Consider the following 58,732-nt stretch of genomic DNA (forward strand, 5'->3'; position numbering starts at 1 on the left):
GAACTCACTTGAACTGAATCTGCTCGAGGATCCGCCCGTGTTGTCACCTGCCCTTTTGGTAATTTTTCTTGTAGGACCTATACCCCCATGTCCCCGGACACTATAATTGGACCTTTGAATCATATGGACCCTGACCTTTACTATTGATTGGCTAGGTGGGCCATGAAGTGGGTCCACAAGGCTTAACTTAAAGAATTATTGGGTTTTATGTAACCTAGCCTAAACCAAATAGGCTTTAGAGGACAATTAAGTCCTATGGACTTAGGGTGAACCCCAAACATGCCCTAATTGGCTAAATGGACCTAATGGTCTATGGCTTGGGCCAAACATGCCCTAACACCTAAACTAAAACCCATTTAGACCTAGAGACCACTAAGTGTTTTGGGGGTACCCAAACCAAATGTGGCCTAAGGCCCCTTCTACCCCTTAAAGATCAGGAAACCCCTCCTATTCACTTGTCTCTCCCCCTCCCAAGCAAACCGTGGAGGAGAAGAGACAAGAGAAGGAGGAGGAGGAAGGAAGAAGAAGAAGAAGTGGAAGTAGGAGAGGAATAGGAGGGGAGGGAAGAAGATGGGAGCTATGCCAAGATGGATGGCTGCCCCACATCTCAATATATACATAAGTAAGATTGTTCCATTCTCTAGTACAACCCACAAACTGAAAAGTGGAAGCTGACATAAACATAAGTGGAAATAAAAGTAAATATGTACAGGGCGAGATAACTCAACCCCAAAAAGAAAAGAAAAGAAGAAACTAAACTAGAAACAGGAACGGGGATAAACTCCTATAAAAAACAAAAAGGAGTCCCCAAAACAAAAGCATCAAGAGCGCCCCTCACTGGTCTTCATCAATAACAACTGAGAACGCTCGCATCATCGGCACGACCTCCGTCGGGGTCCATACCAATATCATCATAACCACGAGGGCTCTCCTCCTCGTAATGAGCCTCCATGCCACAGTGGCATCTATCTTCACAATCATCTAGAAAGAAAAACATATATCACAGAGTGTGAGCCTCACTGAACCCGTGAGTAAAACATATCATCATGCATGCATATGCAACCACAATCCACATGATTCTACATGATATGCAAGTCCAGATTATTTAATTATCCACTTAACAATACAGCTAAGGCAGGTTAGTGCTACTACAATCCCCAATACATGTATCCCTGGTGTGGGCTTGGTTACCCCTCCCTGCGATACACCCATTGAGTTGTCGAAGAGGACCAGTCAACTCCAGCGCACTAGTCCTTGGTCAGCCCGACCGGCCCTCTGTGATAAACTTGTGAGGTAACCGACTTAATATCAAATTCACCTTTTCGGTACTTCCCAAGCATGTTGCTCGAGGCTTCCTGACATATTTGCCCTGGGGCATCCCAGCATGTAGCAGAGGCTTCCCGGCGTATTCGCCCGTGGTTTTACGGTAGTCCTCACAGTTATCCAACACCTTAACCCTTGTTGGCAAGGGTGCGTAGCACGGGTGATGAATCTCTCACCCCAATGTCTATATGGCATCGTATGAGTCGGGCGCTGTCAACTGTATCCCATAATACGGGCTACCACATGCCTCATTTCTAAGCCGGCTACGGCATCTAGTCTAACATTCACAATCATCATGATATATTCATAGAGTTGATCAACAGTCACAAGATGTGTAATAATTATGAAAATTGTATTTGATTTAAGTAACACAACATTATAATTAAAGAATTTAATTGCCGGCATAATAATATTATTACACGTACATACACGATAATATTTCACTCACCTGGGTCTGGTTCTATGAACTCAGTGGTAGTTTCAGTTCCGGCTGCAGTCTAGCTGTAGGCCTCGAGCGTGGGATCAAACTCTAAGTATAAATCAGAAATATGTCATTTAATATTCCAAACTATTTTTGGATGTTCTAGGGTTGATCTAAGCTCACTCGGTTGACTCGGTGTACAGTTGGTCTTCACTTGGAATTCTCTGGGCCTTGCACTGGGCCTTAGGCCCAAGTTCTGGTGCATCATCCAGAGATTGTGGCTTAGGGGCAAAATGGTCATTTACCATTGTAGTACATGATTCTAGGTCATAATAGCCTCATAACACTGTCCCCAATTCAGCAGTGCTGCAGGACCAACACAGATAGCTTGTCCAAGCCCTGCGGGGCCCACTTGGGCACCCAAGGTATTCATACTTATGGATAGATGTGAGGAGGGGTATTTTGGTCATTTACCACCTCCTTACATTGTTTATGGTCCATAGGTGGAGATCCCCAGAGTAGATCAGCAAAGTTCAAACCCGCTCCACTTCTTGCTATACTACTCGATCTGTCTATAAATAATAACCACGAGCTCAGGTCATCTTTTTCTTCTTCTGCTTCCTCATCGCCACGAGTGCACTCAACAATGAAATCAGTCAGGCTCTGGCATTTGATCCCAGTACAAGGTTTGTACTCGATATAGTGTTCATTGGGCTCCACTGCCCAACCTACCAACCGACTAGACAGGTTGGGTTTGTGCAGAATTTTCTTCAGGGGCTGGTTTGTGAGTACAACGACTACATGGCTCTGAAAGTACGACCTAAGCTTCTGGGTCACGATCACCAAAGCAAATGCCATATTCTCAATCTGTGAATATCTGGTTTCCGCATCGAGTAGCACATAGCTGACATAGTAGATCGGTTGCTGAAGTCAAGAGTTCCTGTCTGTCCTGGTCAGGGCCACACTGACAACTACTTTTAAAGCGGCTAGGTACAACTATATTTCTTCTCTGTGCTCGGGCCGGACCAACAATTGGGCGTTCTTGAGGTATCACTTTAACTCTTCAAAGGCTCGTTGGCATTCAGCAGTCCATTGGAAGTCCTTAGGATTTCTCAAGTTCTTTAGAGTGGTAAAGAAAGGGAGGCATTTGTCCCCGGCTCAGGCGACGAATTTGTTTAGTGCAGCGACTCTCCTAGTCAATCTTTGAACTTCCCGTACAGTTCGAGGGGGCTCCATTTCTGAAATCGCATTGATCTTCTCTTGATTGGCTTCAATTCCAAGCTTCGAGACCATAAATCTAAAATTTTTTCCCAATGTCACACCGAAGACACATTTTGCAGGGTTTAGCTTCGTTCTGTTCTTCCTTAGACAGTTGAAAGTTTCTTCGAGATCGGTTAAACGATGCTCGGCTCGAGCACTCTTTACTAGCATATCGTCTACATAGACCTCCATTTCTTGCCGATCTGAGGCTTGAAGACATGATTGACCGTTCTCTGATATATTGGTCCTGCATTCTTTAGGCCGAACGACATGACGTTGAAAAAAAAAATTCCCCTCTTCGGTCCGGAAAGCTATGTATTCTTGATCTTTCTCGCTTAACAAGATCTGATTAAAGCCCGGATAGGAATCCATGAAGGTAAGCTTTCCATGCCCTTCCGTGGCATCTATGAGTTGATTGATCCGAGGCAACGGGTAGCAGTCCTTAGGGCAGGCCTTGTTCTGGTCAGTAAAATCGATGCACATGCGCCATTTGCCATTGGACTTTGGGACCATGACCATATTTGCTATCCAAATCGGGAATTAAAGTTCTTGAATAAAACCCAAATCTTTCAACTTCTGCACTTCAATCTCAATTGCTATGAGTCGCTCTGGAGCGGAATTTCCTCTTTTCAGCTTGACTGGCTTATGTGCCAAGTTGATGTTGAGCCTGTGTTCTACAATACTTCTAGGAATTCCTGGCATGTCAGCTGCCGACCAGGTAAAGACATCAGCATTAGCCCTTAAGAAGGCTACGATTTCCTCTTTTCATTTCTCCTTCATTTGACTCCCAATCTGCACAGTATGGTTCGGATGATCTTCACAGATCGGGACGACTACAATATTTTCAATCGTTAAGGCCATGCCTCCACTGTTATTCTTATTCTTCATGAATGTTGCATAACATTCCCTTGATTTCTTTTAGTCGGTTCGGCATTCTCCCACACCGTTAGGAGTCAGGAACTTTATCTTCAGATGTTTTGTTGATACGACTGCACCAAGTGCATTCAGGGTGGGTTGCCCTAGAATTGCATTGAATGTCAAGACCGTTCTCACGACCATGAAGTTTACCATGACAGTTACCTCGTTCAGGTACTCTCCTCTTGTCACAGGCATCTTTATACTTCCTTCAATCCTTGTTGCAGCTCCAAAAAAGCCATATAAGTTTTTTCCATCTGGGGTTGCACCAAGTTCATGCCAAAATCGATTTAGGCCAAGGTTTTTGGGTTTGAATCAAGCCCTATTGATCATTGACACTATAGGGGTGGCTTCTTACTTGTTCATTGCATCTTTTATAGATTTTAGAAGTCCTTGCAAGCATTTTAGAGATTGTTTACTATGTTCAGTTAATTTGCTTGGATTGGTTCTAGGCTTTAATTAGATAAACTCTTCAATTCCTTCATGCTTTGAGAAACCCTTCAAGTTCATGATTAATCCATTGTATGCATCTAAATTTCATAGATATTATTCCATTGTCTTATCCTCAAGTAAATTCTCTCTTCATGTGATTGTTAGCAAATTCTTTGTATTTATTCCCTTTTCTGCCCAATGAATGGTTCTTGTCTCTTGTTGGGGTACTTCATTCAGTTACTTGCTTGCTTGGCATCCAGCATTTGAGTTGTGCTGCATATATCTTGGCCCATGCCTAGGATGTATGCGGCACAGCCCAACGGCTGGCAGCACCTTAGGCGTGCTGGGCTCCCTGGAGACGAGCTAAATTCTTTTTCTTCCTGCTTAACAGTATCCATTAATTTAAAGGAAAAAAAAAATTCTCTATAGTGCCCTACTTTTGCTGTGCATTGTAATGTTTGAAACGTGGAAGATGCAACATCTAACGGTGCCACGTTCAAGAAGAAAGAAAAGATAACCAAAAAAAACAAACTGCCTTTGCATCATCGAACTCACGTTTTTGAATGAAAATACTTCCACGTGTCAAGCTATTAGGACGACACTGTAATGCACCAAACAGCTGGATGTGTAGGATATACTGCATGCATATAGGGCCGGCCAACCCTATATGCAGTATATCGTACATACACCCCCAGGTGATCATCCATCCATCCATCCATCAATAAGCCTTAATCCATTAATCTTCTCCTTGGACCTGCGGACCCTGTATATATAGGAGGCAGCAGCTATGAACCTATACAGAGTTGTAGTATATTGTACAAGAAACACCCTGATCGATTAAGCCTTATTCATCCCTTAATCTTCTCCCCTCAGCTAGCTAGCTCCTTGGACTACCTGCCGCGGAGACCGTAACGCACGTACATACGCAGGCAGCTATCCTTGATGATGGCTGCTGCTGCTGCTCATCCCATTGTTAATCTTAATTGTTTCTCCTTCTTGATCTTTGTGATCATTCGTATCCTCAATTCCATTAATATTACATCAGCAATTCCACGAGGTCGATGGGAACTCCTCCAACAAAGCATTGGCATATCAGCTATGCACATGCAGCTGCTCAATAACGATCATGTCATCGTCTTCAACTGCACCGATTTCGGCCCTTCTAGTCTCTCCTTACCCGATGGCATATGTCGGAATGACATCAATGACTTCTTCCTCCAACATCACTGCACCTCTCACTCCGCAGAGTATGATGTATTTAATAATTCCATACGCCCTCTTATGCTCCAAACCGATACCTGGTGCTCTTCTGGTGCCGTCTCCCCCGACGGCACCCTCATACAGACCGGCGGATTCAGTGACGTTGGCCGTACAGCCAGGATTTTCCAGCCCTGTGCTACTTGCGATTGGCAAGAGTTTCCAATTGAACTTAGTGCACCACGTTGGTATCCCACCAATCAAATACTACCTGATGGACGGGTCATCGTGATCGGCGGGCAAGAGAACAATTACGAGTTCTATCCCAAATCCCTATCCATATCCTCCACAATTACTAGTCTATTCCCCATAACTTTACTAGAACAAAACAGTAATCTCTACCCTTTTGTTCACCTCAACGTGGATGGCAACTTATTCATCTTCGCCTACAATCAAGCAATCTTATTCGAGCACACCACTTACTCTGTTGTCACAACTTTTCCGGCAATTCTAGATTATCAGCCTCGGACCTACCCATTTACGGGCTCCTCGGTTCTTCTCCCACTAAGGAACTTATTACAACAATCAGTGGAAGCTGAGGTCCTCATATGTGGTGGAGCTCCATGGGGGTCATACCAGGATGCCACCTCAGGGAACTTCACCCAAGCCCTAAACACATGTGGCAGGATCCGAATCACTGACCCGAATGCGACATGGACCATGGAGACAATGCCCCTCCCTAGAGTGATGGGAGACATGACCTTACTCCCCAACGGTCAAGTCTTGATCATCAACGATGCCGTAAGGGGTCTTGCCGGTTGGGGAGATCCAGTGTTCTACCTGGTGTTGCATCGACCGGGTAACAAGAACGGGTCTCGCTTCCAAGTACAAAACCCAACTACCATTCCACGTCTGTACTGAATATTATTTGAAAATAAGTTTAGGTTGGACATCGATATATTATCCAAAACAAGGTTGAAGTCTTACACATAGGCGGGGTGTTGGGCTGCGTGCCCAAGCACTGTGGGCCGTAGGATGTGCGCTAGACTCTGTGTCGCGCTACCTTGTCGAGTCACACCTCTTTGCTACTCCCAAATAGCGGCCACTATAACTATCAAGCCATTTTTTTAACAACCTGTTGAGATCTGACTATCATCTTTTTGAAAGCCTGTAAACAATCGTCGGGAAAGCTCGCTTCGCTGTGGACTTTTCGAATCGGCCCATTCGGTGGTTTGGTGAGGTAGGTTATCTTTCCCCCCTGGAAATCCTTCGACTTTACTCTCTCTTCCTCCTCTATCTCTTTCTGTTACACCCACACCCTAGATATCGCCTTATACCCGGGGTAGTTTGGACCTTACCCAATGGGTAATGCCTTATGACCATAGTCAACCCTGATGACCTCGAACTGGAAATACCATAGAAAGATTCCCCTTAAAGCCTTGGAAGTGTGGGCCAAAGCCCCGCAACTTTCCTTGAAGTTTGGGCCATGACAGCAGCAATAGAGTTACGATCAGACTCACTCTTGCAGAATTCGCTCGAGGATCCGCCCATGCTGTTATCAGCCTTTTTGGATTATTTTCCTATGGGACCCACATACCAGAGTTCCGGACACCCTAATTGAACCTTTGGACCATATGGACCCCTACCCTCACCATTGCTTGGTTGAGTGGGCCATGAAGTGGGGCCCACAAGGATTAACTTAGGTGAAAAATGGGTTTTATATACCCTAGCCTAAACCAAACAGACCCTAGTGGACAATTAAGTCCTGTGGACTTAGGGTGCACCCCAAACATGACCTAATGGACCTAATGGGTATGGCTAAAGCCAAACAAGCCCTAAAACCTAAACCAAAACCCATTTAAAGACCTAGGGCCACTAAGTGATTGGGGATACCTAAACCAAACACACCCTAAGGACCCTTCTACCCCCTTAAAGCTAAAAGAACCCCTCTCATTCACTTATCTCTCCCCCTCCCCCATAAACCGTGGAGGAGAAGAGACTAGAGAAAAGAGAAGGAGGAAGAGGAATAGGAGGGGAAGGGAAGAGGATGGAAGCCATGGCAAGATGGCTGGCATCCCCACACCTCCTCCCCAGCTGGCCGGACCTAAGGGAGAAGAGAAAGAGGAGGAGAAGAGATGGAGAGAGTGGCTGGAAGAAGGAAGCTCACCAAGGTAAGCTCCCTTAACCTAGCTCTCCCTCATTTCTCTTTGTTTTTGTTGGATTCTTGAGCTAGGGCTAACCTAGGGTTCCATTTGGGACTCAAGGTGAAGCTCGGCCCTAGTTGGGAGCTCTATTGGATGTTGACCTAGGCCTCTAAGTGCTGCAATTGCAGCCATGGCCAATGAACCCTTGGTTTGAAGCTTAATCCCAACCCTTGGACCAATGTGAGACCCAAACCTTGTAGGATCATGGATCCTTGAGGTGAACCTAGGACCTAGTGACCCTAGGAGGGCTCAGACACCTCTCCCTTGTTCTTGAGGTGCTATGGAGCTCCAAGCTCCAAGCTTCAAGCTGGAGCAAAAGCCCTCTGCAATCTCGGAAGAGACTGCCGGTGGACGAACGACCGAATTCATCTATCGTCGTATCGCCCGTCAGTCCGCCCAATATAAACCTTGTGTGTTGGCCTGAGCGGACGAAGGCACGGATTCACCCTGTTTGCCTCCGCCCGAAGCCTATTGCTCTCGGGTCTGTCTCAGGAAATTGAACGTATCCGGGGCCGGACCCAAGAAGCACATCCACCCGTGGATCCGCTCCCTTTTATGATTGTCTCAGGTGTCGAACGGATCAACCACCGGACTCAACTAAGAAGTTCCGCTCGTGGGTTCGCTCGCTCTGGTTTTACGTTTTGGCCTGAACAGAGTCAGGGGCGGATTCAGCTCTGTTGAGACCTCACGTGAGTCCGCTCGTGATGTCTTGGTTGAAATCTGATTTTAACCTTATGGGCCCAATGTGGGACCCTTCTATGCATGCTTTAATGATTGTTTTTGTATTCCTAGGCTACCTAACTCGATGGTTGGCGGGGAGCCCAGGTCAGATTCATGTCAACCACACACGGAGGCGTCTGTGTTAGGTGAGTGGGTTCTGGGTGATTTGTTGGGTTTGAATATATATTAATATGAAATCTTAAGCATGCTAGTATATATTTATAAACATGGTGCGCATTGCATTTTATTCAATTGTGAACTGTTGTGAATGTGATAGCATGCTCACCATTGTATCGGGCTACGGTGCTGGGAGTGCCGGTACTAGAACCCCAATTTATTTAATTATGAAAACTGCTGTATGTCATCCTGATCTGTATGTGCCGTGCCGTGCTGGTACCCGGGTACTAGATGGAATGGGACGTTGATGCACCCAGAATACCTCTCGGGACGATAGGACCCTGCATAGAGTATATCTGCGGCTAGGATGCTTGCTCCCTTATGCTACGACCCTTGCCAACAGGGGTTTATGTGTTGGATAGTCTGAGCACCTGCGGTCTGTGGAGGTGGGAGAGGCCAGGGCAGGGGTAGTGATGGCTATCGGGGTTTGCCACTGGGTGGTCATGATGGCTTCTACCGGCGCAGGTTCCTTCGTGATAAGTGACCCTCAGTGTTTCCCGAGTTATCACAGTAGCATATACTTGACCGATAGAATTGTGTGTTAGGTGGAAAATGAATCTAACATTAGCATGCATCATCTTGATTGATATTGATTGTATGGTGTATGTGCATTCCCCTTTGCTCCCTTACTAGCTAGTGTAGCTAACCCCGTTGCGCAACCTTTTTTAGTTGATTATGCAGGAGGTACTACTTGGATGAGCACCGTTGGATGCGAATCAAGTGGGGCCAGCGGCTGTGACTTGGATGTAGATGTACACCCAAGATTGGTGCCCTTGGGGCAATTAATTGTATTTTATTATTTCTGTCTTCATCCCCACATGTATGTATAAACTGTATGTCTATGTATAGGGAGAGTAATGAATGGTTACTTATGTTAGAACTATAATATGTGATATCATTAGAGAACCGATGCTCTATAATTTCACATGATTTAATTTAATTTCGCTTCCGCTAACTCTGTGTCTGGAACGGTTTATTCCTTCTTGTACGTTCCTTTCTGTTATCAAGATGTGATGATAGGGTGGACTGTGGCTCGGGACACTGTATCTGCGATCCAGGTTGGTGTTGGGATGATGTGTAATTGTCCCAGTCATATCCCTATGTGGCAAAATATCTTACATCGGGATAGGGGTGTGACACTTTCTCCCGCACAACCCCCTCTGTTTCTCTCTATCACACTACCCACAACTTTTGCTCAACCCCACCGATAGCGATGACATTGACCTAGGTTTGACGCTCTGGTTTTCTCTTTCCCTCCCCTGTCCGTACGCACCCCTCTTTGCATAGACATTCTTTCGCTAACCTATCAACCTTACAAACGCAGGAATTTTTATTTTTATTTTTGCATCTTTCAAACACAGCTAGGGTTAGGAGACGGAGAGATCAGACAGCCGACCGATCTTGTTATTTCTTCTTCATTTGTTCATCTTTCACGGTCTAAGTCTTCGTCTGGTCACAGATTTATCTTCTTTTTCTCTTTCTTTGTGTTAGGGTTTAGATTTTTTCCAGTCTTCATAGTTTCGTTGAGCTTAAGCTAGCCCTTATTCCCCTCCTCAGTTGTCTTCTAGGGTTAGGAGACGGAGAAACCAGAGAGTCGATCGATCTTCTTCTTCGTTCTTCATTTCTTTCTCCTTCACGGCTGTTTGTCTTGCTCCGAGTCTTCTACGGTCGAGGTCATAGTCTGATCAACGACTGTAGGATTCTTTTTTTTTTGGGGGGGGGGATAGTTAGTAATGTAGTATTCCCATAAATGATAAAGGTTAGTCCAAATTAAAATAGTGTGACGACAAGACTATAGCTATTCAAAGTCGCAAGTAATCAACGACGAATATGCTATCAAAGTAATCAGAGTTTAGCTTTATTTGCACAAAAAGCATCCTTCAGTGAAGAGCTTACATGCTGTCATGTATTATTTGTAATGACTGAACTATTTATGTATTGCACTATCATTTATGCTGTTTGGCTGCTGAACTAAATGCAATGTGGGAATACGTGCCAACTGCACCTTTTCTTTTGCAGTCCCATATTCAAATACTTGAAACAAATCCAGAAAATAGATCTGCTCTTCTATTGGGTCTTGAATATCTCATTGGCATCTCATTCGTTGATGACACTGAAGTTTTCAAGGTAATTACATTAACATATGTGTGCATTTGTTAATTGCTTGGACTATTGGAACTCCTTGGTCTTAGAACTTTTTGAGACCCAACATAGTCCAGGCAATCCTGTAGCAATTGTTGGCTTGATGGGGCTTCAGGTATGCATAGTTTCAAATAAATGGGGTTGATTAGTGGAATTCAATAGAACTGTAGAACTTTATTATGGTTGCCTAGAACTGTATCATTGTCTTGCGTACTCAAGAAGTTGAGGAAGGTTGTTCGTTGTCTTGGTGGCTTGTTTTCTATTTTCATAATCTGAATATAAACCAAAAATAACTCTGACATTTGGAGAGGTTTGGGTTTGCCATATGGTTACTAATTGGATATACATTTTAGATATTATATGGTACATACATCTTTGATATTATACTTTCTCTGAATCTTTGTGCTGATATGGTGCAAGTTCAAATTTTTTTGTAATGCTTTATTCTTGTTGGGAAGCCTGCAGTTTCTATTGCTTAGGCATTGGGAGATCATTTCTTACATACAAGATGCTATTTGTTTGGCATTTGTTGTCAGTTACATTCATGCTTCTATGGCTCATTTCTGTATTAATTGTGTTCATCAGTTTTTTGAAGGTTTAGTCTTTGTTTTCTGCGCGGTGCTTTATTTTTTATTTTGGAATATTGATTTCTGAAATTTTTTGTGCTTATTGTGTGTACTTTTTATGTACTGATTCTGCAGATGCCATTGCTTCCTGGTATGGTCGATGGCCTTGGCCAACAACTTCTCCAACGAAGATAGATGTATGCTCATCCAATGTCAAAGTTAAGAATGTTGATGATCTGTCGTACGGCAAAACCTGAAGAAGTTTTGATTGTTGAGGATGAAAATGGGAATATTGTCCGTGAAACCATGAAAGACGATGATGTGCTTGTTCAATATAAGGTGTGTGCAATCTCCAGATACTGAATTACATCCAGTCAGAAGATATATAGATTATATGGTTTGCACGTGATTTACATATTTATCAATTAAGTACTGTTGGTAATATTTGGTGTTCTGAAATTGTTTATATGAACTTATTATGAAATAAATGCAGAAATTATAGAATAATCTGGCAAACATGTCAAATTAATACTGCTGAGATATTATGTTTTTCTTTAGTATATGTTTGTGTGTGTGTGTATATATATGGGCTGATGTTCTCTGTGCCGCAGCGCAGCCTGCACCCAGACACATGGGCCTGCCATTCAGGGGGGTAGGGTGATCATTTTGCCCACCCCCATGTGTCTGGGCGCAGCCTGCACCCTGGCACAGAGAACATTTGGCCTATATATATATATATATAAATGGTTTGTGAATAATATGAAAGATTACTATGCTTGTCAACTTTTTTTTGGTTAAATACTTGTGCAATGTGAGATAAGGTTGGATTTAAATTTGGAAGTTCTCTTTTGGGGGCATGTACGTTGGGGTGCGTTTTGTAATGTAAATTATCTTTTCTACCAAGTGGAAGAATCAAATAGGTCCCGTTTGGTTAGAAGTGAGGTGATTCCAAAACTTTCTATTTTGTTCTTGTTCAAATATTTACATCACTTCTAACCAAATGGGCCCTTAATGATCTTATAAAATGAAAATTATATTCCCTCTAATTACTTATGCACCAATATCTTAATCATAGTATTTATGTGTGCATTTCTGGATATTCTGTAGTATGTTTCTGTTGTCTGTGTTTGATCAGTTTGAAACACTGATCTATTTGTCACATCTAGTTCATGAAGATACTAAACAGCAGGTATTTGAATAACAATACTTTTCTATTGTAAACTCTTCATTTATTCTATTTATTTTCAAAAGTGATTTTGATAAATTTTAATTAAAAGAACAAGATGAGATGTCCAGTAAGAGACACAAAATCACTTTTAGGGTTTATGGGTTTTGGGGTTTATGGGTTAATGGGGTTAATTGGGTTAATGGGTTAATGGGTTTGGGGTTATGGGTTTATGCGTTATGGGTTTATGGGTTTATGGGTTAATGAGTTAATGGGTTAATGAGTTAATGGGGTTTTGGAGTTAAGGGGTTATGTGTTATGGGTTTAGGGGTTAAGGGTTTTGGGGTTTTGGGTTTAGGGGTTTAGGGGTTTGGGGTTATGGGTTGATGGTTTGATGGGTTAATGGGTTAATGGATTAAAGTTCGAAATCAGGTAACGGCCCGAATCGACTCAAGTTATCATTCCACGTGGCAATCTTCGAAAACGCTAAAATGAAAAAAAAAGCATTTTTCATTACCATCCTGTTATTTATAGGAATATCGGAAATGACTCTCTTGTCCTCCATGTCCTTTACCGCTCTGTAGAAACAAACACAACCAACTAAAATCTCAGCTGTTCAATACCATCCACGTCATCAATCCGCGTCAAAAACATCCAACGGTGTAGAATAAAATATTTATGCTCTCTCGAATGCTCGCTCGGACTGTATTGAAAGGGGCTTAACCCTCAGAACCCCGAACCCTAACCATGGCTCTGGAGTCCCCGCCGGTTACGGTTAAACTCGCGTCAATAGAAAAGGAAGAGAGAGGAGAGAGAAAGAAGCAAAGGTCGTTCGTTTAGGTTTCGATTTCTCCTCTCGCAGTAGAGCAGCAGAGACGAGAGGTGAAGAAGAAGAAGAAGAAAAAGAAAGGTTATCTTCCTGCGAACTAGGGTTTAAACTCACTGTTAGGGTTATGGTTTCTACTTCAGTAATTGATAACTTATATTAACGAGTATAGGGATTTTTTTTTTTTAAATGTTTGTGCGATGGGTTTTGTTTCTTGAATGGTTCTATGAGTTACAGACTTGGTAATGTTGAAATAATAGACAAAGAATGAGGAAGAAGAAGATAGTGTATGAAGGCTTCCAACCAAAACCTTGGAAGAGATTCCAATATCTTATCCAAGATTTTTATTCAATTTCAAAAAACTTTAATTTCATTTATGGATTAATTAAATGTGCAGTTTTTCCCTAACAAAGATATAAGGAAAAGTTGACTTCCTAGAGCGTAATGTGGACCACAGAGAAATAAAGGACATCGCCTCACCTGTCTCTTCTTTCTCTCTTTTATGTTCCATTTGATTATCTCTTCAGAGATTGATATCCAATGATTGACTTCATAGTCAGAGTCCAACCATAGAAGGGTTCCAAGATATTCACAAGATAAATTTTGATGCTTGTTACTGGGCAAATCCAGTTTCATCTGGCATAGCAGGTTGAGAGCAGAGCTGTCATTTGTTGCCTAGTATTTTTCAGGTGACCAGGCTAGGATTGTAGCATATTACTGCAGTCGGTTGGGTTTGCAGTGGTTCACCTGACATCCACAATCAACCTATTGCTAATTGTTGCATGGATGATGTAGACAAGCAAGAAATTATGAGAGCAAGATTGTGTTTTGGGAATTGTGTCATTGTTAGATTGCTTGCATTCTGTCTTCTGTAGCCTTTGGCCATTTCTTCCACCTCTTTTGATTTCTTTTGTATGTATTTTTTTTTGGGGTGGGGGAAGGATTCTGGCAATCTCTCAAAGGGATTTGTTGTGCCAGTATTTTTCTTTGTTCCTAATAGTATTGTTACTTTTTAATTGGGGGTGGGGGGGAGATACTGCTCTGTGCTTCTCACCAAGGTTCTAAAACTCGGGTTTCGACCAGCCAGAAACCAAGATCTGGTTGAAACCTGTGATTTTTTCCCAGCCAACTCGAGCTGGTGGTTTCGAGGCCCAAAACTGCTTTTTTTTATCTTATTTTTTGTATACAACCTATTTTTGACATTCTAAACACAATGTATGAACTATTTTCACAAAAAAAAAAACTTGTGGTTTTTGACCCAAGTTTACTAGTGTACGCACATTGTATTGAGAATCATAGTTGTCAAGACAGATTATTTATGCCAAATATCATTTAAGTACCCCCTGTTTGAATCCAATAAAAATAGTTTAAAAAATCAAATACCAAAAGAATAAAAAATAACCCACCAGTTCAAGAACAAAAATTGGATTTTTCGGTGGCAGGTGAAAATTTCCACTTTCTAATGTTGGGATTTTTCTCAAATCTATAAATTCCATAAATCTTAATATAGTAAAAATTGTTAAAAACCAAAAGTGCAGTAAAATATTCATATGTTTTGATGTCAAAGAAATTATTTTCATTCAGAGCCATTCTGTTGCTCGAACCTCAAAGCAATCTTTCTTGGTCTTAATGGTTGCTCGAACCTCTCTAGGGGCCTGTCGACTACCCTTCGCTACCCCTAACACATCTTTCACAACCCTCTTAATACACGTTCCACATTGCATTGGTCTCTCTCTCAAAGTCACACTTTCCTTGTTTGACAGCATTGTCAGTAAATGTCCTTAGGGGCTCCCCGTTTAATCTCCAACACCTTATCTAGGGTTGTAGGTTCCCTTCTCTTACACTTCTATGCACCATAGTTATCAAGGCGGGAAGGCGACCATGGAGTTTTAGAGGGTCAAAATTCAAGGTGACACTGCCATGGCGGCAAGACGACCAAGGAGACTAGAAGCCATTGCGACGCCTTTATAACTATGGTGTGCACTGAGGCACATACCCAGGGCCACCAGTCTATGTTGGGTGGTTAGGCTCTCCCAAGGGATAACCTTGCAGTCCTTACACACCAATCTCTATGCCCTTGTTGTTAGGAAGAAGTCTATTTGGCTGGTATGGTTCCCATTTTTACATGTAACTAAGTGCTCCTCTCATTTTTCAAAGAAAGTGTTCACAATGGAAAGATCGTAAGGTACCACAAAGTCTAGGATTGAGGTCCCCTTCTCGTTCCTCACCCCAACTCCGTAACCTCCATGGACACTTTCATATCATTTACGAACACGCCCAACATGTCCGCTCTGGAGTTGGTTGATGTTATGAGGAGACCAAGGATAAATATCTGAAAACAAATAAAAGACTTAAATAAATAAATTACTTCCAAGTTGGACCGGTTCTTGGCTTGGGCCTCCAAAGCGGATCTTGTTTGTCTTGCCAGGCTAGAGCAATTGCATCGGTATCCTATACCTAATTTCTTATTTTTTCTTCTGTTCTCTTCTTCCTCTCTAGAGGATCGATCTCATCTCTTTTCCCCCCCTTCCGTCGATCTGATTTCTTCCCTTGACAATGCAATTGCTTCCTTTATTTTGGATCTGATCATAGATTTGATCATTAGGTCTGCTTGCATTTGAGATCCATAATCCGGTTTTTCAAATTACATTAAGGACACTATCAAAACACTGACAATCTGATTTTTAGAATAGAAAAGAAAAGTACTGACTGCTGAAATCAGATTTCAAATCTCAAATTCTGTTGATTAGAAAATTAGAATCCTACTGGCAGAAGGTTTCTTAATTAACAGTCCTGTTGACTGAAGATTTTGATATCAACAGCAACAATACTGTAGAAATTAAATATATAAAGATGTAATGTATCTTCAGGTTTCAAACAATCAAAATCAACTTAATTATCATGTACACGAGAATAGAATTGATAACTGACTTGATTGCAGGAATTGAGCAATGAAGAAAGAGATCGGAAGATTTCTCACCTAGTCTTATTGAAATCCTACCAGTAAAATTATCTTCATTCAATAATAAAATCGTAGTGGCCCTTAAAATGCTTTATAGAAGCAGGAAATGACAATCATATTTGCCCTAGGAAACTATCCTATAAAAAGAGGTAGACCTAAGTAGATTAGGATAATACCCTTCTTCTGTCTACTGGAGTAGAAGTCTCCTAATCATACTAGGAATTTAAAAAGTGAAAGAAAACCAACTAATAAGAGGACTGGAATTTATAAAGAATATTCCAGCCTATACTAATAAGTAAATAAATCCTAAATAAGGCCCCACGATTCTGGTTGAGTGAACCAGAAAACACCCTTCAAACTGAGTAAACTCAGTGTCTTCTTTCTCCTCCTTTGGTGTTTTTTAGAGTACCTGTCTTGTTGATCTGCGTCAAGTAGTTTTGAGTCTTTTGACCCTTGTTTTGTTTTTATTTTTTATTTTTTTATAATGATGTATAGAAAGTTTTAAATTGTGGTTCTGAGGTCTATTATAACAGTTAACATATAATTTTTTGCGTATAAAAATGAAAATAAGGAGCTATGTTTTGTTTATTATACCATTCAGAAAACTTATTGAACTATTATGCTGCCATTCTTGCAGATTGATGAAATTCTTCAGGAAGTAGTGAAGATGGGATTTGACAGGAACCAACTGGTTGAGTCTCTTCGCAACAGGAAAACAAATGATGTATGGAATTCTTGATATTTTGGCTGGATTTGTCTTTGTTAATTTGACGTGGTTGTCTAACTTGTTCCAAATTTTTCCAGGGTACTGTTGCATATTATCTGTTGTTGGACAACCGGTTCCGGGTTTCTAGTGGCTATCTTGGAGCTGAGTTTCAGGAGTCGATGGTTTGTTTATTGGCTAGAATTAGATGCTTTAATAGATTTGGCCTTTTTATAATGAACAAAGCTGAAAGGAGAATTGTGTGTGGTTATCAAATTCTGTACATCTCAATGTGCATAACATGCCATTGTGGCATTCATGAATGGATTTCACGTTACAGACCTGGATCAGAAATTTGACTGACTGGATTAGTTGGTCCAGTCCATAAGATTGATTTTTTCTGAACTCGACATCATTGGTGATTACTGGTGTACACGTTGTAGAACTTTTGTGGAGCTACCTGCTATATCTTTTTAGGTTGCTGAATTTTATATCCATCTATCCCATCCTTAAATGCAGGAGAATGGGGCATACTATTGAAGGGGATTGGTATGTCTCATAGTAGGGTGACAAATGGGAGGGTATCACCAATCCCATTATAGACCATTTTTCAAAGATTGTAAACTAATATTTTAAAACATGTCTAGTTTACCTGTTTAGTGAGTGTCTCTTAGTTATGGAAGCTGAGAGAAAGTAATGAGCTGGCTGATGGGTTGGCTAAGCAAGACGTAGTTTGGTCTAGGCGTAGTTTATGGAATATTACCCTTGAAGAGATTCTGTCCTCCGTTTTTTTTTTCTCATTTTTTCTTTTTGATTCCTTGTTTGTGGGTTTTGGTTTGGTGGTGGTGTGTTTATTTTAACCCATTGCCATCCCTACTCGGTGCCCCATATCATCCTACATGTGCAGCATCATAGTTGTCAAGTCATGCCTAGGCATCCAGACACCTTTTTTTGGTCCAAGGCTACATCATGCCTTGTTTGATGCAAAAAAGGCAACCACCGTGGATGCCTTGGCATCGCCCTGTGGGTGACAGCACACACTATACTATCAATTTTTTGACACTTAATGAGTTTACGTTAATTGCTTCTTTTTATATATGAAATATGCTTATATCCTATGCTTTGTTTCTTATATGTTGCTTTTTTCTCATATTAGTCATTACTCGCATGACTATTTTATATTTCAGGATATGGCTTTTATGTTGCACCTTAGCATAAGTATTTAAAATTACCAGTGCTATAGTACATATGTTGTGTGTGTAGGGTGGCCCTTCCAACTCCTTGGGTCACCTAGTCGCCTTGACAACTATGTGGAACTTTTATATTTGTTCGCTTTCTTAGACTATTGTTTCAATTTGTTTAGTGGATTATCTTTTGTTATCACTATTGAATATGTGGATTACATGTATTTCCTGGAATGCAATTTCACACGTATGCATCCAGGTGAAGCTGCATCTTCTGCCATTGGGCATCGACTGCCGGGATATATGGAGCATCAGGGAATTGGCTTAAGAACCCAATTCCCTGTTGAGAGGAAATGGGCTCTTGGACTTCAGGTTGAATTTATTCCATTCATTTGGATGTAATACAGGATATGTGGTTGCAGACTAGTTATCCCAGCCAAATACATTACATTTCTCTAAGGGGTTAGCCTGCCAATAGGTGGTGCTGGTAAATGAGTGAACAATCAACCCTATTATTCCAGAATTATAATAAATTGATGGAGAAAGTTTTCCTACATCCTTAGTGTAGGATTAAGACACTTCTCTAGGATTATTAAAACTCCCCCCTATTGCACGAAATCGATAATACCTCCACCCCTTCTGTGCACCCTCTCCCTTGACTGTGGCTGAAGGAAAACCACCCACTAAATCAATTACCAAACTGGTGTATAGCACAATTCTTCAAATCTATGGAAGTATCTGATCTGAAACATTGCTGGCCTGGGGTATCTGACTCTTGACTGGTTTGGTGATTTCAATCCTACTATATTTAATTGTAGTGGAGGGTGATTGCCTCATTTAGTCCTTAAAAACATGTATGGTAAGCCTTGTTTCTTATTTTCGTTAACACCTGGTGATTGGTTCATTCTTGACAGTCTCGAGCTCATCCTCGTGAGATAATGACTGAGGTTCTAAAAGCTCTTCAAGCACTGGAGGTGTGTTGGAAAAAAATTGGTCACTACAACATGAAGTGCCGATATCCTCGCTTTCCAGGCGGTTCTGAAGGCATGGTCAACAGTGCAGTGCATGGTAACCATTACTTTGCGGATGAATCTGCAATTGTTGAGAATGATGGGGTTAGTAGGCAAACAAATGTAGTCAAGTTTGAGTTGCAGGTATGCCTGGTTCTCTGTATCCCTTGTGTTTAATTTTGACATGATTTGTTGGCTTTTGACTTTTATTTTCTGGAAGATCTTATATCTTTATATTTAAGGCCCTGTCAACTGGAGTCACTGGTGTGGTCTACACTCTACCCAAAACATATTTAGTAATAGACACTAGATTGATGGATCATATCTGGTAGGCCCTTGGTCAGACATCAAGATTATTGGATGATCCTAGCTACATTTATTGGCACGGTTTTAATGACAGATTTGGTTAACGAATATGAAAAAGTTAATAGGATTGTTAGGATCTTCCAATTAAGTCCTTTTTGCACTGAGGAAATTTACTTGAACCACTTACCAATGATTTTGCAAAATCTTGACTTTTTAAGCATTTATTGAATTGTTTTTCTGTGACATGGCAAACATAGTTTAGGCTGAATTTGCTTCATTAGAGTTTGATTTGGATCATATATGGACCTTCTAAGTGGCAACTGAACTGTTGTGCGCCCAAAAAAAGGACCACATGGGGTAGCATGGCCAGGTGGATCAACCATAAAACCAGTGTACATGTGTGTGCTTATGTGCATCTCTTTTTTTTTTAGGTTTTATCGGGGGAGGGGAAGGAGAGAAGTGAAGCCAGGGTTCGATCTCAAAGCTTGGTTACAATTAGCCAAATTCCTTATCAGCTGTGCTGCTGGCACCTTAAGATGCTGCTTAGTTGTAATTCAAAGGTCTTATTATGTATGTAAACTCTCGACCTCTGATTAGTTGGGATTAATTAAGGGAAGAAAAATAAAAATAAAATAAAATGTAGGAACTTCCCAGGTTATTATGAACAATGATTATGTAACTAACATGAAAACTTACTAACTAGATAGATTAATTAAAGTTTAGGTCACTTTTCAACTAAATTACTTGGATTTGATTGGGAAGATATGAGGACCAAGGGAGAAAGCTTGATTACCATATTTGGCAGACATTCCTGAATGTCAGTCTTTTCACCCAAATAAAAAGAAATGGTAAGATTTTGTCTTGATTACCTAAGTTTCTATTTTCTTTTGTTAAATTAATTCACTTCCTCCTTTTCCCATGTGACCAGGCGGAGTCTAAGTTTTTAGCTCTGTGAGAGTGTTTTTTCTCCCTTGGGTAGGGCTAAGGCGGGTTTTGTCCCCCGTTGTATTTTGGATTCATTTTGTTTTATTTCAGTAAAGTTTAAGGGCTGCCCTGGGTACCAGATAATATTTGGGATACAAAAATGGGGATGTGGGTTTAAAACTGAAATTACATTCAACTTTTCCCATCTTAGAATGTGTTTGGTGTCGGAGAGTAGGTAAGTGAAGGTGGAAGAATTTGTTCGGTTGTGCTAAGAAATTGCAAAAAAATGAGTTAGATCCATCATTTTTTTAAGGTTTCACGCAGTATCTCACAAATTCTCAACATTTGGTTGAGGGCGAGATAAGTGGATTAGAAAAGCACTATATTGTCTATTCCCGTTGCTACCACTTCTTCAAATTACCAAACTACCTGAAAATGGTAAAAAAAAAATGAACTTTTGACAAACTATCTAGACAAGACATTGAAGATTTATCCTCGAATCCATGAAGACCTAGTCTTTTGAAAATTATAGAGTAGGTCAATCACTTGTTTTTTGAGGGCTCAAGTTACAATCTCCAAATTGTTAAGACGTTTTCTGGTAAATCAATTGTGATTTGGATGTAGTTACTTGCTTTAGCTTTAGTGCACTAACACCTACTTATTCTGCATTTTAATCATATAAAATTGTTTATATGAATGATAAAAGAAATAAGTGGTGTCATGACTCAAGTTGAGTTATGCGACTTCTGAGTCTACTTCGCTATTGGACTGGCATTTTAGAAAGAAAAAAAAACTATGCTTTTGCAAATGACTAATGCATGCTTCTCTTTATGTTTTGATGATTTGAAATCTGTGTGGCATCTGAAAAGCTTCATTAACTGTCATTGGAGTTATAGGATTCTCATCAGCAGTTTCTCAATAATTCTTATGAGTTTGTTAATGTGCTTCTATAGCTCTATAAGACTCGTGAGGAGAAGTATTTGCTTGATCTGCAAAGGGTGAACGGACCTCAGTTTCTGTTCTTGGATCTCTGTGCTGCTTTCCTTGCTCAACTTCGGGTCCTATGATGTTGGGTTCATTCAGGCTGGAGATTTACCCAGGAAGGTCATATGATGCTTGTGAATAATTACGGACATTGTATATTCCGACTGGTGTGATTTATATTTTCAGCTCTTTTCTAAGTTGCAGGCATGCTTTGATTCCCTATAACAAGTTTGTGAACTATGGTTTACTCAATTGTATGAGCTCTGAACATCTTTGAATCAATATGGAACTTTGTTAATTAATAGCTACGAATGTGACCATGGAGATTAGCAAGGGAAGGATGGATAATTGTATATCAGCCATCTGACATTGTTTCGATTATTTGTCGCTAATTGATAGAGTCAGTAGACAGCGTGCCCTTGAAGGCTTTACTCTGTATTTTATTTGTCATTATTACCCTATACAACTTCCACCCCTCCTCTTTGTGTGTGTGTGTGCAAACTCCTCATGCTCTGTAGTACGAATCTCTCTTCATCTTTCTTCATCTCTATGGTAAATGGTACCATTATAGTCATCCACTATTAAAAACATCTGATATAATTAAATTGTACCATGCTAGTCATCCATCATTAAAAACCATGGTAGTCATCCATCATTAAAAACATCTAACAATTAAATTGTACCATTACAGCCATCTACCATTAAATTGGTTGGTTAGATCATTTTTTTTCCGGGAACACTTTTTTGTGCTGTGATTATACTGAAGGTGGTTTAAGAATACAGATATCAGCACCAGCAGGCTTAGGCTTGTTTGATTTTCATTTCATGTTGTCTAAGACTCTTATTGCCAAGTTTTAGCTTTTGTCCTCGCCTCTCTCATTGCCCAAGAAGAAAGTTTCCTTAGTCAAAAAGCCCGTGAGAAATGGTTGAACCTTGGAGATTCCAACACTGCATATTTCCACAAATCCTTAAAACCTTGACACAATGCCAATGCTATTATGCAGCTCAGCTCCCCCGATGGTAGTTTCGTTACCTCAGCTGAAGGCATTAAATTCAAGGTAAACAGGTTCTTCAAGGAGTAATTTCGGCCCCAATCCCTAACTCCCGTTGCTTTCCATCCCTAATGGGCTTTTCAACAAATTTATTGACTCCTATGTAGATGCTCTTCAAAAGATTCCATTAGAGGAAGAGATTGTGGATGCTGTCTGTTCTCCCAAGGAAAATAAAGTTCAGAGTCCATATGGGTTTAATATGGGATTCCTCTCCTCTTGCTGGAACATTATCAAAGACGATCTTGTCAAAGCTGTTCAAAGCTTCTTTTTCAACTTTTCTCAAGTGAAAAGAATCAATCAGACTTTCCTCTATCTAATCCTCGAAAAAGAAGGGGCCTCCACCATGTTTGATTTTAGATCCATTACGTTATGCGTCTTGCTCCACAAGTTTCTTGCCAAGGTTCTTGCTAATAGAATTATTCACCATTGATTCTCTTGTCAGCTCCAACCAATCAACTTTTATTATCGGTAGAAACATCTCAGACAACATTCTTCTCTATAATGAGTTTGTTTGTGGATTTGATCGAAAGAATCACCCTTTGCTGCCCTTGTGAAGATTGACTTGCATAAAGCTTTCGACTCTCTTAAATGGGATTTTATTCTCAAAGTCATGAATATGATGGGGTTCCCTTCAATATTTGTTAATTGGGTTTAGCATTGTATCTCTACTCCTTATTTCTCAGTGTTGGTCAATAGTAGTCCGATTGGGTTCTTCTCTTCCAATATTGGAATCAGGCAAGGCTGCCCCTTGTCCTCTTTCATTTTTACCCTTGCTTTGGAAGTGATTTCAAGAGAGATGCAATGCAAAACTGATCAGCGGCTTAGTACCCCCATATCCAAATGTAAGCATCTCAAGATCACTCACCTTGCCTTTATCGATGATCTCATGATATTCTCCAAAGCTGACTTGAGCTCAATTGAGACTACTATGGGCTCTCTATCTCTTTTTGAAAGTATGGTGGGCGTCAAGATTAACCCACAAAAAACCCCTTATGTTTGTGGCTGGTATTGCTGAGCAAAATAAGCTCCTTTTACAAGAGAAATTTGAGTTCCCTCTAGGGCAGTTTCCTGTGAAATACTTGGGTCTTCCCCTTATCCTTGCCAAGCTCTTGGCTTACTACTATTCCCCAATTCTCGAGTTTCTTCGTAAAAAGCTCCAACTTTGGAAAGGAAAACTTCTCTCCTATCCCGGCCGCCTTGAGCTGATCCGTTCAGTCATGCAATGCTCTTACATCTATTGGTCTGGTACTTTCAGTCTTCCTCGTTCCATCATCAAGGCTATTGAAGCTCTCATGTGGCTATCTTTGGATATGTATTGAATCATCTAGATTCCTTCGCTCTATTAGCTTGTCTTTAGTTTGCCTGCCTAAGAAAGAAGGGGTGCTTAGGTTAAAAAGAATCAAAGAAGTCAACATGGTTGGGATTATTAAACTCATCTGTAAAATTACTACCAAGCACAACAATATTGGGCTCGATTGGATTTATTCAAGGCTCCTTCAAAGAGATCCAATTTGGACCGTTTTCAGCTCTCTGGATGCTTCTTGGGTTTGGAAAAACATCCTCAAATGTAGAAACTTAGCCCTAGGGGTTGTTACTACCAAAATTGTTGATGCAACTTCACCAGACTTTGGATTGATCATTGGCATCCCTTGGGCATCCTCCTTCCCCTAGTGAGCTCAAGAGATATTTATAGGGCTGGTCTCCATAGACTTTCCTCAGTTGCAGACATCATCTCATCCGGATCTTGGGCCCCTCCTCCCTCCCCTCAACTTGCACTTATTTGGAATTATCTCCCTCGAATCAGAAGGGCATCGAGATCTAGAGACTTGATTTCTTGGACTCCATCGACTTCAGGTATTTTCAGCTCCAAATCAGCTTGGAATCTCATAAGATTCAGAGGTCCTTGTACTGGTTGGTTCAAGGCTGTTTGGTTCAAAGGACACATTCCAAGACATGGCTTTTGTGTTTGGTGTACTCTTACAAATTGTCTCCCAACTCATTCTTTCCTCATTCACTAGCATCTAAGTGTCTCTCCAGCTTGCTGCCTCGATTGGAACGGCTTAGTAACTATTGATCATTTGTTCTTCGAATGCTCCTTTTCGGCTAGTATTTGGTCTGGAATCCTCATCAAATGCTGGCCTGGAAGAAAGATTTTGCCTTTTCAGAGAGAGTGGAAGTGGATCATCCAATATTTTAGGGGTAACTTGAATTGTGATAGAATTGGCTTGTTGGCTTTTGTGGCTACCATTGCGCATATTTGGATGGAGCGCAACATTAGGAGATGAACTACCAACTCTAGGTTTTTCAGACAGATTTGGGATTCCTTTTCTTTGGATGTCAGCTCTAAATCCGTCCCCCTTATGTGAACTCCCAAGGAACAGGTTCATTATTGCTTCCTGGGGTCTTCCTTCTTCTCCTCTCCCATTCCCCCATAGGGGGCCAGTTAGCCCTATGTATTGTAGGTTGTTCCCTTCTTTTCTGTTCTCCCCTTGAATTCTGGGGCCTTCTTGTATTCTCTCTTTGATAATGAACTTGTATTCACAAAAAAAAAAAAAAAAAAATTAAATGCCAAGTTTCGGTGCTGTGCCCTGCTTGAATCTCTTTCTCCCACTTCCTATGGAAATGATCCCCTGCCTTACCCATCCCAGCCTCTACCTCCAGGAAAGCTAGTGGCGGGCCCAATCTTCTCCCATGCATACATATATATATATATATATATATATAAACATGTTTACGATCCTTTTTAAGTATTGGACAATGGAATACTTGTCGTTGCTTCCACCATGTTCTTGATTCTGTATGTTATATGCAGTGAAACATTAAAAACTTCAATGCACCTTGTCATCTCGCCCAGAAATGGTGTGCCTTAATTTGTTGGTGAGATAATTTTTTGTAGGAACACAATTGTATCTGTGACGGGGCTTGCTATGGGTAACAACCCTTTCTCATACAAGCTATCTTTCCCTGAAATTGTCATGAGCAACATAAACCAAATGCCATTTTTATGTAAAATTAGTGTAATGGAAGATTTTGGCCTCAATTTAATCCCTATATATAATACTGATAATTTATTATCTAGGTTTAGGCCTTACACTAATTTTTGGGATAATATTTTAAACAAACAAAGGTTAGAGGGTAGCCTCATAAGTGCAGAAGGAACTATAAAAACAGAACAGGAGGAAATGTGTTGAAATATTAAGTTTTCTTTGGGAATCGTTTTGATAGTAGTTTTTTTTAATTTATTTATATAGTAGGAAGTTAAAGTGGACGAGCCTTGGAGCAACGGTTAAGTTGCCTGCGTACATTTGCCCCTCGTACACCCTGCAGTAGCGGGAGCCTCATGCATTGGGACGCTATATAATATATAGTAGGAAGTTAACAGAAGGAGATTCGTTTGAACTTTGGAAATTGCTACATTCAGTCAAATTGCTGGAGATACAAGTTTGCGTAAGGACGCACCAAGATAATAGAAAGTAAACAAACGGGAATCCTATTTAAGAAGTGTGCTCCTCGGATGGATTATTGCATCTCTTACGTAAATTGTGATTTTTACTTGTTTATTCTGAATACAACATGGTTTAAGACTTCTGCTTTAGAAATTTATTTTCTTGTTAGCCATATGTTGTAATATGTGTAACTTAGGTCACATTACTTATTTAAAGTAATGTTTGGCATCAGAGTTCAAAAAAAAAAAGGAAAAATTACACTGCCACCCCCTAAGGTTTGTACTAAATATAGAGCGACCCCCTGTGTTTCTAAATTATACAACCACACCCCCTGAGTGGACCCCTAAGTGGATGGCGTTAAGTATAAAATTTAAATAACAATTTTTACCCTTCAATTAATCATATTCTAATTTTTTATTTTTCTAACATAATGGGACCCACAACTATTTCTTCCTCTTCTCTTTCTTCTTCTTCTTCTTCTTCTTCTTCTTCTTCTTCAACCACCGCCCCACCACCGCTGCAACCTCCGTCTACCATCCTCTACCCTCTTCCACTAACCCCATAGAAAGGGAAATTCGTGGCCATTTCTCCCTGGAGAAAGCCACCCGAATACCCAATTAAGAACCAAATGAGCAAAAAAGAATCCAAAACTCAGTGGTAGTTACCTGTGAGGGCATCGATCTTCACAGCAATGAAGAACACCACATCCATATCTGTAAAGCACGATCTGCTTGTCAAAGATATTGAGACCCAAAGGAGCATCATCTGGAATGTCCCTGGCGAGATACAAAGGATACCATTCCTCTCGCCAATCGTAATCCACAACTGCCTTTTCTCCAATTTCATGTTCCTCCATGGTAGACCCTAGAAGAACCTTGTGATCATCTTCTGATTCTGCTTTCCATCAACAGAGACAAACCCACCTACCTATGTCACTGCAGAACATTTTATCAGTCCCCTTCTTGCTTGATTCAACTTTTTTCTCTGACCCAGATCAAAATGTAAAGCTAAGAACATTTTTGCAAATGAGAGAGAAACATATGTCCTTGTTCTTCTTCTTGCTTCTGTTGTATTGGTGAGGTTATCAGAGAATGGGGTGTGAAGTTTGGACTGCTCTATGGGCAAAATGGTAAGTTCACACCATATCAAGGGTATATTTGTCATTTTAAGGCATCAATGGCCAACACGTCAGCAACTAACGGAATACTCTAACGGAGTGGGGCTGAGTATAACAAATACCATAAACTCAGGGGGTCTAAGTGTATATTTGGAAAACACAGGGGGTCATCTTGTATTTAAGGTAAACCTCAAGGGGTGGCAATGTAATTTTCTCAAAAAAAAAATTGGGTAAACAGAAATTCAATCTGATATATGGGCATGAGATACACAAGTTTTGGATATAAAGTACCAGGAATCAAAGAGTGGAGTATGATCATATTGTCTTACAGTTTTAAGTAGTTATGGTTTGATTATTTGTTTACATTTTAGTTTAAGTACATATGATTTGAAGGCACTTTTCTCCCTCTATTTTCAGTTGATACCAATTTGGAGCTGTCATTGGAGGAAATTTTTTTTATCTGTTTAGTTGTTGGCGGTTTTGGGGGGTTGTATTTAGATGGCCATGTCGATAAATTTTGAAGTTTCAATAAAGGCTAAAAGGTCGTGGGACGTGTGTACAAATAGGGTTTTGAATGCGTTTTTGAAATCTCACCATCCATTAATATCATTAATTATCAGCCGTTGAATTTTTTATTTCTATAAACCTGAGACCGACTATCACCGTATTTGTCTCCTTGTCCTTCGCAATAACTCTAATACAACTCCATTTGAATATACGACCTTCCATTGTAACTCATCCCTCCATGGTAACCTGCCGTTGCAACTCATTCCTTCGTCGGCGACCTCCCTCTTTTCCCATAGTATTATCTCTTCTCCTGTCTCAAGTCTCAACATATACATAGCGGAGATAGTCAGAGTGTTATACCCGCACCCCGGGAGTATAATTAATTATTATTTCTTCCTCGTGACGTGTAGTTATCACTGCCACGTATGCTGGTGAGTTGTTCTCATTGGTGGTCAAACCCAGCTACAAAATTATTGACCACAGTACGAGTTTGCCTGTGGAAACTATTCGGGATCACGGAGGTTGCACCTTGACGTGTCAGGGGTAAGTAGTTGACCAAATTTTGTTGTGTGCTTACTGCCCTCTCAAAGCCCTCGAAGTGTGGTCCAAAGGCCCTGACCTCTTATGGTGGGAACCACCTTCCTACTCGCATCGGATGCAAGGTTACTGGCTGCCTCCAACCCTGCATCCAATGCTGCTGACAAGGACTCTTGTGGGTGAGACCCTGTGGCTAAGGTGCTATTGGTGTCCTGCCATGTTTGACCCTACCCTTACCCCTTTTTATTAACTTGACCTTGTGTGGGCCTTGGGGCCCAAGTGGGGATTTTTTTAAAGCTTGTGTAGGGTTGGATGGTTGTTTGACCCTATCCAAACAGACCCTAGGTTACACTTAGGAGGCCTTATCCAAATAGGCCAATAAAGGTGATTTTCTATATGAGAGAGATGGGTAAGACTATTCCTTAGTCTTTCTTTTTTTTTTTTCTTTCCTAACCTAATCGTGAAAGGAGAGGAGAGCTTTGAAGAGAGGAGGCAGCAAGGAGGAGAAGAAGGAGAAGAAGGTGGGATCGGCTACTTGAGCTTGGATCTACAAGGAGGACCTACTGTGTACCTCAAATCAGGTAGGCCAAGAACCCTCTTGCCTCTCTCCCTTATCTTTTCTCTTTTCGGTTGAGCTTGGAAGGCCCTCCATGTCCTTTTTTTTGAGCTTAGATGGCTCACCTAATTTCAGTCTTGAGTTTGGGTTTCCTCTTGGAACCAAATGGTTTACCCTAAGCTATGTTTTTGGGACTCCATTAATGTATTACAGTCCTATAAAGACCTTTATTTGACCTCTTGCTGAATCTATTTGATTCTAAAGCTTCAACCACCAAAGGAAACCTCAAATCTGGATTTTTGAGCTTTTGATCCTTTAAACCCCCTTAAATCTTTGGATGTTGGGTGTTTCTAAGACCCAAATAGACTCCAAGACACCCCTCCCTAGTCCCTTGAGGCTTAGAGAACCAAATGGGACAACCCGGGGCTTTTAAAGACTTTGAAATCACACCTGGGTTGCATCGGAGGTAAAGTCTGCGTGAGTCCGATGTTGCCTCCGATGTGGCCTGAGCTTGCAGGAAGGTCAGACTCAAGGTCGGAGGCAAGCCTGCTGAGTCCGACGTTGCCTCCGATGTGGCTAGAGTCTGCAGTGAAGGTCGGACTCAAGGTTGGAGGCAGATCTCTGCTGAGTTCGACGTTGCCTCCGACGTAGTTTTTAAGGCTTATAACTTATGTAAACTGTGGGGTTTCTCTATGAGGCCTCCCCTACACTCTCTCACACTCTTATTCATTTCCATAGGCGCCAACATATGTGCAATGGAGTGATTTTGAGCGGAAATCGTTGCGCTTATATAAAGTCTATTTGAAGTAATTGGTGAGTGGGTTTGGGTGACTGTTTGAGCTTGTTTACTATTGCTTATTCATGCATTTATGAATTATATTGTGACATTAACATTCAAGCATGATTGCATATTTGCATTTATTCTTATTTGATGATGATGATTGAGTAGGATGATATGGATTTGTATTGGGTTACGGTGCCAGGAAGTACTGGCACCGGAACCCCCGGATTACGTGGAATTGTATATTGCATCTCATTCTTGCCTGTATGCGCTGTGTTGTGCTGGTACCCGGGGGTTAGATGGAATGGGAAGTTGACACACCCGGATGTACCTCTCAACACAATAGGATTCATGTAGTATATCTGTGATTAGGCTCAGTTTCCTATGCTACGACCTTTACCAACAGGGGTTTAGGTGTTGGGTAGCCAGAGCACCTGCTGCCTGTGGAGAGTTAGAGAGGCCAGGCCAGGGGTAGTAATGGTTATCGGGGTCTGCCTCTGGGTGATGATGACTACGACCAGCGCGGGCTCCATAGTAATAATTGAGGTTTCATTGTGGTGAGAATGGAAGGATCCACAGTGTCTTCCTGAGTTATTGCAGTAGCATATACCCATTGACTTAGCATTGCGTGTTAGGTGGTAAACGAATTAATAATGGCATGCACCATGGACTATTTGTGATTGTGTGATTGTGCATCCCCTTTTCTCTCTCACTAGCTCGGTGGAGCTAACCCCCGTGTACACATTCTTTTTAGATTTGGATGCAGATGATACTGTGGAGCTAGAGATCGTGACTAAGGATCATGACGATGGTTGCCCATGATGATTATGCCTACGGGCTGTACTGTTACTTGGGATCGTTCCCGTTTTATTATTTTTTAGAGCATTGTGCTTTGTATAAACTTTTATGTTTTACCTTTTTGGTAGCTACTTGATGGTCATAGGAATTTTGTAACTATGTTACTTATTATCATTAGCCAATGAACATCTTATAATTATTTCATTTACGCTTCCGCAAACTCTGACCTATCTTGGAATGTAATATTCCTTTGTCTTTCGTACTCTGATATTATTGTATTTTAATATTGGTTTATGACTGTGAGTTGGTCACTGCATCGAGATCCTGGCGGTGAGGTGGGATGACGCGTGTCACCCCAATCATACCCTGATATTATACTTTATCCCTTGTCGGGGTAGGGGTGTGACACAGAGTCTCTGAGAACATTAAGAAGGAGTTTTCATCAGTACTAAAGACATCTAATGGTAGAATCAACCTCAAATCCACCGTCTTACAGATCTAAACGTCTCAAAATCCAAGAACTCAAAAGAATGGTGAGTAGATTTGACATCGTGAAGAAGAAATGCCATCACTATTCTTTCCATTTCTTTGTTACTTTTTTCTACTTTTTGATCGGCTACAACTTCAAGTTTCGATGCTGCTTGAGGATGATGAGAGAAAAAGAAGCGTTTTTTAAGGAACTCTTTCATCTGATTTCAATGGAGAAAGGTAATAATTATAAAAGATAAAGACAAAGGGTACCAAAGATTTAGAAAAATAAGAAGAAATTGGTAATTGCAGAAAAGTCTAAGGAATTTGTGGGGGCAATTACAAATCTGATCGAACTTCAATGTCTTATTCTTCTCTGCATATGAATTGGGAGAGTATTTCAAATTAGTAGATCAATTTCAAAAGACAAAAAACAGTTACCCACTTCTACATTCATCTCTTCTTCTTCCCCATTTACCCTAATTGAATCTACCCAACCTTGAAACGTACCATCCATCCTCCCCTTCTCATCTCTCAAATAATAATGCATGACTAGAAAGGGAGAACCTCATAGTATGTGTCCAAGGAAAATGCGGCATCAAAAGGGCCAAGGTCGACCAAGGTCAATTGACTCTCTACAGGCCAACAAACCAAGTTCCCAAATCCATATAATAAAAATCAATTAAATGCAGCAGCCAATTAAATAGTGAAGAGGAATCTAAAATTCTAAATTCCTTCATTAGAAATCTACACCACAGTTTGAACAATTCAATATGGAAAGAGTTACAGTGCAAAGAAGTAGAAGTTAAAATCTATGTAAAAATTTACAAAGAAATATTTTATGGGTTTTGGGGTTTATGGGTTAATGGGGTTAATTGGGTAAATGGGTTTGGGGTTATGGGTTTATGCGTTATGGGTTTATGGGTTAATGAGTTAATGGGTTTTGGGGTTTTGGAGTTAGGGGTTCTGTGTTATGGGTTTATGGGTTTAGGGGTTAAGGGTATTGGGGTTTTGGGTTTAGGAGTTTAGGGTTGATGGGTTAATGGGTTAATGGGTTAATGGATTAAAATTCGAAATCAGGTAACGGCCCGAATCGACTCAAGTTATCATTCCACGTGGCAATCTTCAAAAACGCTAAAATGAAAAAAAAAGCATTTTTCATTACCATCCTGTTATTTATAGAAATATCGGAAATGACTCTCTTGTCCTCCATGTCCTTTACCTCTCTGTAGAAACAAACACAACCAACTAAAATCTCAGCTGTTCAATACCATCCACGTCATCAATCCGCGTCAAAAACATCCAACGGTTACGGTTAAACTCGCGGCAATAGAAAATCAAGAGAGAGGAGAGAGAAAGAAGCACAGGTCGTTCGTTTAGGTTTCGATTTCTCCTCTCGCAGAAGAGCAGCAGAGGCGAAGAAGAAGAAGAAGAAAAAGAAAGGTTATCTACATGCGAACTAGGGTTTAAACTCACTGTTAGGGTTTTGGACAGCAAGGCACATTGGAAAGGACGGAGAGAAAGGAGGGGAAAACGAGGGAGAAAAGAAGAAAGCAAGAGAGTGACAGCGGAGAGAAAATGGAGTAGCAGAGAGTGAAAAAAAAAAGAGAAAAAAAAGAGCGTAGCAGAGGCACAGAGAGCAAAAAAGAGAACAATGAGAGAGATAGAGCAGCAGAGGGAGAGTGCAAAACGGAAGAAAGAAAGTGAAGAAAAGATCGAGAGAGACAGATAGTGTTAGAGAAGGAGTGAAAAAGAATTTGAGACAAGGAGAGCCGGAGGCTTCTCTGAGCCAGGAAGAAGGGACCGTTGCAGTTGATCGTGAACTCCTCATCTTCTGTTCTTCTTATTTCATTTTCTTGTTTCTTCTCCTCATTTAGTTTTTGCTGTATTTTTCCTGTGTCTTCTTTGAGTAGTCAGTAATACCCCCTTCCCATCTATTTTCCCGGTGTGTAATAATCCCCACCCCTGTTGTTCGTGACCGTTGCGAACTGCTGATTGCATAGGGAGGTCCAAACAAGACCCCAGGTATATTTCTCTCCCTCTCATTTCCAATCTGTTCTTATCTTTTACATTTCAGACCTGCATTTCGTTTGATTTAAGTCTTTGAAATATGTTATTCCATCCTTCAACTCATGTATTTCGTCCATTTGTGAATATTTTAGATGCCTGTGGTGTTATGTGCTATTGTGCTCTGGTTTCTATGATTTTGATGCTCTGTCTCCTTTCTCTTCTGAATACTTTCGGATCAGGTTTCAATTCTGTAGATGGTTCATGTTCTGCTCATATGGCCCTATCCCCATGATCCCAAGTTTTCTTACATTGATCGTTTGCTGTGTGGTATATTATATCTTGGTTTGAAATGGTGAAATTCTGCTATATTTCTTTTCTTGCTTACTGTTTGTGTGCATCATTTTGAGATTTGGTTTGGGTTTATGCTAATTATCTAAGTGATTTACTAGTCTGTGATTGTGAATTTAGTGATTTAATTCTCGAATCAGGTTAGTTTTGTGGGCTGAGTTAGATCGTTGTTGATATTAGAGTGGGTTAATGAACAATTAGTTTTTATTTTGCTGAGAGTTTTTTGATCGGATTTCATCCCCATGTGGTTTTGGTGCTGATCTCTCAGACCTCCAAAATTGTGAATTTGAGTTGGGCCCAATAATTTGGACCCATTTGGCTTTTGGTTCTGGTCTGAGCGGACTAAATCTCTAATATTTTTGTCCTTTTGTGTGAGAGAGCCGGTCAATCTTGCCCTTGGTTTAAAGATAACCCATTAATCGAAAAGAGTTTAAATGGCAATCTTGGGCCCAAGAGGGGTTTAGCCCTTAATTTCTGGCCCATTATAGGTGGGACATCGACCAAAAGGGGAGGGATGTGGTCGGCCTGTGTAACCAATTGGACTTGAATTATGAGGTTTTGGATTTGGTTTAATTAGGATTTTGGGTATGGGCCGTGTTCCCATTCTAGGCCCATCTGGATTTGGAGCCATTTAACCTTGGCTTTGGTTTGCGTATTGGCCCATTAACCTAGTTTTGCTTGAGTGGGGAGTTTGGGCCCATGAGTGCACTTTAGCATTGACTTAGGATTAAGTAATAATTATTCTCCTCCTAATTCATTTCATTTCGAATCGGGGTTATGGGATTCCAAATGAATTTCTAAAACCTATTTTGGGTAGAATTAGAACGTGTGCGATGGAGTGAAAATGCCCATCTAGTGGCTCGAGTTGAAAACGTTACATGATGGGATCCAGTAGGATGTAAGTGTACGCTCTTGAGGACGGGGTTGGGCTAGCCTGTCATCTAGCCCATGAGTGATCATGTTCCTTTGCTTAATCATCTTGATGTATGTTTTCTGTCTTTCATGCTCCATGCTTATTGTACTAAATTTCATGCTCCATGCTCATTGTATTATACTCCATGTTTTGTGCTTAGTATGTCTTTGTATGTCAGTGTAATGTTTAATTAGTTTGCCTATTTGTTTGTTTACATGTAGTTTAGAACAATTTAGAAATCTGGCTTAGGGTTTGAACCCTTGTACATAGCTACCAAGCTTTAGGTACCTAGCTTAGGATGACCTAGATTTAGAATGCCTAGTTTTAGGGTTTGCAAGCTAGCTTATGCAAGCAATGGTCAAAAGAAGGATGACCGGCTCTGGGTCGGGCAGATTGGGTGCCTAACCCCTTCCCAGTCTGTAACCTGACACTTGCTCAATGATCTGGGTAGACCACAGCCTTGTCCAATGCGACATAGTTTCTCCCTATTCGTGGGAGAAATTTGTGGGTCCTAGACCCTTTCTAGGTGGCGGTTTCCTATTGACCCATTTACCCTCTTAGAAGGAATTAGGGTCCTGGCTTTAGTGCACCGGCGAGATCCGTTTCGCATCGAGAACTAACCCTTTAACGGGGGAATTTGGATTTTGCAGAATCCATGGTTCTTGCACATTCAAAAGGGAGCTATCTATTGAATGAATTTATGCATATCTGTGCATGTATATCTGCAAATACATGTTGAATGTCAGTTTCTTTCTTGTATGTTGAGTTTATTTTAGCTGGTTAAATGGATGTTATGATTATATAATTAGAGCAATGATATCAATTTTCCATTGGTAGGAAGAAAGGTTCTTTAATGCAGTTAGATGTACCCTTGTACATTCTGTTGGAAATATTGTTGTAGTTTATTTAGCTTTCCCTGTGAATTTGGCCCACATTTCTTCCAGTATTCGGAGGCTCCTCTTGTAGAACCTAGGGTGTCATGAGCATAGGCATGCACACATATTCCACAGTCATTAGGGCCAAGTACTCGTATCTTAGGGGGGAAGAAGATAATTTTTGTCTATCCTAGTGTCTATCCTAACTCTTCTATGTTAGGATTCCTTTTCATGTGCATCATTTTCATTAAATTTCAGTAGCAGGTCATAAGAAGAAAATACCCTAGTTCAACAATTCAATTTAGCATTTCAATTGTGTTCACGTACTTGGGGCAACCATAGACATGAGCTGTGAGTTTGTGGTCACGAGTGGTCAGCACCAACAACAGCAAAACCCAACGACTTAGCATCCACAAAGAGATGCTAACAACCCAGCGAGGTAAATGAACAAAAAAAGCTACTTTTTTTGTGTACAAGCTATTATAGTTTCTGCTTGTATTTATTGGTACTTGCAGACTTTTTGTCGTCCCAGTCTACTCGCTATAATAGAGGAGACCCAGGTAGAGTTCCTTTCAAGGCTATTGGAACTGTTGACTGGTCTAGATGCTTGGGATGAAGGTAAGAAAAGTGACTTTATACAGTTTGGTCTAGAACTCAAACATTAATCAAGTTTTAGCCTTGTTCCTAAGGTTCAAAATCTTTATTTTTTGCCCTTAGTTTTGATTTTTTTTTTTTTTCGTGCAGCTTGGTCCGGATTCTATACAAATCGTTGTTGTTTCCCACAACTGTAGTGTAGTTGTAGCAGGAGCTTTGCGGTATTGTGAGTTTAGAGCTCACAAAGGTAATTTTCTTCAAATTTTTTCAAACCTTATTCTTCTATCGATATGGTGTAAAATATTAGTTTCAACTATGTACAGGTCGTTGAGATCCTCAAAGATTGTCCATCTTGGTTTCGTGATTGCCGTTGCCTTGATGTCTTGTCTCCAATCCTTGTTGGAAATGGAGGGACTTTAGAGCTTATATACATGCAGGTTCGTTGTTCTCGTGCAGTTTACTTGATTGTTGGAATGAAGTTCAGGTTTTGTTGAACATTTAGCATTTGTTGTTGTAGACATGCACCGATGACATTGGTAGGGCCACACGACTTTTCCATGATTTTTGAAAAGTGAGAAGAGAGATGGGAGTGTAAGGAAGAAAAGAAAGAGAAAGAGAAAGGAAGAGAAGGAAAAAAGGATGAAGGGAAGAAGATTACCTCTCCCTCAACCTTCAAGTTCCGGTTTGGACAGTTGGACTGAGATTTCTAGGCCCAGAATAGGGCCGGGCAGCCTGAGTTCGTCCCAGGCTGACCCGTATATATAAATATCTGATAACATATGGAAATCTATAATACACAATTATGCATAATTATATCATACATACAGCCAGAAAGGGGGTTGGGAGGAGGGGAGAGAGAGCTAGAGCTAGCCCGATCCTATAGTTTAGAAATAATAACAAAATATGGACTACTAGGGTCAATTAGGGCCAACCCGACCTACCTGGGCCTTTTTGGGTCTGGGCTAAGATATAAAGCCTGACCTTGCGATAGGAGGGTTGAGTCACAATTTTTATCTTCTAAAGTGCGGTGTTGTGCACCTTAAAGCGCATTGAATTTTTATCCTCCCAAGTGCAGTGGCCACCATCCGATGCACTGGGCAGTGCACTACACTTGAGAGGACAAAAATCCATTGAGTCATGTGGTATGAGTATGACACTGTCTTTTAAGCCGTAGACGTTCAAACGTCAATTGTCTTCCAAGATAAAACAGTTGTATGGCATCTACAAGTAGTCGTGCACTTGTTGTCTACTATGCACCTTCAAAAATCTCATTATTATGTCCTTAAAATTCTCCTAAAATCTCAATATTTGGTATGCATTTGATTCTTGCAATACATTCCAAGTCGATTTCGCATTCTTGGGTGATAAAAACAGTTAAATTGTTTTTTTTGTTGGGTAGAATAAAAACAGTTAATTTTATTGTCCAAGAATGCGAAATGGACCTGGAATGCATTCCAAAAATGCATACCAAATAGATCCTTCCTATTTACCAATTATTTCATTATTCTCTCCTTAAAAAAACTTCCATGTTGCTAATAAATTGGTTTAATTCATATCAAAACTACGAATCCCATGATCCAATTATCCTTTTAATACTATTCCTACAAATAAGTTGGGTTATATCAAAACCAAGGTTATAAATCTCGGTTTCGATGCTGGTATCGACCCTGGCCAAAATCAAGATTTCCATATGTTGAAATTGATCGAAACTAGGTATTTTTTGGTCGAAACTGATCTAAATTTCTCAAATATTATTGAAATATGATCGATCCAAATATGTTTAAATATGATCGATACAGTATTACATATGAGTTTCATCTTGGAAACTTGGGAATCCGAGATCTTGAACCATGATCAAACCCATAATTCCATGGGGCTGGCTTATATAGAACAACCATAACTTTTGTAAAAATATACTTATCAGAAAAAAGAAAGAAATATTTAAAGGGCTCATGTTGTGTGTGCTGTAGTGCAATCTGCGCTTAGACACATGGGCCTGCCACTCAGGGGGTTAGGATGGTCATTGGATCCACCCCCATGTGTCTGGGCTCAGTTTGCTCCCCCGGCATAGAGAAAAAAAATAATAAATAAGTACAGGATTCAAAAGTAGAATCAGCATAAAGAAAATATTCTTTAGTTGTCCCTTAATTCTATTTAAAATGCCTTACAAAACTGCTCGAAGTCACAGGCTGTAAGCAACTAGGACTTCATTTCCTTCCCCCAATACACTGCATGCATTCCCATCGCTATCAACGCTGCTCCTACGAAAAAAATTTTGGAAACAAAATTTACATCATCGTAGTTGAATTAAACTCTTAAATTGTTAAAATTCTTGATATTTAGGCTATGTTTGCTTAATAAAGAAAAGAAAAGAAAAAAACTGAAAATTTTAGAAAAAGATGAGAGCGAGACGCAGAAACTCATTATTATTATTATTATTATTTTTTATTTTTTTTAGAGAAAGATTTCCTCCATCACGCACCAGCATAGGATGTTCACAAACCCATATAGGGTTTTGGGAATAATACATGCATGCCATCTTTAGCTCATCCCACACTCGTGGTGAAATCACATGGTCACAACAACAAAAAACTTAGTCCTTTGTTATTAAGTTTTGGGAAGGATTTTTTTGTTCGATAACATGGCTGCTCTATCAACACGGAGCATGCATAGAAACATTAACAAAGGTGGGATTTTCATCTTTCATGGAGAGCATGTTAGTCAACCCCATCCTATGTCTGAGCGTGAGAACCATGATTTTCGAGAGCATTCTTTTTCCTTATGTTTTTCTTGTCTTTTCATTTGTGTCCATTTTTTTTAACAACCAAACACACTCTAATTAAGGACGAACGGAAAAGGGTTTTAATGTTTTATCTCCTAAATCCAACATTTAGCTTCTCCACGAGGAACAAGGAACCCATGATTATCAGTGTAAACATTATCCCTAATGCCAGTATTCCCTACACAGTCGCAACACACTATTCATTAGGATTAAGCAGTTATGCTTCAATAATCAATCAAGAGAAGGGAAAACAAAAAAAAAAGACAAACTCAATCCCCTTCGTCCAATCGGAATTTCATACCAACAACCAAGTAAGCTACAAACAAAAGGCTGTTGTTGGTTAACCTTTTGGGATTGGTGTTTGATTTGTGTAATTACACTTTGTTTCATAAAAAAAAAAAAAAAAAAAGCCTGTTGTTCCATCCAGCGTTTAAAAAATCAGTGAATTAGATTGGGAATTGCTGAATCGGCCTAGACCGATTTTGATTTTTTTCGTTATGCATCATTCACTCTCAGATTCTCCGATTTCTATCCTTCCAGATGATTCTAGGGTTAATCGGACTGATTCCGATTCGATCTGATCGGGAATCGACAGGGACCCATTCTGTCACCCATACCCAGTTTTAAAACCCTGAGTTCCATCCAAGCTTCCACTCGTCCCACTTCTGATCAACGCTTATGGAATATGCCGCTCTGTACTGACCCCATCAAGCACATCAGAGCCGTGCTTGATAAGTGAAAAGGGTACTTCTCTCGCCCATTTTAGTCTACAAAAATCAACGGCATCAGAGAAAGGGATAATTTCAAATCAGTGGAGGTGAATATAGGCCCCATAAGATCTCCATCGTTAACCACTGCACACACCTCCAAAGGATGATAAGCACCCATAAGTAGTGATGAACCCCACGGGGCTTAATCCCCATTTTGGTGGTGTAGGTAGTAGAATAGTTGTAAGAGGCTTCTTTAATTGAAAAAGCTGCAACCAGGAGGGAAATATAAAGATTAAGGGTGAGAAGAGTGGGATCATGGAATGGCAGATATACACAACACATACCATACTCACACATCCGAATATTCGATGTGGGACTAAATTCACCCATCTAGCATATGGTTAATTTGATGGACAAAATAGTAATTTCATAACATCACCTTTTTTCTCTTGATGGTCTTACTACCACAATGCTTCCGACCCCACCGCCACCGCCACCGCCACCGCCACCATTACTACCATCACCCTCTCACAAAGAAATATAGAAAAACTTATTCTTAGATATTGGACTACTAAATGGATTTCTTATTCTTGAAAAATTTTCATATGATGCAACCAAAACAATTTCAATTTCTTGATAAAAAATTTATTTGTTAACTATTTCATGAAATCAATTCGACATTGAAATAGAAATCATACCAAATCTGGCCTAGCCAAATAAACCACACAGAAATGCCTGGAAGGCGACTATCGATCCCCGTTAACTTTAGTCTCTTTTTTTTTTTGGGGGGGGGGGGGGGGTTGGGTTCTCTGCAAGAACATGTCCAAGAAAGTGCGCAGGTTAATTATCCAATCATATAAATAATTGGGGGGGGGGGGTGGGTTCTCTGCAAGAACATGTCCAAGAAAGTGCGCAGGTTAATTATCCAATCATATAAATAATTAAATAAACCAAAGGATTAAAATATTATTAACATCTGAATAAAATAAAAAAAGACCGAGAAGCAGAGATGCAAACAACATATATAGGATTTGTTTTGATTTCTTTCTTTGTGAGACTCAACATGTATGTATATGCAACCAAAATTCTCATATTCTATGTCTCCATCTATCGATCGATCGATCGATGGATCCCTGTTTCAATAATATGGCAATTTTAGTCGCATATAGATACAGGTTCGCCTCTTTTCCAAACACAACAAGCCACGCGACTCGACTCAATTCGATTCGGTCACTTAGAGATCTTCTTCTTCTTCTTCTTTCGTCTCCTTTCAAAATCTGTATTCCCTTTAGTTATAGTGGGAAGGTTGCTTGGGGAGCAGGCTTTGAAAAATCAGATCAAATTGCAGTTTCGGTTTGAAAACGAGGGATTAGGGGGGGTTTTCTTCCAATCCGAATTCCAATTCCGGGTTTTACTCATCTGGAAGAGGGAGGCCGGATGGTTTATTACTACATCTTCTTCTTTAATAATCTCTGTATTTATAGAATTATAGTTATAGAGTGAGAAGGTTGTTTCATTATTTCAACTATAATGGAAACCTATGGCGGTTGCTTGGGGAGTAGGGTTAGCAAAACCGATTCCGGGTTTTACTCCTTTAGAGGAGGGAGGGCAGATGGTTTATTTTACTAAGTCAACCCAAGATCTATATTGGCGGTTGGGTTTACTCTCTCCTTCTATGACCAAGGATGGGATCTGGGATCCTTCAATTCTTACAACCCAGGTTAGTTTAATTTCCACTTCACTATTAAGTCTAGATTGCCCCACCCTCATAAGATTTCAAAAAATGGAATTGGGAATTGAATCAAAATCTCAGCTTATTTTGATCCGACTAGGTCAGAATAAGAGTAATATAAAATCCTTAATGGTAACTCCCTATGGAGATGAAAATTGACTATTACGGCAAAGAAATATAAAGATGAAAAATCACATTCTTTACGGGTCAATGAGCTCGGACTGTTGGTTATCTGAGCTGCTAGGTGTCAACATCTCCACCTGACACTGCCGCACTACACACTTTTAAGATTGGAGAGGATTATTTTCTGCCATGACACTGTCTTTGAAGCTGTAGACCTTCAAACATCAATCGTCTTCCAAGATAAAACAATTGTATGGCATCTATAAGGGATCTTTATCCTCTCAGTTTCCTTGCCTGGTACAATTTGTCCGATTCCTCCCATAAGGGGGTAAAAATAACCACCTTATCCCCTGTCCGAACACATTGCACGGTTAAGATCCACCCCCCTCTTATTAGAGGCACTAAGGAACTCTACCGGACAGAGAACCTGAGGAGATAATTTTCCCACCTATTAGTAGTTGTGCACTTGTTGTCTACTATGCACCTTAAAAAATCTCATTATTATGTCCTTAAAAATCTCTTAAAATTCATCTTCGGTAGTGTTTGGTATGTATTCTTCCAATCCAATCCAAGTCGATTTCGCATTCTTGGGCATTAAAAACAGTTAATTTTATCGCCCGAGAATGCGAAATGGACCTAGAATGCATTCCAAAAATACATACCAAACACAACCTTCATATTTACCAATTATTTCATTATTGTCTCCTTAAAAAAACTTCCATGTTGCTAATAAATTGGTTTAATTCATATCAAAACCACGAATCCCATGATCCAATTATCCTTTTACTATTATTCCTAAACAAATAAGTTGGGTTATATCAAAACCAAGGTTCTAAATCCCAGTTTCGATGCTGGTATCGACCTTGGCCAAAATCAAGATTTCCTGTGGGTCGAAACATGATATTGTTTGGGCAAAATTCAACATGTCAAGAGCTGGTCAAAAGTGGGATGGTTGAAATTTTGTCGAAACTGATTTAAAATTTTGAAATATTATCGAAATACGTCGAAACGTGATTGATACAATAATACATAAGAGTTTCATCTTGAAAACTTGGAAAACCGAGATCTTGAACCATGATCAAACCCATAATTCCATGAGGCTGGCTTATCTATAGAACAACCATAAATTTTGTGAAAATATACTTATCAGATGAAAAAGATCAGGAAAAAAAACTTGACCATACTGTCCTCTCCTGTGTTGTTTGTGTATGTAACTAATATGCAAATATTAAAAAGAAAAGTAAAAAATAAATACAGAATTTAAAAGGTAGAAGTGTAGAACCACAACGTAAAGAGAAAATTTTTGAGTTGTCCCTTAATTCTACTTAAGGTGCCTTACAGAACTTCCCGAATTCACAGGTTGTAAGCAACCAGGATTTACCATAATCACAACTAATCACCTCAATGCACTCCGTATCATGTCTTTGGAGCTCTTAGATGGCATAAGCTGAGACGACATTCTCTTCATCTCCTTCTCCTAATACACTACATGCAATCCTACCATGATCAACGCTGCTCCTACTATACTGTAAAAAATTTTATAAACTGAATTCACATGCACCGCAGTTGAATTAACTCGTAAATTGTTAAATTTTTTTATATTTAGGCTATGTTTTTTCAGCACAGAAAAGAAAAAAAGAAGAAAGAGAGACGCACAAACTTATTATTATTATTATTTTTTGGAGAAAGATTTCCTCCATCACGCACCAGCATAAGATGTTCACCCACCATCCTAGGGTTCACAAACCCATATAGGATTTTGGGAATAATACATGCATGCTATCTCCGGCCCATCCCACACCCGTGGTGAAATCACATGGTCACATCAACACTAGAGAAAGGATATTTTACATGAGCCAATGAGAGCATATGTAGAAACATTAACAAAGGTGAGATTTTCATCTTTCATGGAAATGGGGCGGCCAACTTTATCCTATGTCTGGACATAGGAACGCAGGAACCATGTTTTCCAAGAGCGTCCTTTTTCCTTATTGATGTTTTTCTTGTCTTTTCTTTTGTATCCATTGTGTTTTACAACCAAACACACTCAAATTAAGGATGAACGGAAAAAGGGCTTTATCTTCCAAATCCAATCCGGCGGGGGGGGGGGGGGGGACAAGGAACTCATGATTATTCGACCCAAAAAATGGAAAAAGGAACCCATGATTATCAATGTAAACATTATCCCAAATGCCAGTATTCCCTACACAATCGCAATCATTAGGATTAGTTAGTTAAGCTTTAATCATCAATCAAGGCAAGGAAAAAAAAAAAAAACAAACTCAATCTCCTTCGTCCTATCGGAATTTCATACCAAGTAAGCTGCAAACAAAAGCCCGATGTTCCATCCAGCGTTTCAAAAATCGGTGAATTAGATTGGGAATTGGCCAATTCAGATAAGAATCGGCCTGGCCTGGACCGATTTTGATTCCCCCCCCCCCCCCATTCTGAATCAGAATATTCACCTCCAGATTCTTCGATTTCTACCCTTCCAGACGATTCCAGGGTTAATCGGACTGATTCCGATCTGATCTGAATTGTGAATCGGCAATGACCGATTCTATCACCCATCTCCAGTTTTAAAACCCTGAGTTCCATCTAAACTTTCACTCGTCCCACTTCTGATCAACGCACATATGGAATATAGAGCTCTGTACTGATCCCATCAAGCACATCAGAGCCGTGCTTGATAAGAGACAAGGGTACCCCTCTCCCCTCCCCACCCCCTTGCACTGCACTCACAAGAAGCACCCCACCACAAGAACCCTCTCATTGCGACTCAGCCTTCCCGTTAGATCTCCATCTTTAACCACTGCACACACCTCCAAAGGATGATAAGCCCCCACAAGTAGTGATGAACTTCATGGGGCTTAATCCCCATTAATAGAGTGGTTGTAAGAGGCTTCTTTGATTGTAAATGCTGCAACAAGGAGGAAATATGCAGATTGAGGGTGAGAAGAGTGGGACAGTGGAATGACGACATACACAACACACACCACATTCACACACTCGAATACCCGATGTGGGACTAAACTCACAAGAACTTACATGTCTAAGAACGTGTAGATTAATTATCCCATATAATTAAAACAAAATGATCTCAGAAGAAATAATTGAGAGAGAGGGAGAGAGAGAGAGAGAGAGTATCAAGAAATTCCAAGACTCAGAAGCAGATGCGGAGATGCAGACAACATATATAGATTTGTTTTGATTTCTTTCTTTTTGAGACTCAACGTGTATGTATAAGCAACCAAAATTCTCATATTCTATATCTCGATCGATCCCTCTTTCAATAATATGAGAATTTTAGTTGCATATAGATACATGTTCGCCTCTTTTCCAAACACAACAAGCCACACGACTCGACTCGGTCACTGAGAGATCTTCTTCTTCTTTCGTCTTCTTTCAAAATCTGTATTCCCTTTAGTTATAGTGAGAAGGTTGCTTGGGGAACAGGCTTTGAAAAATCGGGCAGTTTCTGTTTGAAAACGAGGGTTTAGGGGGTTTTTCTTCCAACGCGAATCCCTCTCCGGGTTTTACTCGTTTGGAGGAGGGAGGCCGGATGTTTTATTATACTAGTCACCTTGTGCCTAACCATTGAACTAAACCCAAGATCTATATTGGGCTTGAGTTCCGAAATCTTTCAAACATGAGTTGAGCTTGGGCCTAATTGAAACCCGCTAACCTTCAAATATTATGTTCGTCTAGTGAGTAGGGATCAATCTCTTAAACTTAAACCCGAGGCTGGCTTCTCTGACATGGGTTAGGGTTGGTTTACCCTCTCCTAGGGGTGTCAGTCGGTCAGTTTGGATTTGTTTCGGTCTGTCAACGAGTGAGTCCAAAACATGATTCACGATTTCTGTTTAGTTTCAGCTATCTTTTAACGGTTTACTATAGGTTTGGTGTCGGTTTACCTTGTAAATATAAACCAGTAAGGGTACACTGATTTCTGTTTTTTTTTTTTTTAAATATGAATTTAAGGCAACTATCTGTTTATAATCGGGTTATTTCGGTTCATTGTCTTCTCAGTTTCAATGAGGTTTGCTTTGCTATCGGTATCACAAAACCTCAGCTTGAAACATGATCCAATAAGCTCATATTGGCTTCGGTTTGGTTTCGATCAGTTTAGGTTAGGTTGACACCCCTACCCTCTCCCTCCATGACCGAGGTTGGGACTTGCGATCCTTCTTACAAACCAGGTTGGGTTAATTTCCTATCACGATTAGGCCGAGATTGCCACTCCCACATAAGGTTTCCAAAAACGTAATTGGAAATTAATCAATCAAGGCCAAATTTGATCCGAATTAGCAAAAATTGGCTGGATAGGTCATGGACAATTTCGATATGAATTGACCAATTCACTGATCTGATTCTTGATTCTTAAAATCGCACTCCCACATAATGAAAATACCAAAGAGAGAGGTTCGTGGTTCGTAGCTGTTGCGTGTGGAAATCTCCGATGCTTGGTTCGCCCACGGATGAGCCTGCAAAGACCAAGTGATGAGCACAAGAGAGTCGGTGTGGCTCCGGCCTAGGACTCTCCGATGCTAAAGTTAGATCACCAGTGCAACAGCGTAACTGCTAGTAAAAGTGAGATGATGAATGGTGCTCCATACCTGGGTATTTATAGAGTGAGGATGAGATGAGGCGGTTGGGAGAGTCCTAGTATGGTAGGAGTCCTTCTTTTGGAAGGCTCTCTCGCGTAGAGCGGAGTGGAGAGCTATTTTGGGTCGAGACTCTTATTAAGGTAAGAGTCCATGTAAATTGTGATTTCAGTATTGCGCTGGGATCGTGGCTCGATCCTTATCCCGTGATTCTCGGGATGTGCTGACGTGGCCCCGCTATCCCCGGTGGGGCGCTATGGTAGCCTCTGTGGAGGAGGGCTCATCCTAGGAGGTCGGCTTGGTAGATCGGTCTTGGCAGTCACCTCGGCCTGGGAGATCGGTTTGAGAGGTCGGCCTGAGAGGTCGGCCTGTTAGGTCGGTCTCGGCAGTCAGCTCGGCCTAGGATGTCCTGTGTATGCTCGGCCAGGAGTTTATGGCTGACTTGTGTGAGCTCGGCCTCAGCCCCAGCTGACTTGTGTGAGCTCGGCCTCGGCTTCTGCTTCAGTGCTTAGCCTCGGCTTTAGTGCTCGGTCTCGGTCTCGGCTTCAATGTTCGGCCTCGGCTTCAGTGCTTGGCCTCGGCTTGGTGCTCGGCCTCGGTCTCAGTGCTCGGCCTCGGCCCCGGCTGACTTGTGCGAGCTCGGCCTCGGCTTTAGTGCTCGGTCTCGGTCTCGGCTTCAGTGCTCGGCCTCATCTTCGGCTTCAGTGCTCGGCCTCGGCTTCGGTCTCAGTGCTCGGCCTTGGCCCCGGCTGACTTGTGCGAGCTCGGCCTCGGCCTCGGCTTCAGTGTTAGATCTCGGCCTTGGCTTCAATGCTCGGCCTCGGCTTTAGTGCTTGACCTCGGCCTAGGCTTCAGTGCTCGGCCTCGGTATCGGTCTCAGTGCTCGGCCTCGGCCTCGGATTCAGTTCCAATACGTTTACGTGGTAGCTTTTGGTTGGTTGGGGGATTTTATGACACATCAGCAGCCACTGTTTAAAAAATCCACCGATTCAATCGAGCTCGATTCCAACCATTTTGAAACGGCAGATTCTAGGGTGTTTAGGACCAAACCATTGTATTTTCAGATCCGAGGGCTAATTATAGAGTTTTTGAGACCACTTCCGATAGACTCCACCCCCAATTCCGAATTTAAAATCCTTGATCCTAACTCCTTTTGAGGAAGAAAATTATTAATTGTTTCGTCCACGAAATCAAAAGATGAAAAATCACATTTTCACTTGAAAGTCAATAACTGCGTTAAATGAATGGTGCTAAAACTTTAAACTCTTTCAGTTCCATTTCTGTTTTCAGACTCAGTCTTTTTTTGGTTGAAAGTTTTAAGACTTAGTCTGGAATTGTTTTTGAGGTTTTGGAATTTCACTTGGGACTGAAAAATTTATGATGAAAACAATGAACTACGTTCAAGCTTTGGGCCTTAACATTTTTGAAATTCGAGTTCAGTTCTTCCCCAAGTCTAGAGTTTTTGAAATTGTCTAGTTTTCAAGTTTATAAGGTCTTTCACACAGTCTTTGTGATAAACATTGCTTAGACAAAAATACTATGGAGCCCATTAGCAAACTTACACCTAAGGGTTAAGAGACTTCTCTACTTCCAAGGCGGACTGTATTTCCATGCGCCCAACTTTGCCCCACATACAAGGCGGTGGAAAGTACCGCCTTGCCCTTGCCTGAGCGCCCTGCCCGAGCGGGGGTAAGGCGGTACTTTCCGCCCGCCTTGTATGCTGGGCAAAGCTGGGCGCACGGAAGTACTGCCCGCCTAGGAAGTACAGGAGTCAGATCCTTATATTTGTCCCACCGAGCCAGAGTTCACCGGATGGATGCAATTTCAACATCTGCCAACACCTGAGGATGCGTCTATCTCTTATCCAACCACCCAATCAACGGCTGGGAAGAAGACTTGGACATGTATCCGAAAATCTATCAACACCTAGAGGTGCATGTCCAAATCCTCCCGACCGTTGGATAGGTGATTGAAAAGAATCTTTTTCCGAGCACATCTGAGGGTGTAATTTTTTTTTTTTTGGGTAAGCAAGGGTCTAACTTAATGTGGCCCAATCCTCGTTTAGCCCCTCTCTCTCTCTCTCTCTCTCTCTCTCTCTCTCTCTTGTAAGTGACTATTTCCACTTCTTGTACTAGCTGTGGGTATAGTCTCAAAATTGGAACTAGCAAAAGAAGAATGTAAATTAGCTGCTCTCCATATTCTCTTCCTATAATTAAAGAAAATCTAAAGAAAAGAAATATTTAAATAGACGATGAAAAAATATAACTGTTAACCATATTGACATGTTCTCTAGTGTTTGCTTGTGTATGAACCAATATTGCAATTCTTTAAAAAAAAAAGAAAAAAAAGGACGCAATACTGGAATGAATTACCACACCAATTTAATTAATTAGGATGATTTGCGGCAGATACTTAACCACAACTATCAATGCTCCTGGGTGAGTGATGTCTTACGAGGTGACACCACCACTTCTTCCTGGTCTTCCTCTTCTTCTTTTGCTGCTGCTTCTGTTGTTGTTGCTGCTAAGGTTATAGCGGCCAAGTTATGAGGAGCAGTTGATGAGAGGTCAATGTTATGGTTGCCGTTGAAACTGCTGGTATCAATAGTAATATTGCTAGTTGTAGTTGTGACTGAAGAAGCAGAAGAAGCAGAAGAAGCAGATGAAGAAGAAGAAGAAGAAGAAGAAGAAGAAGAAGGATTGGTAGTAACAACCACCTCAATTGGCTCCCCATCATCTTGAGATGGCCGCCTAACCAGAGACATCCTCTTCATCTCCTTCCCCTTTCCCCACAACACCCCATACAACCCCACCACTATCAGCGCTGCCCCTACTAGGCTGCGAAATAAGCCAAAGTAAAGAAAAGAAAAAATTTATTTAAAAATATAAAAAAGTGACAGAGAGAGACACATAAATTCATTTTTTTTTTTACAACCAAACAAACCCTAATTAAGGAAGAATATGCAAAATTCTGTGTTTTTACCTTCCAACATATAGCTTCTCGGCAAGAAACAAAGAACCCATGATTGCCACCATCAAAAGCATCAGAGGGTTGAAAATCGATACAAACAGTGGTCCCCTTGCCCTTACACCCCAAGCTATCAACGTAAACGTCACTCCTGATGCCAATATTCCCTACATCACCGCAACAAACACACTCAGCTCTCTCCATTAAATCCTCAATCAATCAAGAGAAAAGCATTAAAAGAAAAAAAAAAAAAAAAAAAAAAAAAATTCAATCTCCTTCTTCCAATCAGAATCCCATACATACCGAGTAAGCTACAGTCAAAAGCCCGATGTTCCATCCTAGCTTCCACTCCTCCCACTTCTGATCAACGCAAATAGCTAATATGACGTTTTGTACTGACCCCATCAAGCACATCAGAGCCGTGCTTGATAAGGGACAAGGGTACCTCTCGCTCAACTTAGTCTACACAATCAACGGCAGGCATATATTAAAGGAAGAAGGAAGGGAAATTCCAAATCAGTGGAGGTGATGAATTACTTAGGTAGTCCAGTCCAGTGACTCCAGTCCGGTAGGGATGTTTGTTTGTTATAAAATCACACCTGAACAATCATCCAGATTGCATGACACCAACAGCAACCAAAGGCTAGGATTGATCCCAATGCACGATTACCAGCAGCAGCGTGTGTAGTTGCTCCAGCATTACCGAGTCCACGTGTAAGGTCAATATTCGTCGACCAGATGATGACCTCATGTCCTTTGTAAAATGTCAGCACCATTGCCCCTCCTATACCAATGGCCGACCCCACCAGCTTTGCTTTCCCTGCTATCGTCTTAATCCCCAGCCTCTCCATCCTTTGATTAGTCAAACCCAACAACAGTCATAATTTATCTCCATCACACAATATTATTATTGAATAAAAAAAAAAAAAAAACCAATCAAAAAACTCACCTTAGAATCACAGCTAAGAGATAGGTTATGGCTGGAACAAGATTTGTCATGGCCGCTGCAAATGTCATGGATGTTAAGCTTAAACTTAACACATATAGATTCTGAGCCAGCGTTCCCCTAAAACTCGATCATCAATAAGAAGAAAAGACTCCAAATTAATTTAATTCTGAATTCAGTTCTCAGGAATTAAACCACATTAATGGTGTACTAGCTGAAGAACAACAGTTTTGAATCGATCGATCGATCGATCGACGTACAAGAATTAATGATCGGACTTACCCAAAAAACCCACAAAGAAATGCTTGAAAGGCGACCATCCACGTTAACTTTGGTCTTCTTTTCCTGCAAGCAAGAACATGTCCAAGAACAGATTAGCTAGAAGTCCTCTCGATCGATCGATCGATCATTAATTAGATAAACTCTCATGCAATATTATTAATTAATTCATTCTTTGCAGTAGTAGCTAGTGACGACTGACTCATATTATTAATTATAGATATGATGTTGGTGTTGGTGTTGGTGTTGGTGTTGGTGGCCGGGGAACGAATTGAAATGGAATGCAATAGCAGAGAAGCTACGTACGTACGTACCTTTCAATGAAGAAAGCAAAGGGAGCCAAGAAAATGAAAGCGAACATATATCTGTAGGCCATGAATATTCTGATATTCATCCCATCTATGGTTGCAAGCTTATAGAAGACATTGAGCCCAGCAAAAATGGCCTGAACCATCACCATCACCATCGCCGGTTTACACCCATGAAGAAATTTGCAGAGATCACTAACTTCCATCGTTTTCCAGCGCAGTACGTTCAAAGTTGAAGAACCAATATTCAAACAACCAACCTTCCTTCTCACTACCTATAACTTTAATAAAAAGTACTTTTTTTTTTTTACAAAAAACCCAACGCTATCCGTTCCGGTAGGAGCAGGTTTTGACCGCCTTGCAAACCACCACCACACCACCCTTTCCCTTGCACTCCCATGCCCACGCACCAACCTGCCGCTGCACCCCCATGCCCATGCCCCACTCCCCACTCCCCAACCCCTACTGTAACGCCTTTGCAACCACCACCTCCCCATCCGTTCCCCTACACCCCCATGCCCACCCGCCACCACCCATCTCTTCTCTGCAACGACAAAAGAAAGAAGGTTAGAAACTAAGAAAAATAAATGAAAACCTTCGCAAATCTCTACGTTACAGAAGGTTAGAAACTAATAAAAACCTAACCTCTGCTTTACTGCCTTTGCAAACCTCTGCAAGACAGAAGGATAGAAACTAAGAAAAAATTAAAAACCTCTGTTTTACCGCTCTTCAACCGTACCTAATGCAATATGTAAAGGTGTTTATGTAATATCTCTTAATATGTTTTAAACCGTACCACAATATAATAGAGAGAGAAATGTGGGGGGGGGGTGAACTGATGACTATTGATGGTTTAAATCAAGTACTCTAGTGTGAGTTCGTGTGAGAGAGAGAGAGAGAGAGAGAGAGAGAGAGAGAGAGAGAGATTTTATAATTGGGAGTTAAGATTTGAAAATTATAAATAAATTATGAAAGTATCTAGGAAAGATTAAAGATGGGAGAGGAAAATTTTAAGTACTTAGGAAAGCGAAAGTATTTAAGAGATCTTATAATTGGTGCCTTAGAAAGGTGGAAGAGGAAGAGATAAAAGATGGAAAGATGGTGATTACTGGAATAGAGATATTATAATTGGGTATAAGATGCAAATTTAAATTAAGGGAAAGAGAATGCTACCTGGTAGCATGCGGCCCTTGCGGCCATGCAATGTCCACCTTGTCCTTAGGAATTTCCGTCTTTCTATGGGGTATGATGGTCATTTTGCACTGCCCTATGTCTGGGTTTAGAGGTAGTGTTCTTTCTCCCTTTAATTAATTTCGAAACTATTATTAAATCTCTCCCTTAAACCCCTCTTCTTTCCCCATGTTTTTTGCCTTTACAATTTATCTTTAATGCCCTCTCCTCCTCATTCTCTTTCTACCAATCAGCCAATAGGCAAAACCAATAACAAATCAATTAATCAACCCGGATGTGTAATTGGTTTATGAAATTAAAATCATTAATAATTGATTTGGTTTCAGAACATTTGGGGAAAAGAACTCATGGGAGGTCCACATACAAAAACAGATAGAAAGGAAAAGAGAGAGAGAGAGAGAGTACAAAAAGAAGCCAGAAAAATTGATAACTAAGGCAACACCCCACCAATGCAAATCTTCTCCACTTTTTCCCTTCCTAAACCTTATTTTAACACTGGCAAGGTGCACGAACAAGTGATGTGTGCAACTGAGAGATGGGAGAGGGCAAGAAGTAGCAGTAGTAGAGAGAAAGAGAGGGACCATGAAAGAACCAGTTAACAAATCAAGAAAATAAGTACTAATGCAAGACCATATATATATCTTGTTGAAAAGATCAACTTAGCAGATTTTTCTTTCGATACACCCATGTAACATTTTGGGTATTGAACTTTATGACTATTTCCTATGTTTAAGAGAAGAATTAAGACATATGGCTTGTATTGAATTATTTTGAGGCCCTCTTTTATAGGACTTCTTTCCAAAATTTTCTTTGATAAAATGTAATAATTTCCCGATAATCGATGTGGGATTATTCTAAATACTATTCGAGATGATTGTTAGTTTCTCCAGGATGGAAAATTCGATACTCATGAATAGGAACCGTCGACCTGTAGTTTACAGTGTTTCTTGAGTTTCATAATCCTCTCCAATCACTTGGAAAGTACTGGTGCAACAAAGCAAGTAACTCGGCTCAGGTTCTCGTACTAGAATCATTCTTGTACGCCTGCAAGCCATCCACATGAAATCCGCTCCTCCTTTAGATTCCATGTGGATGGTTGCAACCATATGAGAATGGTTCTCGATCAAGAACCTAAGCCAGCCTCCAAAGCAAGAGATCATACAAAATGGTTGGCATATGTCAATTGAATGTGTATGTTTTATATGTATGCATGTTACTTGCTGCTCTCTCTCTCTCTCTCTCTCTCTCTCTCTCTTCTTATAATTAAGGGTGTTAAATGGTGTGGTTTCAGGTTAAACGGTTCGGTTCAGTTCAGTTCAGTTCAGTTCAGAGTGTAGTATGCAGAAACTAAAACTGAAACATTTATAAACGATTCTAGTTTGTGAAATCAAAACCATTTATGAAACCATTGATTAAACGGTTTTTAGGTTTTAAATCCCTTTCCTGATTGCAATGAAATCCAACCAGTTTTAACTTGTTGAACCCTGCAATCTCATATCTTAGATTATAAATATCTCCATGGTAGCCAAGAAATCCTGAATCAGTGATTAAGGACAACTTCCCAGATACCAGTTATGACCTTGTTGCTAATCAACCATTATAAATAAAACTCCATTTATAGCTTGCACTTATACCTTCCAATAACCACCCTATTCTGGTAATTGACTAACTAAAGAGATATACCACTATACCCAATAAGATGCAAGGAAGATACATCATGTGTACATTACACATTCATTGATTGGGATCCTCTCCAATGAGGAGATCGCTCAATGAATGCCCAATGAAGCATTCGATGACTGCTGCCTGGCACATACCCCGATGTACACCCAGTCAGCCCAGCCATTGAATGCTCATTAGAGAGGATCCGGGGATCCCAAATTCATACAAACTTTTTCAAGACAAAAGTCCAAAGACAACACTTTCATTAAAAATAATAATAATAAATAAATAAACTGTATGCAAATGGTAATCGAATTGACTGTTTAATAAACGGTCGCAATTTTTTCAAATCAAAACCGAACTATTTACTAAACGGTTTCACAATTCCAATTTAAATGCTCAATTGGAACTTTGTTTTTCTATCAAGATCGAAAACAACCCTGAGCAATTTCCCTGCCCAGACATTGATTGAGGAACTGTACTCTCTGCCTATATTGATTCCTATAAAAGTTGCAAGCTGAGATTCGATAAACGGTTTGGGTTTACATTTGACACCCTTACTTAAAATAGCTAAGGAACTGATAGATAGGGAAACTCAATTAGAGAGGATTCAGTCCTATTTGGGTGCAATGCCGTGGTGCCTGTTTCAATGAGTCTCGAGATAAGATGGCATTGGTGTTGACATAGAGAGCTTGGAGGGATGAGTTGAGTTGATAAGTTGAGATCCTTGGCTCCTTTTCAAGTTTCAAGCAAATAGAAGCTATGACGACTCCCCAAGTCCCAAGGGATTCAAACGATGTAAGTGGTCAATTTTTATGGGCTGATCCGATAGAATTATTAGATTGGTCGGTGGGAAAGGAGGGTGGTCCAAGTCCAGTTAGTCACTTTCGGCATTAGATAGGATTGGTGGATTATTAGGTTCCTCTCCTCTCTTCACCCCCCACATAAGATAATAGACAATAGAAAAGAAATTAAAAGGTCTTGTAAGCCTCAAAAGAGTCAAAAGGATATATATATATATATAAAAAAAAAAAATGCAGATGTCAAATGGTTAAAAATGAGATGTGAATTTAATTGTGCAAAATCTTAAACAAAAGAGCAAGTGTAGTTAGTTTTTTTTTTTTTTTTTTTTTTTTTTTTTTTTGTTTGTTGAAGGTAGTGTTGTGGTTTGTGGATATGGGTCCTCTATAGAGCGACACAATGTGTAGTGTGTCATCGGACGGCCCACAATACTTGGGCACGCAGCCCAACACACAAGTGGGGTGTTGGGTTGCATGCCCAAGCATTGTGGGCCGTGGGATGTACATTATACTCTGTGTCACACTACAGAGGAGCCCAACGCTGTGGTTTGTGTATTTCGAATTTAATTTTGGATTAAGTTTTCCTTAATCCTTTCATAGGTACTATTGTGATCTTGTGATTGGACTTATGTATTATCATTAACTTTCACCACTATTGTAAGCAATCAAATGGGACTGATGGCTACAGGCCAAGCCCTCCTCACCATGGGTAAACTAAAATTAGGTTCATTTATGTCCTTTTATTTTTTTTTAGGGAGAGATTTTTCATGACGTTAGAATGAGAAATCAGACCAATGAGAGGATTAGCGATAGATTTGTTCAGTAAGAAGTCCAAACTTTATCTGACGAGAGAGTGTCAATGTGAACCTCAAGAATGATTATACGAGAAGATGTAAGAAAGAATCCCCACTCTAGCATCATGGGGGTATTTTTCCCATTCCTTTTATATCATTCTTGAATCTAAAGGTGCTTTATTGTGTTGGTAAAGACAATGGCTTGTTGTTGCTACATCTTGGATTGGCTCTCGTCTTAGTTAGGTTGGTGCAGGAGGCGAAATTTTATTAATTAGTACCAAAAATCAAAAACCTCAACTTTGAGCCACATTTGATGGGGTTATAATAGATGTGGATGTGGTATCGGCAGAGACTAACCGTATTGGAGAAGTTCATCCCTAGTTTTCCTTAAATAACAGATTTTTAACTATTTTACCCCTTGTTTGTACCATTTCACCGATACGATATCGATCAGGTATCTATATCGATCATCTTTAAAACCATGCAATATCGATCATATCGAGCGATCCAATACCGATACCTCAAAACATGATTTGTGTAGCCTAATTTGTTTGGAATTCATTAAAAGATTCCCAAAGTGTGAGTTTATTTTTTCTTAGGGAAGAGGGGGAGGAACTTATGTGCAATAGTAAAATTTTCTTCGCAAAATGGACAAACGACCTTTTGCTTGTTGACATGTCAGTACTTCATTTAAAAAGATTAGATCATTTAAAGAACCCATCAAATGGTCTCAAGTTTGTTTTAGAGTGTTTTTTTTTCTCGACAAAGTAAATAAATAAACCTTTGCTTCTTAGTGTATCAATAATTCATTCAAAAAAATTTACCAAAAAATAATAATAATAATAATTCATTAAAAAAATGAAAAAATAAATTACAAATTTCAGTTTTTTTATGAGTAATTATAAAATTTTATTTGATGGTCCAATCCTCCATTTCAAGCCGCGGCGGGGATAATTGAAAATCATGTGACAAATTTGGTATCTCAATCCACTCATATGGTGGAGTATGAGTTTTTACATTTATATCTTTTGGGATTGGTGTGTGGTTTGTGTGAATATATTTTCATAAAAAAAAAAGAAGGGGTATGTGAGTGAGATCATTATCATCTCTTATTCTCTGCCCGAGACATGGTCTAGTTCCTCTCATAGGGGATGGAAAATCACGATCTAACCCCTTGCCCGGACACATTGCCCGAGGGAGGTTAAAACGTTATTTCCGCCTCCCTATAAGAGGAACTGGCCACTATACCGGGCAGGGAACAGGACAGGAAAAAAATTCATGTGAGTGTGGTGTGTATTGTGTATGTCCGCCATTCTACAGTCCTAAAAGTCGATTAACCTTTTGGGATTGGTGTATGGTTTGTGTGATAACATTTTCATTAAAAAAAAATGAATTTTTACATTTATATTTACGTGTATTTCTGAGTAGGTAAAAGACATTGCTAAAATTGAAATCTTAACCGGTTTCTAGAGTTTTCTATTCTATCTCCACATGAGAAAATTGGATTGGTTTGAAAGTTATTGGCTTCATCAGATTGCAAGTAAAATATAGAGAATAGAAGTGAAATTGGTTTTAAAAAAGGAAAAAGAAACTTTTAAAACCATTACCTAACATAATTGCATAACCTACTTAAATCGGTAACCATATTTAATAATTGAAAAAAGAACAATGCCTGGACGTGTTCCACAATACCTACACACAAGGAGAGACAAAATGATCGCTCCACCCCTCCTGTTGGATGTCCATGTGTGCCCCCTCATTGGCCTCTGTGCTGTTGCAAGAGCCACATGACCAGACGACAAACCTTTCTCCTTAATAATTATATTCTTTAGATGTAATTTCTTACCTAACATGATTATATAACCTACTTAAAACTTAAACTTCTATCTAAACTTTACTTTAGTGGCCCTTGTGCGCATGCCAAGGCCAATGAAAAAGCGCACTAGAGCATCATGAGGGGGCGGGATTTTCGCCTTTCATTGGGGTCGGGGCAGTTATTTCAACCCCTACTATGTCTAGGCGTATGATCTGGCTCCTCTCTAAGGAGCCAAACACCCAAAGATTGCCCAAGGGGGCATTCGACGGCTGGGCTATGCTGCACAAATCTCGGTGCACACCAATCATCCATCGGCACAGCCCAACCATTGAATGCTCCCTAGGCACTCCCTAGGCACTGGGCTCCTTAGATAGGAGCTCAATCCCTAGGCGTGAGCGGTCACTCCCCCAAAGAAAACTTTTCTCTAAAATTTAATCAATAAATCCCACACTAATTGATAGAGTCTACCATATTGAGAAGAAAACCGGAGAAATTTCAATAATAACATTTGGACCGAGTTTCCCTCCGCCCACGGTGATTGAGATTCCATTCACTGAGGGGAGGGGCATGAGAGGGTGGGAATGGGTATCAGGAGGGTATATAGACCATATCAAAACCTTAGGAGGGGTTTGTGAGCCCTAGAATGGTGGGTGAACCGTCCTCTATGGGTGGAGGAAAACTTTGTCCATAATCTTTTGATCTCAATTTTTTGAAAGATTTGAGAATCTTCATTGTTAATAATCAATGAAGTAAGTTTCTAAATCAACAATTTTCTTTACATCAGAGTGGGTTTCATCAAGTATTGCTAAAGTAGGAAATGATAACCACTCTACTCTACCTTGTAAAAATGTTCATGGGGCTCACCTACTTTACTAAAGAAACTAGGGTGCGTACTAGAGTTTTTCAAATAGCATTCCCAAATCCTAACTTGATAAGAGTCATACCATACCCTAAATATTAGGGAGGATTTAATAGGCCCTCATTGCAATGTTTGCCATCCCTATCTCTATTGACACTTTTTAGTCTATTTTCACTTTGACAAATGTAAATTGTTATTGGTGACCTATGGGTGAAGAATAGGTCTCATAGCCTTAAACTTGAGACAATTTCTTTGCCAACCAAAACTTATCCCTTTAGCTTCTTGTGAATATGACCATCTGAGTAGTTTTTCAAAGTACAGATTGAGACTACACGACCATTTATGGAAGCCAATGAATGTTGCTGCTTCAAAACGAAAGTAGGAATAATCCAAAATAGAGGTTCTTACTTTGAATTTTATGTCCTTAGTCTTGGAATTGGTCATTTATCATGATTCTTGAAGTAATCCAACCAAGAGTCTTTTCTTCATGAACTTTCAAAATCAAGCTTTTTATCATGACTATCTTTTGTTTTGTTAGAACTTTGGGACCATAGCTCGCTCAGACAGCTTATAACTAAGATTGAAGGCTTAAGGATGGCAATGGGGTGAGGAAGGGATAGTTTCATCAGACTCATACCCAACCCACTTAACTATTACTGACCCCAGACCTACCCTGCCCTATGACACTTGCATTTGTGGATTTAAGAATCTACCCGGAATTGGCAAAATCAGCCGACCTTTGATTAACGCCAATTCTCAAAACCCATTTTAGTAAAGGGTGTATTAGTACATGAGGTCCTGCCACTACGGGGTTTGGGGAGGGTCATAATGTATGCAGCCTTACCTCTGCTTTCGTAGAAAATCTGTTTTGAAACTCGAACACATGACCACTTGATCACAATGGAGCAACCAATTCATCACAAAGAGGCACACCCTCTCAAAACTCATTTTAGTATCAACAATAAATGCACTTAGATATTCCTTTTTTTTACCTTTTAATTTCTTTAAGTCAGTAAAATAGCAAAAAACCAATGAAATTTATCTCTTGTAACTAGATCTATAAGACTTTTGAATCAAAAGCTTCAAAACTTCAGTAAATATGGAAAGTCTTGTATGTGTAGTAACATCAAACGATAACTGATTTGTGGGGCGCTGTTCTCTGTGTTGCAGTGCAGGCTGCGCCCAGGCACATGGGGGGTGGGCAAAATGACCACCTTACCCCCTGAGTGGCAGGCCCATGTGCCTAGGCGCAGCCTGTGGCACAGAAAACATTCTCCCTTGATTTATTGTCCTTGTTGCTTAGGAAGGATAAATCAAAATATCAAAGTGGATATTGAGGATTTCCATGAGCAATTTTGACATTAGGTTAAGGTTGTAAGGGATTCTCACTTGTAGATTAATTCCAACCCTCATTCAAACTCCAGCAACAAGTGTAGGCAATAGAGAAGTTTGATTAGTTTATATCCACAGCATTTTAGAGAAAAACGAGGATTTCCAATGGTATTTCAACCTTTCCAGGTAATAGAGTAACCCCATCCCCCAAATTTTTTTTTTTCCTTTTTCAGTTAAACTGTTTAAGAAGTTAGAGATCTCCACTCCACTTGATTCTAGGTCATCAAAACCTACATGGAGCAACAAGATAAGGAGTTACAAGTTACAACCCGAACTCTAAGACTCTTTTTGGTATGCATTCTTCGGAATAGATTTATGGTCCTAGAACACGATCTGAAACCCTA

General features: G+C 40.3%; 4 protein-coding genes across 4 annotated transcripts; 3 read left to right on the plus strand and 1 right to left on the minus strand.

Moving 5' to 3' along the window:
* Positions 1 to 5,296: 5,296 nt before the first annotated feature.
* LOC122667295 (aldehyde oxidase GLOX-like) lies at positions 5,297 to 6,469 on the plus strand. Its single transcript, XM_043863551.1, has one exon. It carries the CDS (start codon positions 5,297 to 5,299, stop codon positions 6,467 to 6,469), a length of 1,173 nt encoding a protein of 390 aa, XP_043719486.1.
* Positions 6,470 to 16,949: 10,480 nt separating this feature from the next.
* On the plus strand, positions 16,950 to 17,387 carry LOC122669652 (serine/threonine protein kinase OSK1-like). Its single transcript, XM_043866469.1, has 2 exons — positions 16,950 to 17,034; positions 17,115 to 17,387. Exons 1-2 carry the CDS (start codon positions 16,978 to 16,980, stop codon positions 17,370 to 17,372), a joined length of 315 nt encoding a protein of 104 aa, XP_043722404.1. The 5' UTR covers positions 16,950 to 16,977; the 3' UTR covers positions 17,373 to 17,387.
* A 1,020-nt stretch (positions 17,388 to 18,407) lies between these two features.
* Positions 18,408 to 21,606, plus strand: LOC122666757 (SNF1-related protein kinase catalytic subunit alpha KIN10-like). Its single transcript, XM_043862821.1, has 3 exons — positions 18,408 to 18,569; positions 19,112 to 19,351; positions 21,391 to 21,606. Exons 1-3 carry the CDS (start codon positions 18,417 to 18,419, stop codon positions 21,502 to 21,504), a joined length of 507 nt encoding a protein of 168 aa, XP_043718756.1. The 5' UTR covers positions 18,408 to 18,416; the 3' UTR covers positions 21,505 to 21,606.
* Positions 21,607 to 38,300: 16,694 nt separating this feature from the next.
* Positions 38,301 to 50,053, minus strand: LOC122667296 (WAT1-related protein At1g68170-like). Its single transcript, XM_043863552.1, has 10 exons — positions 49,881 to 50,053; positions 49,570 to 49,632; positions 49,291 to 49,407; positions 48,941 to 49,193; positions 48,645 to 48,803; positions 48,357 to 48,508; positions 48,091 to 48,211; positions 39,381 to 39,440; positions 39,070 to 39,181; positions 38,301 to 38,383 (listed from the first exon to the last, which is right to left on the minus strand). Exons 1-10 carry the CDS (start codon positions 50,030 to 50,032, stop codon positions 38,301 to 38,303), a joined length of 1,272 nt encoding a protein of 423 aa, XP_043719487.1. The 5' UTR covers positions 50,033 to 50,053.
* Between the last annotated feature and the right edge of the window lie 8,679 nt (positions 50,054 to 58,732).

This window comes from Telopea speciosissima, chromosome 7 (assembly GCF_018873765.1).
Source record: "Telopea speciosissima isolate NSW1024214 ecotype Mountain lineage chromosome 7, Tspe_v1, whole genome shotgun sequence".
NCBI lineage: Eukaryota > Viridiplantae > Streptophyta > Magnoliopsida > Proteales > Proteaceae > Telopea > Telopea speciosissima.

What these genes read in the sequence shown, in the direction of transcription:
- LOC122667296 (XM_043863552.1), bottom strand. Translation starts at nt 50,032, where the DNA reads ATGGTGATGGTGATGGTTCAGGCCATTTTTGCTGGGCTCAATGTCTTC. An exon ending in GAGAAGCTATATGTTGGAAG is followed by an intron (nt 48,212 to 48,356) that starts GTAAAAACACAG and finishes CTTATTTCGCAG; the next exon opens with CCTAGTAGGGGCAGCGCTGA. An exon ending in GTGCTTATCATCCTTTGGAG is followed by an intron (nt 38,384 to 39,069) that starts GTGTGTGCAGTG and finishes GCGACTGTGTAG; the next exon opens with GGAATACTGGCATTAGGGAT.
- LOC122669652 (XM_043866469.1), top strand. Translation starts at nt 16,978, where the DNA reads ATGGGATTTGACAGGAACCAACTGGTTGAGTCTCTTCGCAACAGGAAA. An exon ending in GCAACAGGAAAACAAATGAT is followed by an intron (nt 17,035 to 17,114) that starts GTATGGAATTCT and finishes AAATTTTTCCAG; the next exon opens with GGTACTGTTGCATATTATCT.
- LOC122667295 (XM_043863551.1), top strand. Translation starts at nt 5,297, where the DNA reads ATGGCTGCTGCTGCTGCTCATCCCATTGTTAATCTTAATTGTTTCTCC.
- LOC122666757 (XM_043862821.1), top strand. Translation starts at nt 18,417, where the DNA reads ATGTATTTCCTGGAATGCAATTTCACACGTATGCATCCAGGTGAAGCT. An exon ending in AATGGGCTCTTGGACTTCAG is followed by an intron (nt 18,570 to 19,111) that starts GTTGAATTTATT and finishes CATTCTTGACAG; the next exon opens with TCTCGAGCTCATCCTCGTGA. An exon ending in TAGTCAAGTTTGAGTTGCAG is followed by an intron (nt 19,352 to 21,390) that starts GTATGCCTGGTT and finishes GTGCTTCTATAG; the next exon opens with CTCTATAAGACTCGTGAGGA.